The sequence below is a fragment of the Zingiber officinale genome, chromosome 1A (assembly GCF_018446385.1).
Source record: "Zingiber officinale cultivar Zhangliang chromosome 1A, Zo_v1.1, whole genome shotgun sequence".
Taxonomy (NCBI): Eukaryota; Viridiplantae; Streptophyta; class Magnoliopsida; order Zingiberales; family Zingiberaceae; genus Zingiber; species Zingiber officinale.
This window is the reverse complement of record NC_055987.1, coordinates 183,079,219-183,138,037: the sequence shown is the minus strand read 5'-3', so window position 1 is coordinate 183,138,037 and position 58,819 is coordinate 183,079,219. Positions and strand designations below refer to the sequence as shown.

At 36.5% G+C, this 58,819-nt stretch overlaps 7 protein-coding genes across 8 annotated transcripts; 3 read left to right on the top strand and 4 right to left on the bottom strand.

Moving 5' to 3' along the window:
• The first annotated feature begins 1,539 nt into the window (after nt 1-1,539).
• LOC122038594 (60S ribosomal protein L35-4-like) lies at nt 1,540-3,317 on the top strand. Its single transcript, XM_042598397.1, has 4 exons — nt 1,540-1,615; nt 1,694-1,829; nt 1,931-2,087; nt 3,064-3,317. Exons 1-4 carry the CDS (start codon nt 1,612-1,614, stop codon nt 3,139-3,141), a joined length of 375 nt encoding a protein of 124 aa, XP_042454331.1. The 5' UTR covers nt 1,540-1,611; the 3' UTR covers nt 3,142-3,317.
• Nucleotides 3,318-3,451: 134 nt separating this feature from the next.
• On the bottom strand, nt 3,452-4,284 carry LOC122007771 (protein SODIUM POTASSIUM ROOT DEFECTIVE 2-like). Its single transcript, XM_042563303.1, has 3 exons — nt 3,976-4,284; nt 3,803-3,878; nt 3,452-3,600 (listed from the first exon to the last, which is right to left on the bottom strand). The coding sequence occupies exons 1-3, from the start codon at nt 4,183-4,185 to the stop codon at nt 3,452-3,454; spliced, it is 435 nt and encodes a 144-aa protein (XP_042419237.1). The 5' UTR covers nt 4,186-4,284.
• A 1,049-nt stretch (nt 4,285-5,333) lies between these two features.
• On the top strand, nt 5,334-10,044 carry LOC122038592 (actin-101-like). 2 transcript variants are annotated; one of them, XM_042598395.1, is made up of 5 exons: nt 5,334-5,428; nt 8,514-8,573; nt 8,668-9,049; nt 9,130-9,752; nt 9,845-10,044. In XM_042598395.1, the coding sequence occupies exons 2-5, from the start codon at nt 8,517-8,519 to the stop codon at nt 9,908-9,910; spliced, it is 1,128 nt and encodes a 375-aa protein (XP_042454329.1). In that variant the 5' UTR covers nt 5,334-5,428; nt 8,514-8,516; the 3' UTR covers nt 9,911-10,044. The 2 variants fall into 2 exon arrangements, with proteins under 2 accessions (XP_042454329.1, XP_042454330.1); XM_042598396.1 differs by having other exon boundaries at nt 5,349-8,573; nt 9,139-9,752.
• Nucleotides 10,045-13,209: 3,165 nt separating this feature from the next.
• On the top strand, nt 13,210-18,244 carry LOC122038591 (actin-100-like). Its single transcript, XM_042598394.1, has 5 exons — nt 13,210-13,341; nt 16,650-16,709; nt 16,804-17,197; nt 17,283-17,896; nt 17,988-18,244. The coding sequence occupies exons 2-5, from the start codon at nt 16,653-16,655 to the stop codon at nt 18,051-18,053; spliced, it is 1,131 nt and encodes a 376-aa protein (XP_042454328.1). The 5' UTR covers nt 13,210-13,341; nt 16,650-16,652; the 3' UTR covers nt 18,054-18,244.
• A 1,941-nt stretch (nt 18,245-20,185) lies between these two features.
• On the bottom strand, nt 20,186-21,401 carry LOC122038590 (transcription factor MYB48-like). Its single transcript, XM_042598393.1, has 3 exons — nt 21,097-21,401; nt 20,861-20,990; nt 20,186-20,773 (listed from the first exon to the last, which is right to left on the bottom strand). Exons 1-3 carry the CDS (start codon nt 21,224-21,226, stop codon nt 20,350-20,352), a joined length of 684 nt encoding a protein of 227 aa, XP_042454327.1. The 5' UTR covers nt 21,227-21,401; the 3' UTR covers nt 20,186-20,349.
• A 4,394-nt stretch (nt 21,402-25,795) lies between these two features.
• LOC122038589 (40S ribosomal protein S15a-1-like) lies at nt 25,796-28,755 on the bottom strand. The gene is made up of 4 exons (XM_042598392.1): nt 28,636-28,755; nt 26,864-27,005; nt 26,624-26,784; nt 25,796-26,096 (listed from the first exon to the last, which is right to left on the bottom strand). Exons 2-4 carry the CDS (start codon nt 26,994-26,996, stop codon nt 25,998-26,000), a joined length of 393 nt encoding a protein of 130 aa, XP_042454326.1. The 5' UTR covers nt 26,997-27,005; nt 28,636-28,755; the 3' UTR covers nt 25,796-25,997.
• A 17,175-nt stretch (nt 28,756-45,930) lies between these two features.
• LOC122038588 (histone H2A) lies at nt 45,931-46,735 on the bottom strand. Its single transcript, XM_042598391.1, has 2 exons — nt 46,433-46,735; nt 45,931-46,341 (listed from the first exon to the last, which is right to left on the bottom strand). Exons 1-2 carry the CDS (start codon nt 46,643-46,645, stop codon nt 46,105-46,107), a joined length of 450 nt encoding a protein of 149 aa, XP_042454325.1. The 5' UTR covers nt 46,646-46,735; the 3' UTR covers nt 45,931-46,104.
• Between the last annotated feature and the right edge of the window lie 12,084 nt (nt 46,736-58,819).

The window sequence follows — 58,819 nt, the reverse complement described above, 5'->3', positions numbered from 1 at the left end:
CCTCAGTCAACAATAATCCGACGGATAAAGAATTGATAAGAGAGCTCGAACCCGACACCTCAGCCCCCGAAGAGATTTTTTGGGGAGTCTCAGTACCACTATGTTGATAAGACCGTGCGCAAGACACCTCAGTCAACAATAATCCTACGGATAAAGAGTTGATAAGAGGGCTCGAACCCAACACCTCAGTCAACAGATAATAACGTCATATTCAGAACACCTCTAGATCAGTTGTTAAAATTAAGATAGAGTAAACTTTTTATAGTGATTGGACCCACCGCTTCACGACACCATACCCCAGAAATCCCCAAAGGGATTTTTTTGGGAGCCTCAGTACCACTAGTTGATAAGAACCTGCGCAGGGAGGTTCGAACCTGACACCTCAGTCAACAGGTAACAACGTCCTATCCAGAGCACCCCTATATCAGTTATTAAAAACTAAGGTAGGATAAACTTTTTATAGTGACTGGGTCCACCGCTTCACGGCCCCATACCCCAGAAACTTCCGAAAGGTTTTTTGGGGGAGTCTCAGTACTACTATGTTGATAAAAACGTGCACAAGACATCTTAGTCAATAATAATCCGACGGATAAAGAGTTGATGACACCTCAATCAACAGATAATAATATCGTATCCAGAACACCTCCAAAAACTTTGGGATCGAGTTAATCAATCATCCTCAAGTTTTTTTAAAATATTTTATGAGACTGAGTTAATCGTCCTTAAATTAATCGATATTAAATTAAATATTTAATATCAACTTAAAAAAATAAATACATTTAAAGGATTAATTTTATAAAAGGTAATATGCTAATATAGTCTCCTCCACCCAGTTGACTCTACCGTTATATGTAAATAAAAATAAATAAAAAACTGATGTCACCATTATTTCCATCGATATTTTATCGGAATCGAATTGTCTTTAATTGGCTGATGTGCTGAGTCAGCAAAGATTACGTTTGTGCACCTTCCAAATAAAATATTTTAGCTCTATCGATTAATGTGGTTTTAGTTGATTGTCTGGTGGATTAATTTATTATTTAAATTAAAAAAAATATCAAAGATCCATCATTTCAAACAAAATACAGACAAATAAATTAGAAAAATATTTTATTCCTTTATCTAAGAAACATCATATACCAATAGTATATTTTATACTAATTTGATCTCAATAATAATTATGCAGTATCAACTATGTTAATTCGTGGGAGAGGAAAAAAATCATCTGATGAAATGGCTATGTTTACTCGGAGAGATGGAAATGGAAATGAATCGATGTAAAAAAAATTTTAGGGAAGGGTAAGAAAGGAAAAAGAAAATAAAAGAATCCGACGGCAGGGAAAATGGAAAGGGAAAAAAAAAATTAGAAGGAAACAAAAAAAAAAATTGACGGACTGTGCGAGGCTACCTCGCGCTCGCGGGCTCGTCGCCGACTCGCTCGGGACTGCAGAGTAAGGAAATTACTTTCCATCCGATTTGGGCCGAATAGTGACGGCCCAACTAACTGAACTTGGGTTAGGGTTCCAATCCATTATATATGACTTCGTCGCCGTCGGTTAGGTTTTGTTCGCGGCGGCAGGTCGTCGAAGAGGAAGAAGCGACTAGGTTGCAATGGGTAAGCTGATCTTTGTTGATTCACAACTTTCTCTTTTGATTTCTTCGTATTCAATATCTATTGCTGGTTTGGTGGTAGCGAGGATCAAGGTCCACGAACTTCGAGGGAAGTCCAAGACGGAACTTCAGAACCAATTGAAGGACCTCAAGAATGAGCTTTCACTTCTCCGCGTTGCTAAGGTCACCGGCGGAGCGCCCAACAAGCTCTCGAAGATGTCAGCGCTAGACTTTTATTATTATTATTTTTAAATTGCACTTTTGCATTGGATAATTGTGATTACCCTCTGAAAGTTTGGATCTGCGATGGAGTTGGCAGAAAGGTGGTTAGGCTGTCGATCGCTCGCGTGCTTACTGTCATTTCCCAGAAGCAGAAAGCGGCGTTGAGGGAGGCTTACAAGAATAAGAAGCTCCTCCCGCTGGATCTCCGGCCCAAGAAGACACGAGCCATCCGCCGCCGTCTCACCAAGCATCAGGTATGTTATTTATGTTCCATCTAAACCAGGATGAGGGATTTAACGTCGGAATATTTACCCAACACATTCATATAGCTTGTCTCTGCATACTTTGTTTGTTGTTGGTGGTAGGATTTTGTTGTGTTGAGGTTTTCATCTTATTTGTTATCTATCGGGGGCGTAAATAACACTGTGTTTGAGGATTGCAACCATGATTAAAAAGGACCAACTTTTTTATTTGCATTGAACATTCATTTAGTCCTGAGGTTCTAATTTCTTTCCGGAATCGATGGATTGAATGTCATTTTCCTTGATTGACATCATCTGTACATGTTGCCTGAAACAATATGTAGATTTTTTTATTTTATTAATGTTTTCAATTGTCAGAGAACAGCAGTTATCACTTGTGGAATGTGAAGGAATGAGGAATAGATATAAAGAATTCTTGGCCTGCATGTTTTTCCTTATGCTGTGGGTACTTGGATGTAAATAAGAGGACGCAAAAATAAATGAAATTATGTTGTTTACTCAGAAGGGGAGGATGGAGAAGTGGAAGGGAATTGCTTTAATCCATTTTATCTATTTTATTTCTATCCAAATCTAGTAGCAATTGACTGAAATGAATTGTGAATGATTTACTATTTATTTTCACTTCACTTCCACCATTTCAACTTTCTATTTCCTCTCCTTGAACTAAATCCAACATCATGGTACATTTTGATGCCCAATATGCTTATATAAAATCCAATTGTTTGGAGTAAACATTGCCATTAATTGTAGAAATTTATACTTTAAAGTATGAGAACGAGAGAGACTTTGGCAAGATGTCTAAAGTTTGAAGGAAGTAAATATTGTCACTATCATTTTCAGGGGCTAACGAATATTATAGCATGCAAGTGATGGTTTCTTGTTGAAGTTAACTAGACATGATTTTCCTGATACGGCAACTATTTTTCCCCCTTGAAAATTTATTGATGTTCTGTCGTAACAAACGCAGGAATCTTTGAAGACTGAACGTGAGAAGAAAAGGGCGATGTATTTCCCAAAGAGAAAGTATGCCCTTTTAGCAAATTAATATCTTATGCTCCTCCTCTACCATTGAAGAAACTGTTATGTGCTTCTGAATTTGGTTATCGACTTTAAAATTTAGTGATCGGGTCTCAGTACTTGAGCTATGCATCCTATTAAAATTTTGTTATTTGGCATTCTTCTTTTTGAGTTTGTGGAAAACTTTTCATGATTGCAGCATTATTTTAGGTTTATTTTTAAAAAGTAATGATGTTGGATTCGACTTCCAAGCTACCAACAGTAAAGATGTAGGACTAAGATGTGCTGAGACTTATTTTATTTTAGCAAATGAACTCGAACAGATTGTTGAGATCAACTTAACTAGATTCAAGTGGTGCGAGTGGATGTGAAGGCCAAAATTGAGCATTTTTGACCTTTGAGATATTGCGTAGAACTTGGAGGGGTGTGAGTTTTCCGACCACAGTCACTTTCTTTTTCGCCAAATCCACCTCAAATGAAGTCACCCCTGCAAGGTTGATCGAACAAAGGTCCATAAGAAATGAATAAATGAACAAATAAGGTTATTTTTTTCTTTCATTTCTTCATCTGAATTAAGAATGAATTATTAACTTTTTAAGTAATAATAACAGTAATATTGCTTACTTTACCCCCATTCACTTCCCATAAAATAATTTGTAATTTAAATAACAGTAATAACAAATTCTGACCTTCCATCTTGTAGATGTGCTTCCTGATCTCCCTTTCACAAGCCTTGCAGTGCAAAGACACCCTCAAATGCACGACCTTAATTTCAGCAACACACAATTTCAATATTGATCAAAATAATAACAGGCATGATCATTAGATACACAACCAACAGAATCAAGATCATCAGTTTAACTTGTTCTTGGCAAGTAGCAGAAGAAGACGCTGTTGCTCCGGAGACAGCTCCAGATTTCAAATGAAGCGGAGCAGGCTCCGGTCCTCGATCGATTGACCCTACTGCCGAGCGTTGTCTCAGGACTGTGCATACTTCTGCCGAAGCAGAGGATGCGCAGGAGAAGCTGAGCTGCTTCATGCTTTGGAAGAAGGCTAGCTGTGGAGAGATCATAACGCAGAGCTGTTTTATATATGCTTCTTTATTCTCTAATAATTTTAAACCTTAAAAAAATTTAATGATTTTATATAAATTTTTAAATACTATTCATTATTATATATATACATGTTTTTTTTTCCAGTTTGAGAGTGTAATAGAAAAATTAAATTTATATTTTTTTTGAAAAAGTTTTTCTGTGGATGTGCCCACACCTCAGACAGGACAAAAGATGTATTAACTGCCAATAAATGCTAATGAAATCATTTGATTAATTATTGCCTCAGCTGAAGTTTATTCTTTTGAGTCACCATTAAGGACATTAATTGTCTATGTAGAGAAATCTACTCATATATGCCTTCGCTATAACATTGTAAGATTCTGGAAGGTTAGGGATAATAACGGGAAGGATTTGTGAGGGTTCGATCAATTTTAGAATTTATCCTACTAAAAAAAATGAATTTGAATTTGTCTAGTCTAATTTTTTAATCTATCTGGTCTTGACCCGCTTAAAATCCGATTTATTATTTTTATATATTTATTTCATTGAAACTAACCTATTCTGAACTTCTAAATCTGATTAACGAATTTAAATCCGTCCTGATTTAATATGAGGTTCGGTCTAAACTTGAACCATTACTATCCCTATGCAAGGTAGAAGCTAGGCATGTTAGAAGGATTTTAAAAAGGATGAGTACAAATCGACATCTTATAAGAATTAAAGAAGACGAGATATCGAAGGAATATGGAAGGAAACATAGTAAAATTGAGGGGAATCAAATAAGCGATATGAGACAAATTAATTGATCTTGTGAGATTATAAGTAATAAAAAGCAAAATAAGTATCCAAAAATAAAAATGGAAAGTAAGGCAAGTCCCGACAATGTAGCTTGTCTAAAATGTATGTATTATGAAAAATCAAGTATAGATTTGTTAGATGGATATTTCATAATATAAAAATTTATTAGGTTTAAAAGTATAGCTATAGCCTTGAAAAGAATCGTTTCAATTATAGAATTTTTGGATTTTTTTGGGATTATTTCAAATTAGCAATTATTGTTTAATATTGGCCGGGCTGGACAAGACCGGCCCATCAACGGCCTAACTACTCATGCCCAGTATCTTCCCGGACTATAAAACGAGATTGCTAACCGCTACCATTTCTTGGCTGTAGCATAGCAACTGGCAAAGGCAGTTCGCCCTCTCTCGCTTGCAAGAATATTCGGAACCCTCTCTCACCCAGATCGCCTTCCTGAATTAGGTTAGCTTTCTATCTATGCATCTTGTCGTTCTCGATCTATTATTCTTTTAGTTTTTTTGGGTTGGCATTGGTTGTTTGCTGCCCGCGCCGCTTGAATCTGGGAACTGCATGCTTGGGTTGGTGAATCTGAGTATGTGCGATGAATAGAGGCAATAGTGTGACCTGTTGGCTGATTCATAACCTTTTTGGTCAGATAGAATGAATCCAAATCGATATGTGGTGTTTTGAGTCACTGTCGAAACTTGAAAGTTCTGTTTTTTTTTAATCTCGCTAGTCTTTGAGTTCGGTTGATTTTTTTATCGTATTCCTTTATTCGTATACACTAAGATCATCTACCTAAGGCCCTTGATATTGGGTTGTGCCCAATTCGGGCTTCTATATTCCAAAAATGTCTGCTGTCATTTTTCCGAATCAAATTATCCTCCATTGTTTCACCAACTTCATTCTTCTGAATTAAGCTGTTTCGCAAAACAGTTTGAGCCTAAAATGTTTTTTTTAATAAGAAGTAAATGTCTATATAGTTTTTTTTAATATTAATTGATTTTAATTAGTCAAGCTGTTTAGTGAAATATCTTTATCGACTTAAAATAGATAAATTTTATTTTTTGTCCTTATAAAATTAAATACCTTTTGCGCCCCTTTGTTACTTGTAAAGATTGGATTATTTCCAAAAAAAAATGAGATGATTTCTCATTTTATGAAATTGATCGATAAAAATATTTAAATATTTTACAAAAATGGGTTGAATCCCTGTTCTATTTCTTTTTTCTTCAATAGGTTGTTCTTCCATTTAAAAAAAAAATACATGAGATGGGTTCTTACTTCCTTATGGATACAGAAAAGAATTTATTTAACTTGAACTAATCTCCCTCATTGATGTATTATCTCATTGGCATTCAAATGGATGATGGAGGAAAATGCCAATTCAATTTTATGGGTATTTTTTGTTTAATGAATACAAAATTTAATTAATTTAATTTTATCAATCTTATTGGTGCCAACAATTTGAATGACTGAAATTTGGAAACTAAATTATTTTTTTTTTGTTTTTTTTAAAGAAAGGAATCAGAGGATATATTAATTAAATTAAAATCAGTACTTTTTTTTTTATAAAAAATTGGATTAATTCAGTCTATCAATTTTTTTTATATAACATATATAGAAGTCATCAAGCTATCATTTTTTTATGAAGGTGAGTTTCAAACCTAAGATCATGACAATAATTTCTAAAGCCTTTAATAGCTAAGCTAGTCGATTTCTTCTCTCTGAGTTTCACCAATCATGTTGACCCATTAAAATCAATTATTTCTGCCTTTTCAAATTAAAAATCAAATCTACTTTTAATGTTAAATGAACATTTGTCTCTTATTTCGGAAAATGATTTCCCAAATTTTTCTTGCAATCATGTAATTTGTTTCACCTAACAACATGATTCAAAGGAATCAACTATGAATCATGTTGTTTTCACAATGGAGGGTTGTTTGTCTAGAAAAGTGGAAAGGACCTAAATTGGGCATTTTTAAATATAGGGGCCTAATTTGGATATTTCAAAATATCAAGGGCCCTATTCGAGCAATTGCTCCTAGATCAATAAGAACTAGGTAATTCTAAAATCTTTAGATTTTGTAGATGATATTAGCACTCTGTCTTAAATAACTTCTGGGGCAATAATGAAAATGTTTACCTACTTCTTTAAATTATATTCTTCTTCTGTTTAATATTACTGCTTTAATTTGAATTCTATCCTTATTTTATTCTGACAGTGCTTTTCTAGGATCTGACCTTGTGTTTCCATTAAATTCAATACTATATTTCTTCAGTTGTTTGTTTTAGTTCATGTGCAATGAGTTCACCAAGGGATGAAATGATAATTATTGTCTTTAGTTTATATAGCTTTATTAAAATGCAACTTTTGGGGGCATCTCAATATCATTTTTTTCCCTGAAATATCTAGGTGGTTGTAGTCTGTTTTATGGTTTTCTTTTGGGATTATAGTGATAATTTAACATATTTAAAGCATGAAAAATATCATTTTGCAAATACTTACCAACTTTATGAGCTATGCCCAAAAAGTGTAATTAGAATGGCTTAGTGAAGATTTTTTGTGTTGGAATGATCAATATACGGTTCAGTGAAGATTTTAGGAAAAATTTCACCCCTTTATCGTTGTGATTCTGCTAATTATTTTTGTTGCATTACAGTGTAGTGTACTTACAAAACCAGTATGGTTTTGAAAGCAAAGTTCTCTAAAATGTGTTTTTTTTTACTTTTTTTTTCAGATTTCAGTTCTACTATATATCTTCCCATGTTATTTTATTTTATTGTTTTTATATTATCTTAATTTTTCTTCCATATCAATGTTATATCCATATACTTTATTTGTTCTTGTGAGTAATTGTCGTTGTTGCATCTTTCCATCTTGAATTCCATATTAGCTGTCCATACTTCTTTCATGCTTGGCAATTCAAATTTACTACTTCTGTTTCTTGCATTTTCACAAATTTCTGTTGGCCCTGTAACATTTTTGGGGTGCGTATAGCCTAGACTATTCCTAAATAAATCAGAAGACAGAAGGGGAGTAATAGGCATCATATTTCTGTGTTGTTGATATTTTCAAGGGTTATAATTATGTGAAGTGTTACTTCTTAAATAATCAATGCCTTTTTCTTTTATATGTGATAATAGTTAGTGATGCCCTTTCTGTGTTATTTTGGTATAAGCACTGCTTGTAGTTGAGAGATTGTCAGATTGATGCAAATATACAGACTTATAATGCTATGCATGTAAATTAACAGCTTGTGGGTGTTGGCAATTGTGCCATTTTACTCCACTGGTATATCTGCAAATGAACACATAATTCTTTTTATTGGTCTTATATTTTTTTTGGTTGTGGCAATTGTGCCATCTTACTCCATTGGTATTTGCAAACAGGTCCATAATACTTTCTATATGTCTTATATTGTTTTTGGGGGCTTTGACAACTTCTGAGCATAAACAGCTATTAAAAATTAGGTTAAAAATTTAAGCTATGTTAGTATGTTGCTATTCTCTTTAGTCCTTTCTTCTAGTTCCCACAAATATATAGGAAATGGCCTACGAGGAAATCCAGCCTCTTGTTTGTGACAATGGGACTGGAATGGTCAAGGTTAGTTTTTGACAATTGTATAATGAACATTCTTCTCTTTTATATGATTTACTATTTGATTTATAATCATGATGACTCTACTGTATGTCAAAAGGCTGGATTTGCTGGTGATGATGCACCTAGAGCAGTCTTCCCAAGTATTGTTGGCCGACCTCGCCTGGTTGCCACGGGCCAAAAGGATACTTATGTTGGTGATGAAGCGCATTCGAATAGAGGTGTTCTTACATTGAAGTATCCTATTGAGCATGGAATTGTCAGCAACTGGGACGATATGGAGAAGATCTGGCACCATACATTCTATAATGAGCTTCGTGTTGCTCCTGAGGAGCATCCTATATTTCTAACGGAAGCCCCTCTTAATCCAAAGGCAAACAGAGAAAAGATGACTCAGATTTTGTTTGAAACTTTTAACGTACCTGCTATGTATGTTGCCATTCCGGCCGTTCTTTCACTCTATGCCAGTGGTCGTACAACTGGTCAGTGCATTCTCATTGTTAGTTACTTGTTGGCAGTACTCTTTTCAACTAGCCTATGACGCCTAGATTCCTATAATAAGTATTCTCAGGTATTGTGCTCGATTCTGGTGATGGTGTGAGCCATATTGTGCCCGTCTGTGAAGGACATGCTCTACCTCATGCTCTTCTTCGATTGGATCTTGCCGGTCGTGATCTTACAGATTGCCTGATGAAGATCCTTACCCAGAGAGGTTATTCATTCACCACCACTGCTGAGCGAGAAATTGTAAGGGACATCAAGGAGAAGCTTGCCTATGTTGCTCTTGATTATGAGCAGGAGCTGGAGACTGCCAAGACCAGTTCCGCTGTGGACAAAAGCTATGAACTTCCTGATGGGAAGGTTATCACCATCGGTGCTGAGAGATTCAGATGCCCAGAGGTCCTCTTCCAGCCAGCCTTAATCGGCATGGAAGCTGCTGGTATTCATGAGACAACGCACAACTCCATCATGAAGTGTGATGTGGATATCAGGAAAGATCTGTATGGAAATATCGTGCTCAGCGGTGGATCCACTATGTTCCCTGGTATTGCCGATCGTATGAGTAAGGAGATCACTGCACTCGCACCAAGCAGCATGAAGATTAAGGTGGTTGCTCCGCCTGGGCGAAAAAACAGTGTTTGGATCGGCGGTTCCATCATTGCATCCCTTAGCACTTTCGAGCAGGTGATCTTTTTCTATATCTTCTTTTACTATCAATGCTGGTTTCGTCTGTTTATATTCAGCGATTAGCAAACAACATTATCTAAATTCTGTAGATGTGGATTGCCAAGAAAGAGTACGAAGAATCTGGTCCAGCTATTGTCCACCGGAAGTGCTTCTAAGCTCCATTACCTCGCTTCACCGGAGTTTGCCAAGGACTATCTAATACGTGGTTTTTTTTTTAAATTTTAATGCCTTGGTTTGGGGCCTTATGGAATATTCTAATCCTTAGGAATATAAAATCAGATTCATGCAACAGTTCTTGTTTTATCGAGATTTTATAGTAAAATAAACAGAAGCAATCGATGACACAATTAAACAGAATCTGTGTATTAGAAATGACATCGTCTCGTCTCAGCGTATAAATTCGAAGATCCTTCAAAAATGCATTAGACGGATCTTCCGTAGGGTGTTAGCGTGACGGCATTTTTTTTTTTTGCCATGGGAGGCGTATAGATTTGTTAGTCTATCATTAATAACAAAATGATTTAAGGAGTTCTATAGGTGTAAATCCTCATTTAATAACCTAAACTTGTGAATACTTTAATTAGATTTTTTTCGGGTATTTACCAATTTGATATTATCGGTTGTGTTATTAAATTAATAGGTAACCTCCACCAATTGAGAAATTAAATTTAATAATTTCTCACTTGAACTGTATGTGATTCTGTATATAATAATCATACCTTAGTTGACATTAATAATAATGTCTAACTTTATAGGGTTTTTTAAATAGTTTAGGCCATTAGTTTTATTGGTATATGATTACAAAATTAACAGTTAGTTTAACAAGCTTTAGTTATAACATGAATGACATTAAATTCTGGACACGGACGCGCCACGGATTCGCGTAGGGTCGAAGGTCCACGGACGTGCACTGGATGAATAATCTGGGCCGACTGTGTTAAATTCCGGAGACACCACGCTTTACACGAGCCAGCATTCACTGTTGATTTAACTCCTCCTAGGATCTCTGTAGGGTCAGGCTTAGGGGGCCGCTGGGCGGCGGGACCCGCCTTTTTGCACAATGAATGGCATTAAGGTGGCGTTTGGTTCTCTTCTAGTAATTGGAATGAGAATGAGTATCATAGTAATATAGAATGGAAATGAGTATGAACTTGAGTATTATTCTTAAAAATAATATTTGGTTAATTGAATATTTTCAATCGGAATAAATCTAAATTTTCTTTTTAACGCTTAGAGGAAAATAAGAGAAAAAAATTAGATGGGAGGAAAAGTTGAATGTGAGATAAACATATGATGAGAGAGAATGATAAGAGAGAAAGTGTGATGAGAGAAAAAGTATGATGAAAAAAATGAAGAGAAGAAAAGTATGATGAGAGAAAATGAGAGAGAATGCATGATAACAGAGATTGAGAAAAGAAAGTATGATAAGAGATAAAGTATGTTAAGAGAGAAAGAGTGATGGAAAAAAATGAAAAGAGAACAAGTATGATGAAAGAAAATGAAAGATTGAGGAGAGAGAAATATTATTTCAACTCCAACCCATTCATACCATATCACACCAAAAAGGAATATTTTTTAGAATATTCTATTATTCTTATTAATTTTTTTATATGATAATTATTATATTTAAAATTAATACTTTTTAATATTTGATATTTTAAATTTTTTAAAATTCAGTATCCAACTAATATATATATATATATATATATATATATATATATATATCACACAATTATAATTAAAATATATTAAATAAAATTAAAATAATACTTTTAATAAATTAAATATTTACAAATATATATAATAAAATTTAAATATACTATTAAATACACTTAATTTAAATTTATAGTAAATAATAATTATATTTAATTATAATATAAATAAAGATAAAGGAAATAATAATTATTAATTAATTACATTTGATTTTATAATAATATAATAAAATTTTAAAAAAAATCTCTCCATCACCATATATGGTTGGTGTTGCACTATTCACATCACTATATTTGAGGTGTGATTTGGCGTATGGATTGGAGTACTTTGGTGTTAAATTTACACCAAATTTGGTGTTTTGGTGATGGGTTGGAGATGCCCTAAGACCATCTCCAACCCATAACACCAAATTTGGTGTAATTTTCACACTAAAATGGTGTAATTTCAGCACCAAACACGCTTCAACCCATCCACACCATATCACACCAAAAAGAAATATTTTTTAGAATATTCTATTATTATTATTAATTTGTTTATATGATAATTATTATATTTAAAATTAATACTTCATTAAATTAGTGATAATTTGTAAATGTAATTATAATTAAAATATATTAAATAAATTTAAAATAATAATTTTAATAAATTAAATATTTACAATTATACATAATAAAATTTAAATATGCTATTAAATACACTTAATTTAAATTTATAATAAATAATAATTACATTTAAATATCCTATAAGTAAAGACAAAGAAAATAATAATTACAAATTAATTACATTTAATTTTATTAATTATAAAATAAAATTTAAAAAAAAAAACTCTCTCCCATATCAAATATGGTGATGTGAATGGTACATCATCGAACAAGGTGTTGTACTATTCATCATCCCATATTTGGTGTGGAATTTGGTGTATGTGTTAGAGTCTTTTGGTGCTAATTTGACATTAAATTTGGTGTTTTGGTGATGGATTGGAGATGATCTTAGTACCAACTATCTTTAAAAAAGTTTTTTTTAAATAGACATTTTAAAGATATTTATCATTAAATTTAATCATCCTAAATGAAAGTGTTAATAAGAAACTTCACACACACGCACCCAAGAGATGACGTAAGCAAATTTACGAAGGATTTTTAAGTAAAGATAGAGGAGGTTAGACCGGATGCAACCCTAACATTGTAAGATAGTGTAAGGTAGAAGCTAAGTGATGTTAGAAGGATTTTTAAAAAAGGACGAATACAAATTATAAGACTAGAAGAAGATGAGATATGGAAGGAATATTGAGCTACTATTGTGGAAGGAAAACATAATAAAGTCGAGGACAATCAAAGAAGCGAGATTGTAAGTAATAAAAGGCAAAATAAAAATTCAACAATAGAAATGGAAAGAGATGCAAGTCACAACAATATAACTTGTATAATATCAATGTATTATGAAAAATCAACTATAGATTAGTTAGATTGATATTTTATACTATAAAATTTTATTAGGCTTAAAAGTATAGCTTTGAAATATCACTATAAAATAATATATTTATAAATAAATTAATAAAACGAAAAAAAATAGTTTCAATCTTTTGATTTATGATCAAACACTAAAAAGCAATTGTATAATATTTTGGATATTTCTTTTATCTATTTCAAATTAGCCATTATTTTTTAATATGGGCCGGAGCGGACAAGCCCGGTTCATCAACGGCCTAAATAGTCATGTCCGGTCTCTTCCCAGAATATAAAACGAGATTTCTGACCACTACCATTTCTTGGCTGTAGCAACTAGCAAAGACAGCTCCCCCTCTCTCGCTCTAAGGCGGCATCCGGATCCCTTCAGCAGGTCAAATCTCGCCCAGATCGCCTTCCTCGATTAGGTTAGCTTTCCATCTATGCATCTTGTTGTTCTCGATCTACTATTCTTTGAATTTTTTTTGGTTGACTTTGCTTGTTTGCTCCTCGCGCCGCTTGGATCTGGGAACTACATGCTTGGGTCGGTGAATCTGAGTATGTGTGATGAATAGAGGCAATAGTCTGACCTATTGGCTGATTTACAACTTTTTTTGCTCAGATAGAATGAATCCAAAGCGATCTGCAGTGTTTTGGCTGTCGAAACTTGAAAGTTCTGTTTTTCTTTTCTTTTTTCTTGCTAGTTTTCGAGTTAGGTTGATTTTTCTATCTTATTCCTTGATTCGTATACATTAAGATCATTTACCCAAGGCCCTTGATATTGGGTTGTGCCCAATTCGGGCTTCTATATTCCAAAAATGCCTGCTGTCATTTTTCCGAATCAAATTATCCTCCATTATTTCACCAACTTCATTCTTCTGAATTAAGCTGTTTCGCGAAACAGTTTGAGCCTAAATTCTTTTTTAAATAAGAAGTAAATGACTATAAAGTTTTTTTTTATATAAAGAAAATCTATTTTTTAGAAAAAATTAAGTGATTTTAATTGGTCAAGCTGTTTCGTGAAATATCTTTGCCGACTTAAAATAGATAAATTAAATTATTTTTCTTTTTTGTCCTTATAAAAATAAATATTAAATTAAATACCTTTTGCGTCCCTTTGTTACTTGTAAACATTGGATTATTTCCAAAAAAATGAGATGGTTTCTCATTTTATGAAATTGATCAATAAAATTTTTTTACAAAATGCGTTGAATCCATGTTCTATTTGTTTTTTTTTCAATAGGCAGTTCTTCCATTATGAAAAAAAAAACATGAGATGGGTTCTTGCTTCCTTATTTATGCAGAAAAGAATTTGTTTAACTTGAACTAATCTCCCTCATTGATGTATTATCTCATTGGCATTCAAATGGATGATGCTAGGTAAATTCCAATTCAATTTTATGGGTATTTTTTATTTAATGAATATAAATTTTAATTAATTTAATTTGTCAAGCTTGTTGGTGCCAACAACTTGAATGACTGAAATTTGGAAATTAAATTATTTTTTAAAAAAAGAAAGGACATATCGATTAAATTAATATAAGTATTTTTTTTTTCTTTTTATAAAAAAATCAATTAATTCTGTCTATCAAATTTTTTTTATATAACATATATAGAAGTCATCAAGCTATCATTTTTTTTATGAAGGTGAGTTTGAAACCTAAAACCATAACAATAATATCTAAAGCCTTTACTAGATAAGCTCGTCGAGATCTTCTCTCTGTGTTTCACCAATCAACTTGACTCACTGAAATCAATTAGTTTTTTCCTTTTCAAATCTACTTTTAAAGCTAAATGAGCATTTGTCTCTTATTTTTGAAAATGATTTCCCATTTTTTTTTCAATCATGTAAGTTGTTTTTATACACAATGGAGGGTTGTTTGTCTAGAAAATTGGAAAGGACCTAAATTGGGCATTTTAAAATATAGGGGCCTAATTTGGATATTTCCAAATGTCAAGGGCCCTATTCAAGTAATTTCTCCTAGATCAATAAGAACTAGATCATTCTAAAATCTTTAGATATTGTAGATTATATTAGCACTCAATCTTAAGTAACTTCTGGAACAATAATGAAAAATGTTTACGTACTTCTTTAAATTATATTCTTCTTCTGTTTAATATTACTGCTTTAATTTGAATTCTGTCCATTTTTATGCTGATGGTGCTTTCTAGGATCTGACCTTCTGTTGCTCACTTAAACTGATGGTTTGGATTGAATGACCTTGGGGATGGTTTAGAATTCTGTCCATGTTTCATTCTGATGGTGTTCAATTCTATTAAGTTATAATTCCCCTTTAGAAGTAAAGTCTTCCCTTTTTTGAGTAACAAAGCTACTATTCATCTTGACACATAACTGGATAATGTTTGTATAGAATTGGTTGTTCAGAATATGGCTTTTCTTGTTTTTTTTTCTGACTTATTGATGGAGATTATTTATTCATTAAACATTGAATTTTTGGACAATTTGTGATGTTTTTTTACTAGTTCCTCTTTACAGTTTTGACCTTGGAGAATTTTATCAAGTTTTCCATTAAATTCAATACTATATTTCTTCAGTTGTTTGTTTTAGTTGATATGCAATGAGTTCACCAAGGGATGAAATGATAATTCTTTTGTTTAGTTTATATAGCTTTATTATATTACAACTTTGCGGGGCATCTCAAAATTCTGAGTTTAAATATCATTGTTTTCCTGAAATATCTAGGTGGCTGTAGTTTGTTTCATGGTTTTATTTTGGGATTATAGTGATAATTTAACATATTTAAAGCATGAAAAATATCATTGTGCAAATACTTACCAACTTTATGGCTCTGCTCACAAAGTGTCATTAGAATGCCTTAGTGAAGATTTTGGTTGGGACCGATCAATATATGCTTCTTATGTTTCTGTGAAGATTTTAGGAAATATTTCACCCCTTTATCTTTGTGATTCTGCTTTAAAAACTTACAAAACCAGTTTGTTCTGAAAGTGAATTTCTCTCAAATGTGCCTTTTGCCCTCTTTTTTTAGAATTCAGTTCTATTATATATCTTCCCATGTTATTTTATTCTGTTGATTTTATTGTTTTTATATTATCTTAAATTTTCTTCCATATCAATATTATATCTGTATACTTTATTTGTCTTGTAAGTTATTGTTGTTGTTGCGTCTTTCAAATTTGAATTCCATATTAGCTGTTCATACTTTTTCATTATTGGCAATTCAAATCGCCTACTTCTGCTTGCAGCATTTTAACAAGTTTCTGTTGGTCCTGTAACATTTTTGGGGTGTGTATTGGCTAGACTATTCCCAAATAAATCAAAAGACAGAAGGAGAGTGATAGGCATCATATTTCTGTGTTGTTGGTATTTTCAAGGGTTATAATTATGTGAAGTGTTACTTCTTAAATAATCAACGCCTTTTCTTTTATATGTGATAGTAGTGATGCCTTTTTCTGTGTTATTTTGGTATATGGACTGCTTGTAGTTGAGAGATTGTGAGCTTGATGTAAATATACAGATTTATACTGCTATGCATGTAAATTAACAGCTTGTGGGTGTTGGCAATTGTGCCATTTTACTCCACTGGTATATCTGCAAGTGAGCACATCATTCTTTCTGTGTCTTATAATTTTTTTTTGGGGATTTTGGTAACTTCTGAGCATAAACAGCTATTCGAAATTAAGTTAAAATTTTAAGTTATGTCAGTTTGCTACTATTCTCTTTAGCCCTTTCTTACTTGTTCCCTCAAATATATAGGAAATGGCCGACGAAGATATCCAGCCTCTTGTTTGTGACAATGGGACTGGAATGGTCAAGGTTAGCTTTTGACAATTGTATAATGAACATTCTTCTCTTTTATACGCTTTACTATTTTATTTATAATCATGATGACTCTACTGTATGTCAAAAGGCTGGATTTGCTGGTGATGATGCACCTAGAGCAGTCTTCCCAAGTATTGTAGGCCGACCTCGCCACACAGGTGTTATGGTTGGCATGGGCCAAAAGGATGCTTATGTTGGTGATGAAGCACAGTCTAAGAGAGGTATTCTTACATTGAAGTATCCTATTGAGCATGGAATTGTCAGCAATTGGGATGATATGGAGAAGATCTGGCACCATACATTCTATAATGAGCTTCGTGTTGCTCCAGAGGAGCATCCTATATTGCTAACGGAAGCCCCTCTTAATCCAAAGGCAAACAGAGAAAAGATGACTCAGATTATGTTTGAAACTTTTAACGTTCCTGCTATGTATGTTGCTATTCAGGCCGTTCTTTCACTCTATGCCAGTGGTCGTACAACTGGTTAGTGTATTATCATTGTTTGTTGTTGGTAGTGCTCTTTTCAACAAGCCTATGATGCCTACATTCCTATGATAAATATTCTCAGGTATTGTGCTCGATTCTGGTGATGGTGTGAGCCACACTGTGCCCATCTATGAAGGATATGCTCTACCTCATGCTATTCTTCGATTGGATCTTGCCGGTCGTGATCTCACAGATTGCCTGATGAAGATCCTTACCGAGAGAGGTTATTCATTCACCACCACTGCTGAGCGAGAAATTGTAAGGGACATCAAGGAGAAGCTTGCCTATATTGCTCTTGACTACGAGCAGGAGCTGGAGACTGCCAAGACCAGCTCCTCTGTTGAGAAAAGCTATGAACTTCCTGATGGGCAGGTTATCACCATCGGTGCTGAGAGATTCAGATGCCCAGAGGTCCTCTTCCAGCCAGCCTTAATCGGCATGGAAGCTGCTGGTATTCATGAGACAACGTACAACTCCATCATGAAGTGTGATGTGGATATCAGGAAAGATCTGTATGGAAATATTGTGCTCAGTGGTGGATCTACTATGTTTCCTGGTATTGCTGATCGTATGAGTAAGGAGATCACTTCACTCGCACCAAGCAGCATGAAGATTAAGGTGGTTGCTCCGCCTGAGAGAAAATACAGTGTTTGGATCGGTGGTTCCATCCTTGCATCCCTCAGCACTTTCCAACAGGTGATGTTTTCTGCATCTTGTTTTACTATCGATACTGGTTTTGTCTGTTTATATTCAGCGATTAGCAAACAACATTTTCTAAACTCTGCAGATGTGGATTACTAAGGGAGAGTACGAAGAATCTGGTCCAGCTATTGTCCACCGGAAATGCTTCTAAGCTCCATTACCTGCATCTTTGCGGAGTTTGTGTCATGGACTATCTAGTACTTGGTTTTTCTTGGAATTTTGATGCTTGGTTTGGGGGCCTACCCCAATATTTACATGTGTCCTTGTGAGATTTTTAGCACTCAAACAAGTTTGTTATCTGGTTTCGATATAGTTGCCTTTATCAGGTTCGAAGATGGTTTATCAGGTATGTTCAGTGACTTCCCCAGATGAATTGGTCTAAATTACCAACTCTAGTTATGCTGTCGTTTTTTGTCTACGGCAGGAATTTAAGGTTTTTGCAAATATTTTCTTTATTAGACACGCAAATCATTTGTTGTTTAGAGGCCTTCTTAACTACATGTATTGCTAGGGCAAACAAAAATGATCACACTTTGTAAAGGGTGTTCTACTAGTCAGTCCAGGCTGACAAACCAAGTCAATCAATCTGAGTGGCTGAATGTGAGTTGAATTGTTCGATCAATTCACATATCTAAGCAATCTAATAGTTGACATCAATGGACTCGAGCAAGACAAATTAAATGTGTTGAGGCGATCCACTTGGGTCGAGCAAACCAAGTATACAGTTCATAGTGGAAGAAACTTTACAAGCATAACTGAAGTAAACACTTCTAATCTTTTTTATGTTAGTGTTTTTCTCATAGATTAACCTACTATAACAAGTAGAGCACAATGGTTAGAAGATTATAATTTGTGACCTAATTCAAACAAAACTGTCTAAATATTACATCAATAATCATTTCCCATAGCCTAAGTTTCTCTTTATGTTGTCGACCTTAGCAATCTTTTTAAAAGGATTATTTCTCATGTGTTCCATGGACTCGGAACTCTTTTCTTACTATCCCTAGTTGATTGATCTATCTTATCATGATATATATTTTTATTGACTAATGGATGGATCATTAACTTTTCAATTTTCTCATTCCTCATATCAAACATTCACATTTGTTTCTAGCTTCTTCTATCCCCAACAAAGAAAAAAAATCTTGTATATTATTTTGACGTGGCTCTCTCTAGTGGACTTTAGCCCATGCAAGTTCTAGTGCCGAGTTGCAACATAAAATTCTCACCCATTACTTATCTATAAACTAATTTATTGGGAAAAAACCATAAAAATGATCCAATATCTAATTTATTGGATTTATTCTCATGATCTACCGTCAAAGTCTTACATCATGTGAATATTAGAAATTGATTGCACATGAATGAATCTCCTTATTGGCCTTTCCTTTTAAACCCATTTGCCTGTTGCACCACCAACACTTGGCAAAACTAATTTAACACAAAAAAATAATTATTGATAAGCAAAGGATTCAAAAAAATCCACTCAAAACTCCAATCTACAAGTCATTATATATTAATCCTACATGCTTTGTTGGAATTCTCTATCATGCTTTAATTTGCGGCACTAAAACACTTTTAAAAGCAATCTTCATAATTAAGGCCTAATCGCATCATAAGTGGAGCACTAACCACACACCTAAATAATTGGCAACATAAAAATAATCATTCAAAAAGCGAAGAGGATCAAGTGGACTCACAGCACTTCTTATCAACATATTTCCATTGCCCTATCACCTTTGTTATTTTACATTATCCCAAGTCACAGATAAAGCAAAACAATTACTTAATTACTCTCTAATTCTATCTAAATCTCTAGTTAATCCAAATTTGTTTCCAACTAAAAGCACCAGAAAAGCTAATAAATGCCACTTTGCTTTTGAATGATGATCCCTCCACAGTGTCAAAGGCCAAGCGAGATTCAGCCCCCAGACTATACAGCGTAATACCGGGGCAAATGCCTCTTTCATACACCAATTATTATTCCAAAGAATTACTTCCTCTGTGTTGACTCTGAAACAGATTAATAGTATGTTGGGAGAGCGTAGTCATCTTTTACCAACGTAATACAGGATGATTTTATCTAGCAGGGTGAAAAATCTCTTTGCCGGTGAAAAAAATACGTAGAACTGGATCGGTTACCTTCCCGATTAAGACAAGATTCATCATCAGCTTTTAGAATCCCATGTTTTTTTCTCAAATATTAGAATTTAACTTTGATTGGAAATTTCCTGAGAAAAAAAATCAGTAATTAAGAAGAATTGCATGCAGAATTTCTGAAGAAAAGCCTCACAACCATGTAATCTGTATTACACAGAGATTTAATTTACAGGGATGGATCCATATTAAGCATGCATGAATTCGAGCTGTTACAGCAGAAACCTGGACCTTCGATGGCGTGTTCTTCTTCCCTCCTTAACTCAGAAGTGCAAACCTTCATCGTCCATCTACCACAGAGGACACAAACAGTAGGAGTCCCACGTCGTCGGCGAGTAGTCCTCCAGTCCCAGTCCGGCGATCGTGGCGGACGACAAAGTGTCGTCGCCCCAAATTTGATCCGCCAAGTCGCAATACTCGAAAGCTTCGTCATCAATCGTCGCGACAATGTTGTCGCAATCAGCGACGACGCTGGTACTCCCGTTCATCGGCTCACGAACGATCTCATCATAAGTCTGAGCCGCCGCTACCGGAGGATGATCGGCGGTGATTCCGGATGACGACGACGAGGAGGAGGAGGAGGATGTTGAGGAAGACAGAGAAATCGCCGCCTTCTTTTTCCGCTCTTGGGCTTTCTTCCTCGTGTGCGTTCTCCAATAGTTCTTGATTTCGTTATCCGTGCGGCCGGGGAGCTTGCGCGCGATCCGAGACCACCTGAAAAAAATTCAGCAAAACAGAGTATCATATACATCTTCTTCCATTTTAGCTTAAGCTTTTTGGAGTGGAACAGAGCCTTCAAACCTGTTGCCCCATCGGGAGTGGAGTTCGACGATGAGGCGCTCCTCCTGGGGCGTGATGCGGCCGCGCTTGAGGCCGGGGTGGAGGTAGTTGACCCATCGCAGGCGACAGCTCTTTCCGGTCCTGTTGAGACCTAAAACACGCAACGAGTCTAAAAACGGTTATGTCACAAGTTGGGCGGGTGGCCGGCCGGCGATGGCCGCCGTTGCATAATCCTACCTACTCTCCCCCCCTCAAACCTGAGACTTGGGCTATGAAATCCCAACGACGGTCACCGAATAACCCCACAAAGCATACCAGTTGTTGGTCTTCTTGCTCCGTCCAAGGGCCCTTTCGCATCGCCACCGCCACCGCCATCGCCATCGCCATCTATATTTATATCGCCGCCTCTGACCGATCGATGACTCGTCTAACTCCGGCTGCTGGCTCAATCTCTTCCGCCTCTTCTTCCTCTATCGCCGCCGCCGCCGCCGCCGCCGCCGCCGACCTCTCTGACTTCGATCTCTTCTTCTGAAAGAGCTGCGAGCTTTTAGAGCGTAAATAGTTTGCCGGTCTTTGTGGCGCGACGAGGCCCATTTATAGGTAGTAGAACAGCCCTGCCTGGTGACGTCACCTGAGGTATGTTGGCATGGGCTTGTCACGTGCCACGGACCTCCATTCTTCCTCATTTCAATTAATTAATAAAAACACCTTTTTTTCTTTTTTAAAAAAAGCCTACAGTAGGAAGAAGCATTTATGGTCGTCACATTTTTGTCTTCATGGTGAATATTAAGAAGCAAAAGTGAAGGAATATGTGAAATCTCTTAACCATTGTTAATTTACTATTTTTTTTTGTGTATATATATATATATAAAATGATTGGTAAAATGGAATCCAAATGGGTGAAAAGGAGGAATGGATTCTTGATAGGAAATCACCTTCAACATTGTGCTCGCTATATGTGTGGCAAAGTCTGATCAGTGATGTCGATGGCAAAGTGCTTTATCGGTATAAAGGTGTTGCGTGGGGGGTTTTGGGTTGTGACGAATGCGCATCGAGATTCGAGGCTGATGTTCCAAGATTTTAAATAGAAAGATAATTTCAATTTGTTTGTTTATTTTTTTAAAAAAATTCTTATTCTATTTTTATTGAAATATAAGTATATTAAGTTAGGCGACTAGGCGAGACGAATCAAGTAGGATGGTCGATTAAATAGAATAGATAGGATAAGTAAAGGTCGAGGGGATGAGTTAAGTTGATTCAGTGTGATCATGCCTATCAATTAGATAATTAAATTCAATAAGAAAGTTGCTTGATCAATGAGATCGAGTTAGTGATCAAATTGAGAAGAAAAAAATTCGTAGGACTAGACAAACAGAATGATTAAGGTGGATAATGCAACTCGAGTCAGTTGAGTAAGCTAAGTTGATCTAGTCGAATTGAACTCGCCGTTCTGGATCATATACGACAAAGATAAATAGGTTAACAAACAAAAAGGAAACATTCCTGTTAAATCTTCAGTGCACATGTTCATATCATGACGTGGTCGTCCATAATGATGGTTGGAAGAGACGGATGGGAATTGTAATCCTACCAGTTCATCTCATCTCATGTCATCAGTATTTTCAGAAGGTACTTCGAGAGCATTTTCAGAAGATATTTCAAGAGAGTATTATATTTCTTTTAAATATTTTTTAAAGTTTTAATCTTCAGTGGAGATTAGGATTCTATAAATTATCTGGTAAATTTTTTTTATCATTTATAAAATATTTAATTGTGATATTTACAATATTTAAAGGGCGATATATTAATTATGTATTTAATTAATGATGAAGATACGAAATGATAAATATCGAGGAGAAATATTTATTTTTATTGTGGGTGTTGAAATAATAAAATTAATTATAAATTTAGTTAGTCTTATCGACTAGTGTTGAGATAATAGGCCCAACTTCATATAATTTTTTCATTAGCCATCAAGATAAATATATAAGCACAAGTGACGGGCAGTTCAGAAGTCCAGCATCCGTTGATTACATGCCCCATTTAAAGGAAAAATTCATATAAATACATCATAGTTGAGGATCAGACTACGGGTATCTGAGTGACAATCTGGATGTTCTATCGTGACACCGGGGATTAAAATGATAGACCCAGTTAGTCTCATTGACTAGCCCTGGGATGATCGATCTGACCCCAGTACAGAATTTTTCACCAACCACCAAAGTCGTAAATTTATCATAATTAGGGATTGAACCGCGGGTGTCTAGGTGACAACCTTATGCTCTGCCGCTACACCATTGACACAGAGGTAAATGATAAACCTAATTAGCTTCATTGACTAGTCCTGGGATGACCAACCCTTCCTTATGAAATTTCTCACCAGTTATCAAGATAAAGCGGGAAGTATTCATAATCGGCGACTAAGAAACCCAACTTCCTTTGGTTGCACATCTCATTGGAGAAAATATTTCTATAAATTCAATATAACTAAAAATCGAATCGTAAATATCTGAATGATAACTTAAATATCTTATCATTGTAGTATTGTCTCACGGGTAAAAAAAACAAAGCTCCTATGATTATGGTGCAGCGATGAGATATTTAAAAATTTGTAGAATTTCAACGAGGTTAACTGGATGATTTATAAAAGTGACTAAAATAAATAAAAATAAAAACAAGATAGTAATCGATCCACGTATCATAATAATGATGGTGATGTGGCAGCCTAAACGTGGAAGATTACGCCATCTTGTCACTTTTTCTTTTTGAATCTTTTGATAAATGCACAGTGAGTTGATCCAGGTGGCGTATAAGTGCTGAAGAACCAAACTAGGATACATCACCGTGCACCAACTTGCCCACTTAATCAAGTGCACTCTTCCACATGCGCGCGGTAAATATGCTTTACACGCCTACAAAAGAGCAATGCCGAGTTCACCTTAGAATTTACAGCAGAAGAATGGGGGATAAAAAATCGATATTATCTATCAATTGCTACTATCTCACGATCGTATTTCATACTAGGATTTCACCCCGGCCAAGCATCCCATCCATTTGGACTTTCATTAAATACATTCAACTTAAGTCACTTGAACTAAACTCTCCTTCTATTTGTCGTCTCATTCTCATCGACAAATAGAAACAGCCAAGCAACACTAGAGGAGAAATTGGGTTGTGGAGATGCATAATGGATAAGATGGACAAAGCGAGTTGGAACTTGGAAGCCCTTGATTGAAGGAGCTGGCCATGGCAAACAGGGTGAGGGTGCAGAAGGAAGTGGTGTCGTCGAGGGAGATCTAAGGTCAAGCTATGATGTTGGTGAAGAGGAAGTGGGTTGCTCAGGAAAGGAGGGGAGAGATTGTGAAGGTAGCGACAAGAGATGGAAAGGTAAAGTGGCCATGGGAAAGGGGCCACCCCAACATTGATGGTGGAAGATGTTAGTTTACCAACGGAAGAGAAGAAAGCTATGGGAAAACATTTACATATTGCCACTTAAGCAAAAGGAAGTTAAGGAAGGACATGGTTGAGGGAGACAAACTTGAGGCATGCGAGGGGATGAAAACAATTGGTGGCCGATCTCAATGCATTTACAATGAAGAACTACAAGAGGTATTAAGTATCAAAAAGAGCTGTAATTAATATTGAGGCTTTTTTTTCTCGCACTTATCGAACTACTAGAGAAGTATTTGTCAAAAGAAAAAGAGAAAGGTGCGCCATCTCATCCACGCAAAAACAGGATTAAAGATCATTGATGCCCCTCGTAGAGTCGACTTCATAGCCGTAACAAATAGTTCAAACACAAACATTTATGAAAAACTATGAGCTGATTCAGAGAGCACTTCTGAATTAGTAGACTGAACATCAATAAAGGTAAGGGAGTAGCTTTTAGATAAACACTGATTAATTTCATTCCCATATGAAGTTTCCAAGTCAAACACTGATTCCATAAAAGAACTACAACTGCAGATGGATGATAAGTGATGCAACGTTGGTTGAGAGAGACAGGCCATGATTCACAAAATACGTATTGTATCCACCAGCTTATGCGGCTGCCACAGGGAGCATAGTGAAGTCTACTGCTACTGCCTCGCCTTCACATATTACAGATCCTGACCAGTGTCTTGTGATGGTGGAGGCCTGCAAAGCCATGACAGTTGACATGCATGCTCCATGATTTCCACTTTATTTGTTTTGGTGGTGGGGCTATGAGTGATGGTGGTAGGACATTGTTTAAGGGGATGGCGTCTTGCAGCCTTTTCCTTGAAATTGCATGCATGAAAAGGGGTTAGTGGTCAGTATATCGCAAGTGCACGGCCATCTTTGGGAAAGTTAAAGTGGTAAATGAATCTCGCCTGTGAGTTCACCTGGACTCGAATAGGACCGAAGACATACCTCAAGGCTCAGGAGAATGACTAGTAACTATGATGCAACTCAGAGGAGTAAGTTGTTATCTTCGAACGTAAGAATCTTAGTATTATTATGCAAAATTGGAAATGTTTTCTGATTACAGATATCTATGCCTATGGCAGACAGAAAAAACTTCAAAATTCTCTTAAAGTGGGCATTTAATCATCTCCGCAAGTCATTTCAACTTGTATTAATATACTCCTTTGTGGTCTTTTAAAATTCTCTCTTAAAAGCAATCTCTGCTATGACTTCTAGACAGTCATTTCTACTTGCATTAATATATTCCTTAGTGGTCAGGATGCGTAAATTTCTCATGAAAAAGCATGCATTCCATTTTTTTTTCTGGCGAGATTCTTTTGATTGTTTAATTTACGCGATACAACATTTCATTGATTCTAAACCCTAGAAAAGGAACTAAAAGCAAAAATTGAGATAAAAGAAAGCACTATAAAGTCCACAAGCCAAACACAGTAAGTGAGGTATACTTTAAAAGCATGAAATGGCAAGCTGCAACATTCAGTCGGTATATAGCTTTAGAAGAGAGAAAAATAAGAAACAATAACCCAAGATATCTTAAAGCATTGATGGAAAGTCATTGTCTTTTAAAAATGGAAACAAGTTTCAAGTAATTCAACGGAGTAAAAACCCTAATGTAAAAGCATGAAAGGGAACGCTACATCACTCAAAATTTGACAAGGACTGAGAAAACACAAATTTCCATTTTTCCAAGAACAGATAATACAGAACCGATCTAGTAGAAGAACCCAAGTACTTTTCCACCAGCATTCTTTCTCCTTGCTTCTTCGTGATCCATGATGCCAGCAGATGTAGTCAACACAATGTAACCAAACTGCATATTTCAGTTCAATATATGATAGTTTAGTACTCACTACATATCAATGGATCCAAAACTAGTAAGTGTATCCTAAAAGATCAGACTACAGTAACAACAGAGTTCACTGACAGATTAATAAAAGACTACCAAGAGTAAGAAACAGATGTAGCAAAACTTTTAAAACCTCAGACAAATCCAGTAGCTTTGATATGAAACACAGCAAGAACTGAGTTTTATACAAAACACGTTGGTAAACCAAAGTGTACACTACTGTTACCATTATGTTGGTATACTTGAATTTTGCATCAGGCTATCAGCTACAGTCTTTGTGGTAGTAACTTTTTTTAACTAATTTATTTTAACTTCTATATATTTGGTACTTACAAAAATATAATTATAGTATAATGCCCTTGCTTGAGTTAATTAGTGGAATGGTTCATCCAATTGAATCATCAAATCAGTGGCCTTGCAACTTCATTGTGTTCTTATTCTGAGCAATAATATATAAGTATGAAGCAAGAGATAAAGCAGACTAAATTTACCTGCCGTGATGGAAGCAGCCTAGCAGTCCAAGACTCAATTTCTTTAACACCCACATCAAAACGAGGGCTAATAACCCCACATTTGTTCAACCTGCCATTCAACTCAACAACAATTTTACCAGCACGGTGATCATCAACATACTCAAACTCACCAATGTAGCCTGTAGAATCAGAATTTTTAAGAATCTTCAGAATGAGAGGCTAGAAGCAACAGAACAAAAAAATTGTGAAAGCACTAACCATGCTTCTGCATGACAAGGAGAAACTTTATTATCACTTTTGAGGAGGGTCTGATCATGACCTGCCTCTTTCCGCGCTTCTCTGCATTGTACATGCTCTTGAGAGCATCATTTAGGACACTAACTCTCACCATCCTTATCAACTGTGCGGAAATACAAAAGAATCACAGTAGAAGATCAGAGAACAGAAACTATAGCAACAACCCAATGAGTAAGCAAAGAAGGGGCTGTTTAGAGGAAAAATCAATAAATTAAAGTATTCTAAAACAAAAGTGGTAAATTTGAATTCTCCTAAATGAAATCTGCAAATTACAATAACTTAGCATAGATATAATAATCAAAACACATTTAATGGGCAAAAATAAAATGAACATATTAGTCATTACTCACGGGTGAACCAGAAGCCTAGACAACTATTGGAATCTGAGATCTTTCATACCTAAGTGCCTTCAACTAACAAAAATAAGATGGCAGAAAGATTTTCTTAATGAGACCTTCCTTCCATTTCCTTTAGTAGAAATAAAGGGAAGGAAAGTCTATGAAATTTTTTACCCAACTTTCTTAAATTATACTTCAATCTGATTTGGGTGGAAAAGTCATTGCACAAAGCTCAAATTTAACATTTAACAGCTTCAAAATTATTGTTTTCAAAGATATCTTTGATTTATATTTTTTTTTATGTTTTCAATAAAAAAAATTGAAATTCAAGTTCCTCTACCTATTTCCTTCTCTCTAATGAAACTCTCAAAAAAAAAAATCTCTAAGGAAACTAAAACAAGGGAAAGTTCGATGCTTTTCCTATAATTTTTGTCTACCCTTTTCTTTCTTATTTCCTTCAAATTCATAGGAAATAGGAGTTAAATAACCATCCATATTATGAGCTCAATCGAGCCAAAAGGTAACTGAACCTGAATGTATCAAATAGACAATCATGGCTCAGTTCCAGTAATGCATGTGACCTGTCATTGTTTCTACTTCCATTCCAAGCACAGCTAATTGGCCTCAATCCATCCAAAGGCAAAACCTTGGCCGGGAGCGTGCAGTCCCTTCACATAAGAGATTGCAATAGCTTCCCAGAGTGTTCATGGGAAATTAAAGGAACTGCCATTTATCTCACCATTCCACCATTTAAAAGGTCAGGAAGAAAGACTACAGAGACTGGAATCATCAATCTAGATATCATGGCATCTAGGAAGATCCATCAAATTCCAGGTTTAGATTGACACCATGAAAACATGAATCAATCAGATAATAATCAATTAATCAACGTCAAAATCTACTTTTTCTTGAATTTGAAGGGAAAAATACCCAGTGATCAGAATAGATGGTGATATAATAATAGTAAATTGACCGAATTTTCAAAGAATTGCAACCATGTAATTCTTAACTAACTCATAAATAGAGAAGCACTTTACAGATCTAGAAAGGAAATCTTTTCTCACATTCTTATTATGCCCTTCTTCATTACTAATTAGCTCTAAGCATATCACAGTCTTGTGACTTATAATGCAATCCCAAATCGAAGGGAACAGCATGGTAAAGACGTTATCGAAACCCATTTCACAGATACAAACAAACAAATTAAATTCACGACAAGAATTACAAGGAAAAAGTTACAAGAATATAGAGGATATGAGGAACAGAGACCAATAGACAACTAACCAGACAAAAAGAAGCACAAGTGGAAATCAAAACAAGGGTACAATCAATATACAGCAGATCGAGTTCCTTTTAAGAGGAAATCTTAAGATCGGTATAATATAGAGATCAAACCTTGGCGAGAAAGGGCGCAGTCGACAGCGAGAGCACCAGACAAAACCCTACCTCGAAGAAGAACCGCGGCTGGTGTTCGTTTATATACACAAGCGCGATCCCATTCAATCATGAACGAACGGCTGATACATTCTAGGTTAAGTTAATCAATACCCTAACCCGGTAAATGGACTGGCTCGGCCCAGATTAACTTTTCAATGTGAAATATTTGGGCCGGGTTAATTAAAATATTTTATTAATTGACAGTCGATTATAAATTAATTTTATAATTTTTTTTTTTCAGAAATTCATATAATCTCTGAATAAAGACCGTGAGACATCTGAAGTGCGGGGCATAAAATTAATAATAATAATAATAAATTATTTTTAAAATTATATGATCTTAATCAATTAAATATTGAACAAATTAATTACATGGCGTATTAAGTTAATAATATTTGTTTATATATCCAAATAATTTGCCTTTCAAATTTTATCCTAAAATTGGAATAACAAATTGTCTAAAATTACTAAGGGACATATATGCCAATTCAAAATTTAATTATTTTAATACATTTTCACTCCCATTTCTTCCTTTCTAATTATACCTAACTAGTTATTATGGTTTAATTAGGATTTACTTGTATTATTTACTAATGTGACACGATTTTGAAGTAGACTAGTTTGATATTTAGCCATTAATTTTATTTATTATTTTAAAAGTAAAGTGACACAATTTATCTAATCAAATTTAACTGATTTATTCGTGTATCGACCAAAATGACAACTTAATTTTGCCTCAATTGGACAACATCTGATCTTTTTAAAAAATTCAAATGTGATTTGTTTTAATAATTCAGAGTCAAGATGTGATTTCTTTTTAATGATTCAATTTCCAAACTCATCCATTCCTAGAGGTGAGTGGCTCTCCCTATAGTTGGCCAATTGGGTAAATCTAAAGAACTCATGGCAGTGCTTTTATTAGCTGACCTCCTCATCCCATCCTCCTACTATTGATGTGGTAATAAGGTGATTCGTTTGTCCCAACATTCTTGTTAATTCGTTCTTAGATCAATACAGAGGAAGTAAATCATGGGTGACTACTAGCCATTAGTGCAAATGGTCAAGACATGGGGGAGGTTATGCTCGGTCACGCCGAGTTTCAACCCCAAGACTTCATGTGGCAACACCTCATGTCTTAACCATCGTACCGCCCCGAGGGGACAAATTGTATAGGTAAACTTTTTATAGTGACCGATACCACCACCGAAACGGCTCCTTATCAGGAACCCCCGAAGGGATTTTTGGATGAACGATACCACTTAATTGATAAGAACTTACGCAGGGGGTGCTCGAACCTGACACCTCAATCAAAGGATACAACGTCATAACCAAAACACCCCTGATTCAATTGTCCATCCTACTATTGAGCTGCATAGACTAGTTAACTAATTTGCATAGGCTGGTTAGCTAATTTTACAAGATATTATGTGCTACCTTGTAAAACAGCTCCGCCAATTAATAACCTTATCGCATGCTCCAGCTAGGTATTAAACCATGATAGTTTGTGAATTCACCATCTGTCTTTCCACTGCACCATATCTAAGGGGGCATTAAGATGTGATCTTAGCTCTAACTAATAGGTGTCCTTGGTAGCATATTGTTTGGGAGATAGGGTTAATCCATACGTTCCTAATTCTCAAGATGAACTCTGGCCTTTTTGACATTGTCAAACCTCTTTCCCTAAGAAGAGTAAATGCACTCATTCTTAAGTAAAGCACAAAATGACAATCATACAAAGATAGCTAATAAACAATTATAGAATTCATGAAAGTTCTCTAGATAAGTCAAGCTAAACCCAACAAATTTAATGCTCTACCGCAGTTTCACATAGCAAAAGGTGTTCACCTCTAGTATTTCCATCAATCTGTTCTTAGGTCAATAAAGAGGAGGTAAATTACAGGTGACTACTAGTCATTAGTGCAAGCGACCAAGGTATAGAGAAGGACACTCTCGAACACGCTGAATTTTGACCTCAAGATCTCATATGACAATACTCTATGTCTCGACTATCGTACCGCCTTGAAAGGATGTTCTACCGTAATCTCTTGTTCAATGTCAAAGTTGAGCAAGGCAAGAAAATCAATCGCTCCCATACTCGACAATATGGGGCGACCATGACTACACCAAGCTTGCATACTTTAGAGTCATACTCTCATATCCTAGCATTGGCCTTACAATTCCCTAATTTTGAAGTGAGTAATGTTCCTTGAACGAAAGGTAATCTTTCTTTGATTTCTTATACCGACTCTTATATTCAAAATCGAGCTAAGAACTATCATGACATTAGTTTGGCAATCAATCGGTTTGGCTCACCTAAAGCTGATCTTTCGATTTGGCTCACCTAAAGTTGATCTTCTGACATATCACAATGACTACATTGGAGCAAAAAAAAGGGGTATATCGGTGCAAAAATTAGCATTAACATTAGCATTAGCATTGAAAAGAGGATGTTTCAGGATCGTCCCACACCAGTGTCGTACCTGAGATTTTGATGACCTGAATCAAACTTCAATAAAAAGGCCTCTTACATCATCTTACTACTATATTAACTTAAAAAATCATCTACACTTCAAAATATGATTAAAATATAGTAAACGACTCTAGTTGCACTCATAACTAGTCATGAAAATTTTATGCTGCTACAATTCAAGTGTAGCACAAGGGATCTTGTTCAATGCTTGTTTTTTGTTAGGGAGGTTAATTCAATTAGGTCCTACTTTACAATGACAAATGAGCATAAAATAACATCAAAATGATAGATTGGTGCCAAAGAGCTAAGCTCAAACAGATAAACAGGAAGAAAACTACTACTTACATTTAAAAAAGTCATCTTAGCATATCTCCTGCTTCAATGAGTTCACAATCAAATTTTATGATTCAACATTCTTGTACTTGGGGCCAAACCAATCTAAAGGAATTGTTTTGGGCACAAATAATTGACCAATTGTTGTTAGAAAATTTATCAATTTGTCTTTATTTTTGGTATATTTAGTATTTAATGCAATAAGCATTAGTGATCAATCATGCAAAACCCAATTAAATTGTTAGATGTGCATTTGCTTGTTATATCTCTCATGCTTTTCCTATGAAGGAGGGGGAATCCTTTTTTCTAGCTCGCTTCCAGATGCAAAAAGCTAACTAATTTAATGATACAAACTAATTGATTCAATTTGGATGGAGTTAATAGGAATTAAAGAGCAGGGGCAAAGCGGCAGAAGAGAACAAGAAAAGTCAGCTTTGCTTTTATCTCCATCTCACCTTTTTCCTTGCTTTTGTAACCGCACAAAACACAACAATTCAAAAGCAAGCAAGAAGTCAAAAACAACGAAGTTGATCAGAAATAAAAACTACACAGATCAAACAGAAATTTACCAAAATGGAAGATTAATCGAAGAGGTTGGCAGGTTGCTATCGTCGGCCGTGTAGAAAACTAGAAATGACCACCCTTGAAGAGGAGAGTTCACGACGAAATTAGGGCAAGGATTGACACTTTGCGGCGGCAAAATTAGGAGAGGATTTGCACAGCAACACATCGGCACTTTGCGATGGTGAATTTAGGGCGAGGATCAAGCGATCGACAAAGGGGCACTTCTCAAGTCGCAATGGCGAAAATTTAAGGAGGGGAATCATTGATGCGAGTTTTTTTAAAGTTAAAATATACATATTAAATTACATGACAAACTAATAATATTTGGGCCCCTCTTAGAACTGGGCCTAAGACAAGCGCCTCTTGGGCCTCACCTAAGGTCCAAGCCTGCCCACACCCTATCGGCATTTGTGATAGTAAGAGAAAAGTCAAATATCTAACGAAAAATTTTATACTAGTTAAAAATTAATCACAAAAAAAATTAGAATAATCACTCGTGCAAATACTAATAATACCAATCCGTGAGGACGAGAATATCTCTAACATGGTCTATCTAGAATATTTGGAGAGGATATTTCTCTAAATATTCATCATTAGAGGAGATATTTCTTAGATGATTGAAAATCACCGGACATAAGTTTGTACTCGGTGATTTCTCATTTGTGGGGTCCAACAAAAGATGGGCTACCATTTCCTTTTTTTATTTTTTTTAATTAACATTTTTGGACCTTTTGGGGATCACAAGATTATTATGGGAGTATACAAAAAAAGAAAGACAATTAACAGAGAACGTGTAGCTGGATATACTCAACTTGTCAATGATTATTTCTCTGTTAAGCCGGTGTATACCAATGACATGTTCCGACGATGATTCCGAATAAGAAAAGAGTTATTTTTACGCATAGTCATTGATTTAGAAAATCATACAAGTGGATATTTTAAAATGGAGTGAAGATGCAGTGAGGAGAAAAGATTTGTCACCACTTCATAAATGCACGGCGACTATCAGTTAATTGGCTTATGGAGGTTCCGCCGACCAATTTGATAAGTGCATTTGAATGAGTGAAACAACTGCCCTCGAATGCTTGTCCAACTTTTGCTAATGTGTGATACAAATATATGAAGGTGAGTACTTAAAAAAATCCAATACAATTGACATCATTCGTTTGCTTGAAATACATGAACAAAAGTAGAATTTTCCTAGGATGTTAGGAAGTCTTGATTGCATAGGTCTGGAAAAATTGTCCGATCTCGTGGAGGGCACAATACACATAAGGTGATCATGACTATCTAACAATTGTGCTTGAGACAGTCACAACTGTTGATTTGTGGATATGGTATGTATTTTTTGGAGTTGCTGGATCTCGCAATGACATCAATGTGCTTAATGAATAACTTATTTTTAATGACATTTTGCAATGAAATGCCTCAGAAGTACACGTTATTGTGAACGAAACACAATATACAAAAAGGTACTATCTGATAGATGACATATATTCGGAATAAGCCACTTTTGTCAAGAGTTTTTTCTGCCTTCAGGTTCCAAAAAAAATGAAATTTAAAGGAAGATAAGAGACTTGAAGAAAATATGTCGAGTGTGCATTTAGAGTACTCCAAGCTCGTTGGACAATTATAAGAGGTCTCTGACGACATTGGTCTATGGACAAATGCAAAGAAATAATGTATACGTGCATTATTTTGCCCAACATTATTGTGAAGAACGAAGATCATGCAATATTAATTTGGATTGTGAAGAATAAGATACTATCACATCAAATCATGACTTAACTAGTGAATTTGCTTAATATATTCGAAAAAATTCTAAGTTACGTAATATTCAGGTGCATCGTCAGTGATCTGGAGGTAAGAGCAGGGGGCCCCCGTCTTGGAGAGTCAACGCCACGTGGAAGTCAAAGGGCCAGGTGGCCGACCGGACAACTTAGAAAAGGTGGGATCGCTATGCCGACCGGAGAATGGGGGTCGACCGCCCGGGCGGCCGACCAATGTCCAATTGAGGGCAAACGGCGCCCCGGCGGGAGTCGGGGTTCCGACGCTCTTTGAACAGGGCCGTAAGGCTGAGCGGACGGCACGCTCGGCCGAAGACATAAGGTAGCATACTGCTAACAGTCTCCACAAAGCACATTACCGAGTATCTCCCAAGTAGATCACTATATATGGCCGGCCGGACGTAAGGCAAGTGCTGGCCGGCCGGACGCCCGACAGGGAGTAAGGAGAAAAGGACAAGGGACATATTCTGACAGCGGGCATGCTTTATAATCCAGCTATACTCCAAATCTGACGACAAGGGGTTCCGCTGTCCCATCGAAGACATGCTTGGACTGTAGCAGTATGCTGTCAGGTAAGCTTGCTGACAGACCCTTACTGAGGTATGGGCCGAGGACATGTGTTTGCCTAGGTATGTGTGTCTGAGCTCCTCCCCAGCTCTATATAAGGAGCTTTGCACTTCACCAGAGGTACGCGTTCTACGATTTTTGGAGTCACTTCTTCATTGTTCGCTTGCCTGACTTGAGCGTCGGAGGGTCGTCGCCGGGAACCCTTTCCCGGCCCGACTTCTGTGTAGGTTCATCGAAGGCCCGTGCGGACAGTCAGGAGATCTATGTCAGCCGCTTGGAGAGTGCCACGTGCCCATCGTCCGTTGATTCAGCTTTCGGACAGGATCAGTGAGCTTCATCACGATTTAGTTGAACACATCTGGAAACATACTACCATGATAAATAACTAACTAATTTATCATCTATTAAATATTTAAGTATTCAATTTTGAATTTATGAAAGATTTTAACTTGTAAGTTTTTTTTAATGTGTACGTGTATTGTTTTTGTTTAAATAACATAGTAATATTAAAATAATTATATTGAATAATTATCTTAAATATATAAATAAATATTTAAAATAAATAAATAAATTATAGATAAAAATATATATTAATTTTATTTAAATATAAAATTAAATATATATTAATAAAATGACCATAAATCCTATAAATATTCAATTGATGAATCTATACATATTTGATACTTAATTATAAAATTAGAGATATTTAAAAATAAAATATTTGAAGGATAGAAATTATAAATATTTAATTAATAAAAAATTTCATTATAAGATTTAAAATATTTAAATATTAAAATATTTAAAAAATAATATGAAAATAAAGACCATAAATACTTATCAATAAGTGTGTCAATTCGATTGGGACGGGTTGAATTAGCTCGAGTTGAATTTTTTTTACACCCAATCCGAACCCGATCCGAACCCGAGTTCAACCCAAAACAACTAAACCCGAACCCGACCAACCCGATCAATCCGAACCCAACCCAGATGACCCGAAAATCCGATTCAAAATGATTTTTTTTTTGACTAATTTTTCTATAATTCTTCACTTTTATCTCAATACTCTATCATTATCATACAAACATGATATTAATATATATAAAAACATCTTAATTTTTAAAATAAAATTCGATTTAATCTAAAAAAAACTCACTAAACCCTATATTTAAATCAATCTGGGTCAACCCGAGTCAATCCAAACCCAACCCAATCCGAAAATTTTTAACCCTCCAACCCGAACCTGAAAATGTTCAACCCGAACCTGATTTTTTTTCAGATCGACTCGAATTAGATCGTCGAATCGAGTTTATTTTTGACACCCCTATTTGCGAAGGGCACCAAACAGGAACTTCAGAACTCCTAATGAAAAGGAAAGGGGAATTGCACTACTACATAGGAGTCACCATGGAACGCTTTTGTATAGGAACAAGCAAAAGCTTCCCATGTCAATCATCATACTGTAACGAAAAACGAAGCCACTCATAAGGAAGACCTCGATGATCGAACCGTGAAGAAGAATATTATAAGAGGGGAGAGACTTTAAAATACTGTTTTATTTTTCTTGCACACCAAACACTTACACCATCGACCCTTTAAATACACTACAAGAGATAAAGATAACATTATACTAATCTCACTAAACCATGTAAGTAGGAATGACTCGTACCACTGTCCATGTAAATAGGAATGACTCGTACCACTAACCATGTAAATAGGGATGACTCATACTACTAACTTGATCTTAAGAAATAAAGAAATCTTATCACCAGGAATGCAGAGAAGATGTGGCCAACATCACTTTAATTTGTAACACTCTCCCCTAAAGTGATGTCTTCCGAATCAGCCCAAGTTTAGAACGTAGGTCTTCGAATGGACCCTTTGAAAGGGTCTTTGTAAAAATGTCAGCGATGTTATCTTCACTTCGAACAGCAACCATGTCGATAATCCCGCTAAGCACTTTTTCACCGATAAAGTGATGCTCAAGTTCAATATGTTTCGTCCTTGCGTGGAAGACGAGATTTGATGTAAGCTTGATCGCACTTAAGTTATCTCCATGAATAGGAACCGATCCATCAATGAGTTCTTGGAGATCTTCAAAAAGTCTACGAAGCCAAACACATTCTTGAGCGGCATGGGCCGAAGCTTTATACTCGGCTTCGGTGGTGGACAGTGACAACGAACTTTGCTTTTTGCTGCACCATGAAATACTTGTTTTTCCGCATAAAAAAATGAATCCGGATGTTGATCTTCGATCATCTAAATCTCCACCAAAATCAGCATCCACAAATCCTTCCAAAGAGAATTTTGCGCCCTTCTTGTAAAATAAGCCCATGTCAAGAGTGGAATTAACGTACTTTAATATATTCTTTGCCTCCTCGAGGTGTGGCTTCCTCGGTGCTTGCATATATCGGCTAACAACGCCAACAGAGAAGGCAATATCTGGTCTTGTTATTGTCAAATAAATCAGGCTTCCCACAAGGACACGATAGAGATGGAGATCCGATAGTTGTATTCCTTCGTCACGACGAAGCTTCGTACCTACATCGAGTGGCGTTGACCGCTTCTTCCCGTTTATCATTCTGAACTTCTCAACGAGCTTCTTGGCGTAGCTGGATTGAGACACAAAAACCCCATTATCCAAATTTTCAATTTGTATTCCGAGAAAGTTACTCACCTCGCCTAGCTTCTTCATGTCAAAACGCAAGGATAGTTCTTCTTGAAGTCGTGCAACTTCTGAATGATTGCTGCCCGTTAATATAATATCGTCGACGTATAGTAGAACAACCACAAAAAATCCTTGGCTTTTCTTGACGAACAGACTTGAATCCGAGTCGGATACCACATAACCACAAAATTCTAAAAATTCTGTAATTTTTCCGAACCAGGCTCGTGGGGCTTGCTTCAATCCATAAAGTGTCTTCTTCAGCTTGCATGCAAAATCCGGATGACTTTCGGATTCAAATCCGATTGGCTGCTCCATATATATATATCTATCAAGCTCTCCATATAAGAATGCATTTTTGACATCTAGTTGCCATAGTTTCCACCCGAAATTAGCTGCTAAGGCAAGAATGGCGCGTACCGAAGTCATTTTCGCTACAGGGCTGAAGGTTTCCTCGTAATCTTCTCTATATTTTTGTGAAAATCCCCAAGCGACCAGCCTTGCTTTGAACCGATCTATGCTCCCGTCAGCCTTCCTTTTAATGCAAAAGATCCATTTACATGAAACCGGCTGCACTCCGGGAGACTTTGGAACTAAGTCTCATGTTTCATTTTTCAGCAATGCATCCATTTCTTCCATCATGGCAACCTTCCACTCCTTTACTCCTTTGGCTTCTTCATATGAAGAGGGTTCTTCGTCATCAATTTGATTAGCAAGAAAGCATGAAAAGGTAGTGACGAAATTTTCATCTCTATAACGAGGAGGTCGATCAACATTTCTTCTTGGTCGTTGATTTTTTTGAACATTCTCGCCTTGGTCCACACTCCCCCTTTCTTCTTAAGTTTCTAGAGAAGAATTTTTTGGAAAGCGAGACAACGGCAAGGTAACCATGTCATTCTCTTCTCTAGGTGGCTCTTCAAAGTTATAGGAGGAAATCTCGTCGAAGATGACGTTGCGAGACACAACACATTTATTTGTTGTAGGATCCAAACATCTCCAACCCTTTCTTCGTTCATCGTTGTAACGCCCGCCCTCCCTGCTACCCTAAGGGACGGGGCTACGATACTCTACGTATAAATTTTTCTTTTTAAAACAGCGGAAGACTTAAAATAATTTTCATAGTTTTAATAAAAACTTTTCTTTTAAATTTCTTTTGAACTATACTATCACATGGCATCAAAATCATAACATCAAATCTAGTGGAATCATAATGTCAAGCCACACATGTTTAGGTATCACAAGTCATAAAATACCAATGCATAGTTCTTTAAATAAACTTTAAGCAAGTTCTTATTTATTTGGTTGCCTAACCACTGCCACACACATCTTCATTGCCCCTCCTGCTGCTCCTCTAACTCATCCAGCTTTTTCCTTTATCTGTGGTACAAGGAAAGTAAGCTATGAGCACTCATGGCTCAGTAAGTTCCTTTCCTACTCACTAAAACCAACAATCAGCACATAATCAAGAATGCATCAACAAGTCATAATCTCAACTAATCATGGCATAACATAGCATTCTATTCAAGCATATCATGCATCATAATATAATCACAACTAGTCATAGCATATCAAGCATCACCATGGCCGAAACATATACATAGTGAATTGCATAAAACATAGCTAGACATGGCATAACAAACAAGTATCATGGTATATCAAAGCATGGCCGAAACATGTATATCAAAGCATCATACTATGGCCGAAACATGTACATCAAGGCATCATCATATCCATGGCCGAAATCTATATACCAAGCATCAACAAATCAATGGCCGAAACATGTCTATAAGGTATAGCATGAACATAACGTAATCATACCTTATCATGGCATATCATAATCAAGAGCATAACATGAAACATAGCATAATCATAAGGTGTATGCAATATGATTTTGGAAAACATGTATCCGAAAAACATGTGTATGTCTCATGATCTTTTAAACCATTTTCTTTTACATATATACTTGAAAATAATCTCAACATAAGGGGGATCCCGGCTATGTACCACTTACATATTGCGCGCAACCTTGTAGGTCCAAGGTAGCAAGTCTTGAACCCTACGAGGCAAACATACTAGGCCCTTAGTCCTAGGGGCACTTAGGAGCCCATCCCTAACGAGGTCCTTAGTCCCCGGGGCGCTTATGGAGCTCACCCTTGGTACAAGCCACACATAAAGTAAAGTACATGTCATACATATCATGTATCATAAAAGCATGCATCACTTAGACACACATCATATCATAAAAGTATGCATCACTTAGGCATACATCATGTCATAAAAGTATGCATCACTTAGGCATACATCACATCATAAAGGTATGCATCACTTAGGCATACATCACTTCATAAAAGTATGCATCACTTAGGTATACATCACTTCATAAAAGTATGCATCACTTAGGCATACATCATGTCATAAAAATATGCATCACTTAGGCATATATCATAGCATCAAATCATGCATTTTTAACCACATATCATATCATAAAGCATGCATACTTTTAAACACTTAGCATATCATCAAAGCATGCATATATTAACCACATATCACATTTTAAAGCATGCACATTTTTCAGCACTTAGCATATCATCAAAGCATGCATTTTAACCACATATCATATCATAAAACATGCATGTCTCTAGGTACATATCATATCATAAAAGCATGCATATTTCTTAAGCACATATCATATCATGAAAGCATGCATATCTCTAAGCACATATCATATCATAAAAACATGCATATCATATCATAAGTCATAAATCACAAACATACATGTTTAAGCATAAAGGTGTATCTTGTGATTATCCTATCATAAGAAACATGGTATCATATTTATCTTGGTTCTAAGCTTCCTAAACCCTTGTGGCCGAAACCCTTTAGAGCTCAATTTAGGTTAAACACAACATCCAAGCATGTGGCACCCAAATTATCATCATAACATTTTCATAGGAAGCATTATAACATGATTAACTTAGTTTCTAAGTTCTTCAAGTCCCTAAATTCATGTGGCCGAAACCCTAAGGTTTGAAACAAGGTTCCATATGACATGAAAGCATGGACAACTTTAAATCATATTTATAACATTTTTACCAAGGAACAAGGTAAACACATTTGTCACATTTGAATTAGTTCCTAAGTTCTTTAAGCCCTTAACGTATGTCATGGTCAAAATTTAACAAGTTCTCATTAGGGCTACAAACAAGCATATAAGTATGTGAACTTGGACTAACATTATGTATAAGTTCATACAAGGCATCATACAATGGTTATGGCCGAAACATACCCTAGCATCATTTTAGGTCATAAAGCAACATATAGCAATTGAACCTTGGCTTTCTACTTATCATAATTCATGTAGAGTGACATGAGCATATTTAATTTAAGTCCTAGGGTCTCTAGGGCATCTAAACCTTCATGACAGAGACTTACAATGGTCCATTTAGGTCATGGAAAAATCATACAAGCATGTGACACAATCAATAGGTTATCATATTTTCATAAGAAGCATTTTAACACTTTTGGTTTAAATTCTAGGGCCTCTAGGTCATTTAAACTTTACTTGGCAGAAACTCATCAGTGTTTAAACTTGCTTCAAGTAACATAAAAACATATGAAGTCCTACAAGTTTCATAGCATGTGTAAAGACAAGCATAATGAGCATACATATGAATTGTGTCTTAGGCTTTCTAGGTTTCTTTTTCTTTTTTTTTTTCTTTTATTTTTTTCTCATGGCCGAAACCTACCATTCTTTAGCTAGGTTTTTAAGTGGCCTAAAGCATGAAAAACCTAAGTAAGTTTCATGGTAAAATTTACTAAGAAACATATATATAAATTTGGTTCATGAACAAACTTGGACTCTTGTGATCATACATGTCATATGTCATATAACTAATTTTTCTACACCCTAATTAAGCATGAGGGCATTAGATAACTTTCATATCTAAACATCACAGAGGTCTTGAGCATATTAAAATTTTTGTTTAAGCTTTTCTAAGCTATCCATCTCATTATGGCCGAAACCCTAAGAAAGAGTTCATGAAGTTCTAGCAATATTCAAACATACCAATCTTTTAAGATCTTTGCATTCTATCACATGAGCATGTTTATTTAAATTTAAGGGTCTTCCTAACCCTAAACCCTTTCTTGGCCGAAACATATGAGTGGGTTTTCTTTTAGTTTCAAATATCTTCTAAGCAAGAAAACTAATACATGATCCTTAATATTTCATAGGGAGATCCTTGTGCTAGTTGGGTGAAACAATAAATTTCCCTAGCCTCTTAAAAATATTTTTGGCCGAAATTCTAGGGTTAAGTACTCCTCTGATCAAGCATCATATAGGTATAAAAGCATGAAGAAGAACCCTTTTCCATGGCATAGAAAATCTATCATGTAGTGAAGACTAGTTAACCATCACTAGATTTTGAAAGCTCTTCTTAGCCGAATTTTCTCAAACTTGTTTCTAGGTTTTAAAATCCTCATAAAATCCGAAAAGCACATAAAAAGCCTTGTACCACAGGTGAGGGGAAGCTTACATCCTTTTCGCTTGTGGATCTAAGGTATGGTGAAGAAGAAGTAGCCTCTTCTTCTAGTTCCTTTCCCTTAATTCCTTTGCTTAGTCCTCCTTGTATCTTAGGCTTCTTAGGGGAAAAACCTTGGCTTTGGGGCTGAAGGTGGAGGAGAGGGGACTGTGGTTTCGGTGAGGGAGAGGATGAGTGAAAGAAAATGAGAGAAAAAATAATTCTCTCTTTTCTTGCTCCCTTTTATGTTAAGGGGGAAGAGGTAGCAAACTTGATTTTTTTTGCTTTCCTTCTCCCTTAGCCTTTTTTTTCTATTTTATTTTATTTATTTCATTTTCTATTTATTCTCACCATTCATGATAAAATAAGGGGGAATGAATCCCCTTAATTCCTCTTTAAGATTTCGGCAAAACCAAAGAGGAAGAGGGAGAGAAAGAAGGAAGGCAATTTGCCTTTCTCTTGCTCTTTTCTTGCTTTCTTTTGGCTAGCTTTTACTCTCATCCTTATCATGAGTTTCCCTCCTTTGCTATCAATATATTATTCTTATCCCAACTGGTTATTACCCATTAATCCTATCATTCACTTCATGAGAGGTTCAAGGTTCAATCCTTGACCACTCCCTATTTTTATTTCTTTTCATTTCTTTTTGGTTCAATATTCCACTAATATTTTTCTAAGGCAAATTTACCATTCTCATGTTTATCTTTAATGAGGCCATGTCCTCATTCATCCCCCATGAAATGGAGGAGGGGGAAAGGAAGGAAATTTGCCTTTTTCTTGCTCCCTCTCTTAACCATGAAAAAGAGGAAGAAGACTACTTGTTCTTTTCTTGCTCCTTTACTAAATTATTCTCTTACCTTTAACATGAATTTTACTTCTTTTCTATCCATCTATTATTCCTTATCCTAGTGGTTATCATTCATAAATTTAATTCTATTATTAGTGGGAGGTTCAAGGTTCAAACCTCAACCTCACCTTCTTTTTCTTTCATTTTGGTTTCCATTCCCATTTCCCTATTTTATTTTATTCTATTTTCCTTTTATCCTAAGGAAAATACTCTTAGGTATAGCTTAGCATATCGTGGGTGTTACAATCGTAGCCGACGAAAACACATTTAACTGCTTTTGCATCCAACTTACTCCTTTGAGAATCCTGCAAATGAACATAGCAAAGAGATCCAAATACTCGAAAATGCTTCACGTTTGGTTTAACACCATACAACAATTCGTATGGTGCCTTGTTATTTGCCGAACTAAGGGGCGTCCGATTGATCACATGGGCTGCACAATTCATTCCCTCCGCCCATAGCTCCTTGGGCAATTTCTTCGCGTGCAACCAACTCTTACAAGTCTCCACAAGATGTCTGATTTTTCTCTCCGCAACTCCCTTTTAATACCATTGTCTCGGCAGAAGGAGAGAAACTCATTTGAACAAAACTCGCCTCCATTGTCTGTCCGCAACGTTTTAATTTTTCTACTTAATTCCCCTTCAATGATTTTCTTGAAGTCAAGAAAAATAGAGAATGTCTCTGACTTATGCTTCACAAAATAAACACACGTGAACCGAGAATAATCATCTATGAACAACATATAATTACCTTCATAGTAGGATGTAGTTTTTGTTGGACCCGTCAAGTCACTATGGATCCGTTCAATAGGAGTCGTGCATCGAGAGGTTGAGTTCTCAAAAGGAAGTCGATGTGACTTTCCAAATTGGCACCCTTCACAAACTCCTTCATTGTCAATCTTCATGGAATCAGGCAACCCTTCCACCAACTTCTTTTGGATAATGACCCTCATTTTTATCATATTTATATGACCAAGTCTCGCATGCCACAAGGAAGACGTATCATTGCTCCTCATCTTCTCGATATAAGAATTTAACGCCGACAAGACAAATAAATCTTTCACCCTCGTACCTGTATGAACAACATCGGCCTTGATTTTCTTGACGTTCCGAAGAAACTTCACATCTCGCGGCCCGAAGAGCACGAAATTTCCAGCATCCACCGCGTTTGCGTCGGAGAAGAGGTTCTTTTGTATCCCTGGTACATGATACACACTATTGAAAGTGATTGATTCCCCATGGTCATTATCGACGACAACAGTGCCTTCCTTTCGAATTTTATGAACAGTATTATCTGCGGTCAGGATCCCACACCTATCGTCGTGTGTCCAAGAACGCGAGAGGATGGACTCATCTCCGGTAATGTGGTGACCGCATCCGGAATCCACGATCCACTCTTTGTTGGTAGAAATTTTCTCGTTTAAACTTCCTTCAACCATCATGCAAGGCACCCATTGTGAGTCTTCGATGATTGAGTCTGCGAGAAAACAATGACTCCAATCTTCTTCCTTTTGTTCTTCTCGTTTCTCTGCAACATCCACATAATTCCCTGACTTCAACTTAACTCGACAATTCCTCTTGATATGGCCAAGTTTGCCGCAACGATAACACTTGAAACTTTTTTTCGGTAACTTCGAAGATTCTCTTTCCTGTTTACTTTCATCTTTCATCGAGTCACCTTTCTTTGTGAACAAGGCATTGCTTGATTCTTCCTTAATGCGCGTTCCGTCCATTTGTCTAGCCAACAACTCTTGCGAGGAGAGAAGATTCTCAAACTCTTCAAGCGACGATTGTTGAGCCCACCCTTGAATTGAGGTGACAAATGGAGTGTACTCCGGCCGAAGTCCACGAATGATATACCGCTTCAACCGAACATTCGAGATCTTTTCTTCGGGATTTAGAAGAGAGATTTCCGAACACAAGTTCTTTACTTTCAAAAAAAATTCTGAACATGACATTCCATCTTGCTTTGCAACCGCCAACTCATTCTCGAGTAATTGTAGTCGAGCTTCATTCTTCTTGTTGAACAAACGATCAAGCGCATCCCAAATCTCTTGAGCCGACGCACATCCCGTTATATGCTCGAATATCTCATGTGAAATAGACCTCTTTAAAACAAACTCTGCCTTCGCATTACGTTGCTTCCAATTTGTTGAGCGCTTCCGCATTAGCGGGGGCGTCCTCCGGAGCAACTACACCATTGATGACGACGATATCCCATAGATCTTCACCAACAAGATAAGATTCCATACAGGTTTTTTCAAATCCAATAGTTGGACTGATTCAAGAGCATCATGCCAAGTCCCGCAATACGACCACCACCTTCCATATTAAAAAAACGATGCCTTCTTCACGAATGCAACTTAGCGCAGCGGAAGCGTGATTAACCCATAACCCACAGGTCCCAAGATCGGAACTTGACTCTGATACCATATAACAAAAAACGAAGCCACCCAAAAGGAAGACCTCGATGATCTAACTGTGAAGAAGAATATTAAAAGAGAGGAGAGACTTGAAAATACTGTTTTATTTTTCTTGCACACCAAACACTTACACCATCGACTCTTTAAATACACTACAAGAGATAAAGATAACATTATACTAATCCCACTAAACCATGTAAATAGGAATGACTCGTACCACTGCCTATGTAAATAGAAATGACTCGTACCATTAACCATGTAAATAAGGATGACTTATACTACTAACTTTGATCTTAAAAAATAAAAAAAAAACTTATCATCATAAATACAAAGAAAACATGACCAACATCACTTTAATTTGTAACACATACTTCCAAGGAAGAAGCCTAGAGGGTAAAAAGAATGAAGGATTATGCTAACAACAACTAAAAGGACGAGGACAATAAGCCCCCAATCATAGGTGACTGATATTCAAGCTTCAAATGTATGATCATGTTGTGCCTTTCCAAAAACATGATTTTTAATTGGACCCTAAGGTTCTTCATGTGAAGCTTTAATTAACAAATTTGCAATTTGAAAGAAAATAATAAGATATAGATTTAATTTCTAACATAAAAGCAAATTTTGACAAGTGCCATGTGCTATGCACCAAACCTCAAGACACGGGCAATGGAACGTATAGGTGAGTGTCACAAAAAGTTATTTATCTTTTTACAAGGGACCAGACGATGTGCTCCTCACATGGTGCATCATGTGCAATTCGTCGCAACAGCAGATACATACGTGGGATAATGTGCCAAAAAATTAGGCGATTTTAGCAAGCCAATGCCTCGTATAGTCTATCATAATTTAGTTATAGAAAAACAAATTGGTGAAAAAATCTACATTTCCAATGCGAGAGATCTAACATTGAAACCATCAATCTGTCACATTTACTGTATGGCAGCACAATCGATAGTTGCAGAATGGTTAAATGCTTGAAGACAAAGATAGCTGCAGATCACCACTTTGCAGATCACATGATCAGGAAGAAGAAGCATTAATCGAGGGAAAACCACAAACGCTAAAGATGTAACGCGAATAACAAGAATTAGAATCATACTAGATTGCACAGGTTAATACTGCTTAGTTCGATCACATCAGTCATCCACATTACATTCCACCAGTCCACCAGACAAAAGGGGGAAAAAGAAGCTAATTTTACCATAAAAATTACTTACGGATAAAGAACAAGGGCGAGAACTGGAGCTCCAAATCAAGCCTTTTTGGGCGATTTGCCGGCGGGCTTACTCGGCGACTTGGGCTCCTTGCTGGCGGTTTTCTTCGGCAACAGCACTGGGTTGATGTTGGGCAGCACCCCTCCATGGGCGATCGTGACGCCAGCGAGGAGCTTCCCTAGCTCCTCGTCGTTCCTAATCGCCAGCAGCACATGCCGCGGTACGATCCGGGTCTTCTTGTTGTCCCTCGCCGCGTTCCCCGCCAGCTCCAGCACCTGAATCACAAGCCACAACCCGTCATAAGATCCTAAAGAGGGAATCCAAGTCAGATCTGGAACACGGAGGCGAAGGAAGAGGTCGCATTACCTCGGCCGCAAGGTATTCAAGCACGGCGGCGAGGTAGACGGGAGCGCCGGTGCCGACGCGCTTCGCGTAGCGTCCGTGCTTGAGGTAGCGGCCGATGCGACCGACGGGGAACTGGAGGCCGGCCTTCACCGATCGAGAGACCGGCTTCTTCTTAGGTCCGCCGCCGCCCCTCCGGCCGCCGGCGCCCTTCCTCGCCTTGCCACCTGTCTCCATCTCCGCCCTCGAGTGTAACGTGCCGGTTTGGACCGAAAAGACCCCTGATACAATTGACTCGATCGCTTACTCCATTTCAATCCAGAAGAGAATTATATACGTGTATTACGTACTTGTGTTTCGTGTAATTTTTATGGACCGTTGGATGAATCAAAATAGCGATCGGATCTTGCTGAACTGGCAATCCGTGTTACTCACGCTTGGACCAATCGGCAGGCAATTGAGTCGCACGATTGCATTCCGCGGGATCGAAATAGGAAACGCTGCTTAGGACCAATAGTGTACTTATAACTGGGTCCACTCCGTGGCGCGACGTGTTTGGTTCGTCTATTTATTTTTTTGGCGTACCGTGTTTTGTGATATGGACAGGGGAGAGCTACCGAAGAGAAGCATAAGCCCGAGATCTATGTGTCCATCTCACCCTCTTTGGATTTTGAATCATTGAATCGGGTGAGTACAGATTTACTCCGGTAAAATAAAGGAATAATAATGAGAGAAAGTAAAATATTTATATCTTTTTATTTAGTAGTGAGTGAAGATTTATTAATTTAATATATATTATTATATTTCGGAAGAAAGTTATGATAATAAAATTAAATATATAAAATTATAAAATTATCCTCACTTTTATTAAAACCTATGTGTTCAAAAAATTAGTTGATATTGAAGGCATTGAAATTGACATCGACATCAAAATCGACATATGTTAAAAATACTTAAATGATCTATCAGTCTAGTGTTTTAAATTCAATCGCCTATTAAAAAAATCATATGTTAATTTATCAAAATGGACACTCGAGATTTAAATGTCTTAAAATAAATAAAAATACGCTTAAGAGCATCTACACCTATTTCTTTATAATACTTTTAAAATTTAGAATAAATTACTAACGTTATTAAATTTACACAATCATTTTTCAATAACATAAGTTATCCTAAAATTTTTATTATTTTCTTCTCCTTCAAATTTTTTCCTTTTTTATATTTTTTTTCTTTTCTCTTCTTTTTATTATTATATTTATAATATAAAAAATTAAGAAGGAGAGATAAAAAAATATTATTTTATTTTTAAAATAAAGAATTTCATTCTCTATAATTAAATAATACTATAGCATAAATCTAAATTTATAGAATTAAAAGGAAATCTAATGTAAAACCATCTATATCAATTTTCTATAATATTTTAAAATTTAAGATAAATTATCTAATTTATTAAATTTAGATAATTAATTTTCAATTTATACTACAATAATTATCCTAAAATTTTCATTATGTATATAAATTATTATTATTTTTCTCACTTTTCTATATTTTATTATTTTTTCTCTCCTTACTTAATATCTACATTTAATTGTACAATCTATTCTCTTTATTTTTTCCTATTTACCACAAACTCAAATTAAATAATATTTTAATATTTAAAACATAAATTTATTTTTAAATTTAGTGAATGAATATTGATATCTAAATCTGTATATGAATATTTCCGTTTACAAAATTTATATATGGTCATTTTAAAATATATATATATATATATATATTTTTAATCTTACTATTTTATTAAAAATCTCTCTTACTAACTAATTTTGGTGAAGCCTAAAATATATTTATATTAATGTCCTTTTTTCTATTTACACTAAAAATAATTCCACAAACGAATCAATCAGTGATCTAAAGTTCGAGACTCAGCTACAGCGTATTATTATAAATTTTTCTCATTATTAATTTTTTCTGTTGTTTTATATAAAAAAAATAATAGTTCTCTTTAGTCTCATATCTTATAATTGATAATACTATGATCAAAAAAATTTCTATAAATATTTTAGGCCAACGATATTAAAAATATACTTGTCTTAATTTTTTTTATTAAGATAAATATAATATTAAATTAAAATAATTTTATGCATAGGGAAATCCATTACAGTATATTACACACACAATGCGTGTGCATAATCACACTAGTATTTATTAATTTTCTGAAGTAGAATTTTTGTGAGGAGGTCGTCTTGAAAAGCTACTAAATTTTTGGATATTTTAATAATTATAATAAATATATTTTGAAAATATATTGGATTTTTTCCACAACTATTTACACGTAAGCAGTAAGGCTGCATTTGGTAGCCTGTACCAGATTACATTACAAAGTTGATTATTTTGTTTGGTTTGATTTAAAACTTGTAATGTAATGTAATCTGGATTACTAAAGGTAGTGAAGATTTGTAATCTGGATTACAAAACAAATGCTATGTAATCCAATTACATTACGAGGTCATTGTTTGACTAAAGTTTAAATGTCGAATATACCCCTAGTCCGTTGTCGACTGCCGCTCGCCGCCGGCCGTCGCCGCCGCCGGCCGTCGCCGCCGCAGGCCCTCGCCGTCGCCGCCGCAGGCCCTCGCCGCCGCCGCCGCCGGTCGGCGACCGCCACCGCCGGTCGACGGTCGCCGCCGCCGGTCGCCAGCCGCCCGCCGCCGGCCGCCGATTGCCGGTCATTGGTTGCCGATGGCTATCGCAAACTCTAGCAGAGGTGTGGCAACCGCCGATAGAGGTCACAGGATATTTTTGTCATTTTATAATAATATGAATTACATTATTTATAAAAAATAATGGGCATCAAACAAAAGAATGTAATTATCTTTGTAATCAAAGATTACATACATTACATTACCAAACGTAGTAATGTAATCAAGATTACATTACATTACATTACAAATTTGATTACATTACAAGCTAGATTACATTACACCCAACCAAACGTAGCCTAAGCGTCACGAGGCAATAAGGATATTCTGATTTACAAATTATGGACTAGAGGATGATCTATTGATGAAGATCTTTAATTTTGATGAATCCTATCTTTAAATAGATGAGATCTATTTAAATTAAAGGTCTTCGGCTACGTTTAGTTGGGTGTAATGTAATCTAGCTTGTAATGTAATCAAATTTGTAATGTAATGTAATATAATCTTGATTACATTACTACGTTTGTTAATGTAATGTAATGTAATCTTGATTACATTACTACATTTGGTAAAGTAATATATGTAATCTTTGATTACAAAGGTGATTACATTTTTTTGTTTGGTGTCCATTATTTTTTATAAGGAATGTAATTCATATTATTATAAAATGACAAAAATATTCTGTGACCTCTATCGACGGTCTCCACACCTCTGTCGGAGTTTGCGGTAGCCATTGGCAACCCGCTGCCGCCGCCACCGTTGGTCGCCGCAGCAGGCCACCGTCGGTCGCCGCAGCAGGCCACCGTGTCGGCGGCGGCCGGCGGCCGACGACCGACAGCGACCGGCGGCGGCCGGCAACGAAGGTTGGCGACCGGCGGCGGGCGACGACCGGCGACGGGCGACGACCGGCGACGGGCGACGACGAAGGTCGGCGACCGGCGGCGGGCGACGACCGGCGACGGTCGACGACCGACGGCGGCCGGCAACGAAGGTCGGCGACCGGTGACGGACGGCGGTCGACAACAGACTAAGGGTATATTCGGCATTTAAACTTTGGTGAAATAATGACCTCATAATGTAATCGGATTACATTGCATTTACTTTGTAATCCAGATTATAAAATTTCACTATCTTTTATAATCTAGATTACATTACATTACACATTTTAAATCAAATTAAACAAAATAATCAACTTTATAATATAACCTGAATTATATTACAAGATAAATTACATCCTACCAAATGGAGCCTTCATGTCTGGAGTATGATCTGCTCTCGTCACTAGGACGGTGGAAATTGATTTGAAAATCTTTGCCCAATGACAGGCCCAGCTAGCAGGCAGAATGTGTATTGGGAAAAGCGGTAGGTAGCATTGTTTCCATCGGCGAAAAAGCTTATGCAGTTGCCATATTTAACCTTATCGAATATATAAAAGATGCATTTACTTTAAATCTATTAAAAGGAATATTTTTTTAAAATAATATTCTATTACCACTTGTTATAATAAGCACTTTCGTCCAAAATATTGGACAGTTCAAAACACTGACAATTTCTATTATCTATATTTTAAAAATAATAATAAAATTTAAAAAATACGATGCCTTTTAAATATTTAATAAAGTTAAACGCGCTTCAATTGATAAATTTTTTTGGAACAAATTTAAAAGGTCATAATGAATAACAAAAGGAAGCTTTTTTATAACCAGAGAGCACTCCACCCTTATCAATTTCCAAGCGCTCCTCAACTGTCCCTCATGATCATCTAGTCACTAGCACATGAGTCAGAGATTAGAGATTTAAAATTTAATATAATTATAGTAAATATTTCTTTTATATATGAGTCATTATTTCAAAGACTAATAGTCATCCGTGATTTACTATAATGTATTAACCCTAGAATAAAATGACAAGGACTAGGGATGAATACAATCATCTTTTATCAACTCATACTCTCCTCAACTACACTATTCTATTAGATATTAAAATTTTCTATTGTACTCATTAAATTTTGATTCAGTCAACAAAATAAGTCTATATTATAATAACTATAAAATCATAGTTATTACAATGAATACTTAACATATTTAAAAATATTCACATTATAATAATTATAAAATCATAACTATTACATTGTATATTTGACGTGTTCACCTAATATTCACATTGTATCAATTGTAAAACTGTAACTGCTATAAATCATATTTGTTTACCTAATATTCACGGTTTAATAGTTACAAAATCATAACTACTATACCTAATACTTAGTTCTATTAAAAAATATTTACGTTGTAGTAGCTACAAATTATAGCTGCTATAACTTGAATTTGTACTGTTCAACAATATTCAGTTGAGTAACAAGGATTTTAAATGAGGAGGGTGATTTTCAAAATTTCCAAATATATGTATAGATCGATTTTCACAATTCAAAAGTCTAAAATTTAAATTTAAAGATCTAAAATGAACTTAAATTTAAAAAAATCAACCATAGCCGTTATAGTTGAAACAATGACCTGTCGATCCCTGAAGTTATCTATGACTTAAAGTCGAAAAAATATTTTTTATCTCATTTCCACATAATATTTAGCAATCATATATATGAGACCTTCATTACAATCTAAATAATCATCCTAACTAACAATCTAATAAAATAAAGTTTATATTTTACAATTCTTCTTTAATTAATGAAACATATTAGAAGAAAGGAGTAACTTACTATTAAGGTCGGAATAGCTCGTCGCGTTTGATGATGTGCTTGTTCGATGATGTGCAACGGAATAAACAACAACAACCACACTCTACAATGTTAACACAAGGATTTACTTGATATTCACCTCAAGAAGAGGTGACTAATCCAATGATCTATACATGCAAACACTCTTCACTATGAAACACTGCTTTACGGTAACTACTGAAGGCGGAGAAGCCTTACAACACTCACACAACAAATACAGCACACGCAAGAAGAAAAATACAATGAATACAAATGAAAATCATCTCATCTTGCTTACTTGTTACTTGTTATTGCCTCTTGAGCCATGGAAGTGCACCAACACTTGCCCCTAAGAGCCTCCAAGAACTGATCGTGAGCAATGGAGAAGATCGCGTGAAGAGGAATCGAAGAACTATAGAGGAAAGCACTCGCGAACAACTATAACTTGCGCAACGGTTGGATCCCAATCAATTGAATGACTCTCAATCGATTGGGGAGGCTTTGAGTCGATCGATCGATCGATTCAGAGCGCCTCTGTGCTCTCTAGAAATAGCCTGAATCGATCGTCCGATAGATTCAACTTCTATGCGCAATTTCCAATTTTCCAATCAATCGGCCAATCGATTGGAGGTGCCTAATAGATCGACTGATAGATTGGGAACGCTTCTGTTCGCGTGATATAAGCTCCCAATCAATCGGCTGATCGATTGGGTCACTGCTTGTCGCAGCACATCCCCAATCGATCGGCTGATCGATTGAACTCATGTTCAATCGATCAGTTGATTGATTGGTCTCCCTTTGACTTGCTTAACCCAAGTCTAGGGTCCCCAATTCCAACATCTGATCAATCGTGATCTGTTGGAACATCATGCCTAGCATCCGATCAACCTTGACATGCTAAGACTTCTTCACCAAGTGTCTGGTCAATCCTTTGACCCACTTGGACTTTTCTCCTCGTGCCAAATTGTTAGTTAGAGCCCTAGAGCCAATCATTTGATGATTGTATGGACTCATTGTATCATATTCTTGTATATTAATAAAGGCATTTGGTTTTTGGTTATTATGCTTATTTGTATTAGTGCCAGATAAAATAAGTATAGTAACGTCCTTGAGTAGAAGGTTCTTACCTATATCAATCGATTGGTTAAATCGATAGTGAGATGATATAGGAAACACTACTCTAAATCATCCTTAGTCGAGTATTAACATTCAGGGACAATGTTAATACAATAAGACTAGCATGTAGGTCAGCTCGATGACTTGATCTCACAAGTCATGGATATAGAGATATCAAGTTGACACATGGGTATGCATTAGAGAATGTATACTGAATGACACGCCATGAGAAAGTATTATGGATCGTTATATGAGTGTCATATACTTTCTCATGTGGCTATTAGTATGACTATTAGTCCTTTGACCTGAAGTCACCATGGATCCCTACATAAGGAGTTATGTACTTTGGTTTCGTCAAACGTCACCCGTAACAGAGTGGACTATAAAGGCGATTACTGGGTATGTAACAAATTATGCAGAGGGATGTGAGTGATGTAGATGAGATCTATTCCTCCCATATGACGGGAGCGACATCAATATTCTTGATAGAGTTAGACCACGAAGTGCACACGAAGTGCATGGCCATGCCCAAATGAGTCAACATTAGATGTTGAGCTCATTTGATCGAGTGAGTCTACTTGGAGTTCAAGATTTAGATTGATTAGAGGATGACACGGTCTATGCCTCACATTGATCAATCTAGATGTCTAGGATAGAAGGACAATGTCACATATTGTGAGGAGTCACAATTAGTAGTCACAAGGTGATGTTGGATCTCGACATTTCTTGTAACTTTGGTAGTAATGATGTGTTGCTAGATACCGCTCATTACTTATGCTCCTAAATGGGTTTAGGGCATTGCCAACGTTACAAGAACCTATAGGGTCACACACTTAGGACATTTAGATGGAGATTTGGTTCATATGATGAACCAAGAGGATTAGATTCATTTGATGAATCAAATTGGATTAAGAGTAATCCAAATTGGGCTAATTGAGTTAGACTCAAGTTACGTTGATTCATGTATTTAATGAGTCTAATTTAGATTATGACTCATTAGATCAATTTAATTTAATGAATTAGATTCATTATATTAAGTTGGCTTGAATCAAATGGTTAGATTAGATCAACCATGAGAGAGATTGAGTCAAGTTTGACTTGACTAGAGAGGAAGAGGAAGAGGAAGAGTCAAGTTTGACTTGACTCTTTGCCACATCATGAGTGAGGTGGCAAGATGTAGACCAATAGTGTTGTTCCACATCATCTTATTTTGCCACCTCATGGAGGTTACAAGCCTCCATTGCATTTAATGTGGGTTGGCCACATTAAATGAGTGGAGGTTACTCATTTGCCACATCATTGTGAGGTGGCAAGATGTGGACCAATGGTAATGGTCCACATCTTCATGATGTGCCACATCATAGGAGTTACACAACACCTCTTAATGGCTTCACATTAATTGTGATTAATGTGGAATGGGAGTTACACTCCATGGAGTGGCCGGCCACACAAAAGTGGTGAATGAAATTTGATTTTCATTCAAGGCATTACTTCTTCTTCTTCTTCCTCAAGAGAGCTCTCTCCCTTTCCTCCTCTTGCCGTGACCACACAAGGTGCTAGTACACCTTTTGTGTGTTTTCTCCACCTACGTGTTCGTGTGGATACTTCTAGAGGAGTATCTATTTTGATACTCTAGAGATCCGGCAATTCCTTGGACGAGCGGGAATGCAAAAGGGCACGCTTCGAAGGTATAACTCTCATCTAGTGTAGATCTAGAGTCTTTGAAACTCGTACTCGTATTTTCGTTCGGTTTTTCTTTGCACGGATCTACGGCTTTGGGTGATTCGGAGTTTCCGCGACGCGAAAAGCGATTTTCGCGGCCCGAAAAACCCAACAGTGGTATCAGAGTCACGTGCAAGGCGAGTACGAGTTTGTTTTTTGGTTTTATGAAAACTAAAGTTTCTGTAATTTTCTGTAAAATTATGATTTTTGGGTTTTTATAAGTATTTTTCTCGAGTAATCGAAGCACAAGTGTTTAGTCGCTTGTAGGCTTCGGCTATCGGAAAGATTTTTCCAAAACGGCTTCGTTTCGCCCCAAAATTTTTTGGGACAGCGGGCTTGAGTGCCATTAGATCGCTTAGGAGCAACTCACGATGGTTAGATCACGGGTAGGGGTACTGCCCCTAACCCCGCAAGGGGATTTGCTCCGCGATTGCACCCGAAATCGCTAAAAACGAACCCGCCGGGAAAATTTTTCTGAAACGGCAATGTCTCGGCCCAAATCGTTTTGGGACAGCGAGTTTAGGCGCTGTTGGATCGCAAAGGAACCCTCGCGATGGTTAGATCGCGGGTAGGGGCGCTGCCCCTGGCCCCGCAAGGGGATCCGTTCCGCTAAACGGGACTGCCGGGAAATTTTACTCGTAAAAATTGTAAAAATTAATTTTAAAATTATAGAAAATTATGAAAATATATAATTTTGAATTATATATTAATTTTGTGATAGTCATGGCCCAAAAACCCAATAAGATTGGATTGTGTTGTAATTCATAATACGGCCTGCGTGCCGTTATGTGTTTGCGAGTGTTGTATTATATTCGCGACCTGCGCGTCGTGCCTTCTCTTATATTCTTGTTGTAAATTAGATTTAGACTCGAATGTCACTCGAGTTTCAAATTGTAATGTACAAATTGGAGCGGTGGAGGGTCCACACGAGACGGAGTTCCGAGGCGGGCACGAGCAGCACAAGGTGGTCAAAGGGAGGAGCTTGGAGAAGCTGTTGACCCTAGGTTGACCATTTGATCTTCTCATTGGCTTGAGAAGATCGTAGTAGGGCCATGATTAAATCACAAATAGATTAATTAGTTAATTGCTTATGTATATGATGCATATTTAATAAGTAATTAATTAATTAGTGCCTTACGATTAGATTAGATCTAAGTCGTGCACATGATGCACCCTTGCGATTAGATTAGATCTAAGTCGTGCACAAGATGCATCCTTTTCGATTAGATTAGATCTCGATCGAACCAACTCTAAATGCCTAACCGTGCCGTGATACCTATCACTACCTCGATCACATGTATTGTTGAATCTTTTAAAACAGAGCAATACATATTATCTTGGTAGGGTACGGAGGGACAATCTTGGTCCCGCCTATCAACGCATGGGTGAATACAAACTCAATTAGATTGAGTATTCCTAGTTACTCGGTTGGATCGAGTCAACTATAGGCATTATTCCAACGGTTGGAAAAGATAGGTCGAAATCACATCTATATTAACTCTCGGGCGTATTAGCCAAAGCTAACTCGAGTTTTAATATAAATGCGGATATTGATTCTATAAACAAGAGTTGCATAGAGATGTAATTGGTAATCGTTACCTACCGATCATGCTAAGCCTTGGGCGTATTAGCCAAAGCTAACTCAAGGATTAGTATGATGTGGATCTTGTCCCACAAGAATTATAGAATTCAGTGGGAGCATCATTTAATTAAAGGCCTAATTAAATGATTAAGAATATGATATTTATTTCTGCAAATTTTTCTGTTGTAGATAACCATGACGTCGAACACGAATTTCTTCTCCCTGCGATCTGTCCTTGAGAAGGACAAGCTCAACGGAACGAATTTCCTGGACTGGTACAGGAACCTGAGAATAGTTCTCACTCAGGAACGTAAACTGTATGTTCTGGAGCAGCCCATTCCGGAGGCTCCTCCTGCCACTGCCCCGCGAGCTGACCGAGATGCTTTCAAGAAGCATCAAGATGACGCATTAGATGTGTCCTGTCTAATGCTCGCGACCATGAACTCTGAGCTTCAGAAGCAACACGAGTTAATGAGCGCTTACGATATGGTTGAGCATCTTCGCCAACTATATCAGGGACAAGCGAGGCATAAGAAATTTGAGATCTCGAAGGCACTGTTTCAGTGCAAAATGTCAGACGGGGCTCCCGTAGGTCCTTATGTACTCAAGATGATTGGGTACATAGAGAACCTACAAAGACTGGGGTTCCCACTTGGCCAAGAGCTGGCCACTGACTTAATCTTGCAATCCTTGCCGGATAGCTATAGTCAATTCGTTCTCAACTATAACATGAACGAGATTGACAAGCCACTGCCCGAGCTACTTAGTATGTTACGAACTGCTGAGATTAACCTTAAGAAGGTTAAGCCCATTCTGATGGTCCAGAAGCACAAGGGCAAGGGCAAGCCCAAAGGTAAGGGAAAGTCCCAAACCAAGGGCAAAGGCAAGGCACTGAAGCCTAAAGGAGGGTCGCAAGGATGCTACACGCTTCCACCGCGGTCGGCCAAGACGCTGGAAGAGGAACCGCAGGTATACTTGGAGGATCTAAAGAAGAAGCGAAGTGAGACTTCCACTTGGTATATATGTTATAGAAGTCAATCTATCTATTTCTACATCATGGGTATTAGAATCTTGGATGTGCTTCTCACATTTGTCTTGATGGTGAGAAATAGCAGAGCATTGACAAAGGGCGAGGTGGACCTACGAGTAGGCAATGGAGCACGGGTTGCTGTTGTTGCTGTAGGGACTTACCATCTATCTCTGCCCTCTGGGCTTGTACTAGATTTAGACGATTGTTATTATGTGCCTGCTCTTATTAAGAACATAGTTTCAGTTTCTTGTTTGGACAAGAAAGGTTACTTTTAATAAAAGACAAATGTTGTTCTGTTTATTTAAAAGATATGTTCTATTGTAGTGCACCTCTGATAAACGGACTCTATATTCTAGATCTAGAGCGCCCTATCTATAACGTTAGTACCAAGAGGTTCAAGTCTAATGACATGAACCAAACCTACCTTTGGCACTGTCGCTTAGGTCATATAAATGACAAGCGCTTATCCCAACTTCATAAGGATGGTTTGTTGGACTCATTTGATTTTGAATCATATGAGATATGCGAGTCATGCCTACGAGGCAAGATGATCAAGACTCTCTTTAGTGGGCACAGCGAGAGAGCAACTGATTTGTTAGGACTCATACATAGTGATGTATGTGACCCTTTCAATGTTGCTGCTAGAGGCGGTTATAGGTACTTCATCACATTTACTGATGATTTCAGTAGATATGATTATGTGTACTTGATGACACATAAGTCTGAATCCTTTGAAAAGTTCAAAGAATTCAAGAATGAAGTACAGAACCAGCTTGGCAAGAGTATTAAAATACTTCGATCAGATCGAGGTGGTGAATACTTAAGCCATGAGTTTCGTGACTATTTAGCTAAGTGTGGGATTCTATCCCAACTCACTCCTCCTGGAACACCACAGTGGAATGGTGTATCCGAAAGGAGGAATCGTACTCTATTAGATATGGTACGATCTATGATGAGTCACACAGATCTTCCGACATACCTTTGGGGGTATGCTCTAGACACGGCAGCTTTTATACTCAACCGAGTTCCATCTAAGGCCGTGATAAAGACATCATATAGGATATGGACTAGGAGAGATGCCCAGGTGTCTTTCATGAGGATTTGGGGTTGTGAGGCTTACGTTCGACGTCAAGTCTCAGACAAGTTAGGACCCAAATCCGACAAGTGCTACTTTATTGGATATCCCAAGGAAACTAAGGGATATTATTTCTACATTCCCAGTTAGTACAAAGGTAGTTGTGGCAAAGACTGGGGTCTTTCTAGAAAGGGACTTTCTTTCTAGAAAGACTAGTGGGAGCACGTTCGATCTTGAAGAAGTTCAAGATGCGAACAATAGCACTGATGCCTTGATGGAAATTGAACTGGAACCACAAAGTGTTGCGGATGATGTTGTTCCACAAGGAGTTGAGGAATAACAACTAGTTCAAGTAGACATACCTCTTCGCAGGTCTGATAGGGTACGTCGTCAGCCTGAGAGATACTCATTTCTCTTGTCTGACTATGATGACGTTATGCTCATAGAGGATGAGCCTACCACCTATCAGGAAGCTGT

Coding starts and splice junctions, on each gene's coding strand:
- LOC122038588 (XM_042598391.1), bottom strand. CDS start 46,645: ATGGAGACAGGTGGCAAGGCGAGGAAGGGCGCCGGCGGCCGGAGGGGC. Junction 46,342..46,432: donor TTGAATACCTTGCGGCCGAG/GTAATGCGACCT, acceptor CTTGTGATTCAG/GTGCTGGAGCTGGCGGGGAA.
- LOC122038590 (XM_042598393.1), bottom strand. CDS start 21,226: ATGGCGATGGCGATGGCGGTGGCGGTGGCGATGCGAAAGGGCCCTTGG. Junction 20,991..21,096: donor TTTCATAGCCCAAGTCTCAG/GTTTGAGGGGGG, acceptor TGCGTGTTTTAG/GTCTCAACAGGACCGGAAAG. Junction 20,774..20,860: donor CACTCCCGATGGGGCAACAG/GTTTGAAGGCTC, acceptor AATTTTTTTCAG/GTGGTCTCGGATCGCGCGCA.
- LOC122038592 (XM_042598395.1), top strand. CDS start 8,517: ATGGCCTACGAGGAAATCCAGCCTCTTGTTTGTGACAATGGGACTGGA. Junction 8,574..8,667: donor ATGGGACTGGAATGGTCAAG/GTTAGTTTTTGA, acceptor GTATGTCAAAAG/GCTGGATTTGCTGGTGATGA. Junction 9,050..9,129: donor TGCCAGTGGTCGTACAACTG/GTCAGTGCATTC, acceptor TCCTATAATAAG/TATTCTCAGGTATTGTGCTC.
- LOC122007771 (XM_042563303.1), bottom strand. CDS start 4,185: ATGATCTCTCCACAGCTAGCCTTCTTCCAAAGCATGAAGCAGCTCAGC. Junction 3,879..3,975: donor CTGCTACTTGCCAAGAACAA/GTTAAACTGATG, acceptor GCTGAAATTAAG/GTCGTGCATTTGAGGGTGTC. Junction 3,601..3,802: donor GCACATCTACAAGATGGAAG/GTCAGAATTTGT, acceptor TCAACCTTGCAG/GGGTGACTTCATTTGAGGTG.
- LOC122038589 (XM_042598392.1), bottom strand. CDS start 26,996: ATGGTGAGAGTTAGTGTCCTAAATGATGCTCTCAAGAGCATGTACAAT. Junction 26,785..26,863: donor CCTTGTCATGCAGAAGCATG/GTTAGTGCTTTC, acceptor CTGATTCTACAG/GCTACATTGGTGAGTTTGAG. Junction 26,097..26,623: donor GGCTGCTTCCATCACGGCAG/GTAAATTTAGTC, acceptor TGAAATATGCAG/TTTGGTTACATTGTGTTGAC.
- LOC122038594 (XM_042598397.1), top strand. Junction 1,830..1,930: donor CCCAACAAGCTCTCGAAGAT/GTCAGCGCTAGA, acceptor TGGAGTTGGCAG/AAAGGTGGTTAGGCTGTCGA. Junction 2,088..3,063: donor GCCGTCTCACCAAGCATCAG/GTATGTTATTTA, acceptor TAACAAACGCAG/GAATCTTTGAAGACTGAACG.
- LOC122038591 (XM_042598394.1), top strand. CDS start 16,653: ATGGCCGACGAAGATATCCAGCCTCTTGTTTGTGACAATGGGACTGGA. Junction 16,710..16,803: donor ATGGGACTGGAATGGTCAAG/GTTAGCTTTTGA, acceptor GTATGTCAAAAG/GCTGGATTTGCTGGTGATGA. Junction 17,198..17,282: donor TGCCAGTGGTCGTACAACTG/GTTAGTGTATTA, acceptor AAATATTCTCAG/GTATTGTGCTCGATTCTGGT.